Consider the following 72,089-nt stretch of genomic DNA (forward strand, 5'->3'; position numbering starts at 1 on the left):
TGTAGAAATGAAAAATCATCTATTACCTACAGAAATGATTTCAAATGTTCATCATCTTCGAATATTTGCCAATGTTTCAGATTATCTGGGATAGATGGCCTATATCTGACTTGTATCTGATAGAGTACATCAGTATGATCAGAAATTTTAAAAGAGCTAGCAGAGACAGCTATGGCATCTGCATGAATATTCTAATCTTTGGGAATATGAGTCAAATTAAAAGCATCAAAGAAGTTTCCAACTGAATCCCATACTTCATTTCGGTAGGACCTAAGTTTAGGGTGCTTGCTTTGGCAAGCATTTCTTGCTTAACAATAAGTTCTGAATCAGTAAAAACACTTAAGTTTTGAACTTTTAAGCTTTTGGCTAATTGCAATCCTAAAAGGAAAGCTTCATATTCAGCAACATTATTGGTAACTTCAAAATCTAATTTACATGATTAGGTTATATTTTCTTTTTCAGGTGAAATTAAAACTACTCCGGCTCTTGCCCCATATTTAGTGCAATAGCCATCAAAGAACAGTTTCCAAATATCAGTTTGGTTTGGTTCAGGACTTTCAACTACCTCTTCAATTTTGACTTGAGTTTTATGTTGGTTTGAAGTGAGTTGAAAACAACCAAAGTCTTGATCTATCACATAAATTGGATGGTTCCTTGGTTGGTTAGTCTTACAAACAGTATGTATAAATCTTACCTCTTTACATAATCTTAATTTCTCTCCTCCATAAATAGGAATAGTAGCATATGACATATCCATCTGTATAGTTCCCCCTAATTTGGCACAGCAAGATCTAGAAAGGAGAATTCCAAACTTGGGAGGGATATCTATGACAACAATATCAAGTACTACACTTTTCACTAGAATTTGGGCAAGAGTAACCACTAGATCCTTGATCAATCCCAAACAGGGCACCTTTTTAGAATCAAAGGTGTACAGGTCATGGTAGGATCTAGTTATGTCGAGTTTCAAATGGTCCATGATAGATTTTGGCATAAGGTTGTGTGATGCTCCTGAATCAAGCATACAATTATACAACATGGAGTCATTTGTTTTAAGAGTTACATAGAAAGGAGGCACTATCTCATCTATCATGTCTGAACTAGGGCCAAAAACTACTACTGGTTTTTCATCTTGCAAACTTATGACATCACCTTCAGCATCAACCGAGGTATTTTGTATCCATTTTGTGACTTGGCTTCTGTAACCAGCGTTTTTAGAAAGTTATGACAGTGGAATTGTGATCTTAACCCTCTCTAATTCTTTTTCAACATTAAATGGAGTCAAAATGTTTTTACCAGTTTGGGTAGTATCAATTGACTGATCGAAGGGTTGAATAAGAGTTGTTTAAGCTTCAGTAGTTTTTGTACGTGGTTCAATTATTGGGGTTTCCTTAGGAGGTCTCCCAGGACCAAGCCTAGGCCTAAGATCATACTTCTTGTTTAATTCTGCAATTAAAATTCCAGAGAAAGCATGATATTTAGAGACTTTTGAAGCTTCCTGATCTTCTTGAACCTGATTCTGTTGTGAGAGAGGAATGATGGCTATTTGATTGGAAGAAGAATCCATGCTATTAATATCTTCAGTAATTGTCATAGTATTATCATCAGGTTGTTGGTCATCTATCAGTAGAGGAGTAGGAACCTGTTGATCATTGCTAGGTCTCTCAAGAATTTGTAGTGGTGGATTTCTTTTATACTGGCCTTGATTTTGGTTTTGGGGTCTAGTAACTGTTTGTTGTATTGTCCTAGGTTGGGTCTCAATCTTTGAAATCCTATTTGATAGGTTTCTAAGAAGAGATGTTATTTCATCTATTTTTGAGTCTTCTGATTTAGTCATAGAGGAACTAGAGGCTTCTTGAACAGACTTGAGTTTTCTTTGGGCCTTTTCTTCCTTAAGTTTTAAAGAAGTTGAGGCTGCCCTATTTGCTTCTACTTCTATAGTGTTTATTTGCATATCTTCAAGAGTTCTTCAAGTTCTCTCTCGTAGCATAACAGCAAATTCATCATTAAAAGCTTTAGAAAATATAGACTTAGCTGCTGCTACAGGGGGCTTACAATCAGCAGGCATTTTGTGATAGAGTTTATTGAATCTTTTGATAAAATCTGATACTAGTTCACCAAAGTTCCTTTTAAGCTCTTCAAATTATATGAGGAAATAAAGAGGATCCTTTTTCACACCCCATTGATTCTTAAATATGGTTGTAAGCTCTTCCCAATTTCTAATGGAAGCTGCTGGCAACTGCCTAAACCAAATCCTCACATTTCCTTCAAGTGATTGCACAAATAATCTCATATAAACGTTTTTTTGTTCAATATTCATGTTGTCTGCAAAGTCTAGGAAAGCTTGAAGATGGTCCTTAGCTAAGGGACCAGTTTCTCCATTGGGAAGGTATTTTAAGTATCCAGCTGGGAATGCATCAAGGATATTAAGTAAGACTAAGGAAACATATCTAGCTTGTACAATAGGTCGTAAAGTCATGATAGCAGGTGGTGTATGAGGTACTTGAGGTATATGAGGTTGTCCAGATGGAGTATGAGGTGTTTGTGTGGATGTAGAGGATGAAGAAGAAGTAGAGGAAGGAGATGGTGAATTAGGGTTTGATGAACTAGTTGGAGGTAAAGGAGGAGGAGATCTCTTGAAAGACTTCAAAGGAGTCTTAAGAACTAGCTTTGGGACCTGTAAAGGAAAAAATTCTTTTGTTTCAAAGAGAGGACTGGTATATATAGAGAAGCCCTCCTCAGATTGTTTAGAAGAAGAAGCTTCAGGTTGGTCAAAAATGGAAGGAAATGGATAGGTAGTAGGGGATATGTAATCTGTGGGTTTATATTCTAGTAGATTAACACCCAAATCAGATTCAATTTTAGGTGATCCTGGTGGTAGTGTGGGTATTGGATGAGATTCTAATGAATGAATAAGGTAGGCTAACTTAAAATCAACTCCTCTATTTAGAAGTTCAGCAACCCTAGGTGATAAATGGGAATAATCAAGATCAAATGGGATATTACTATAGGGGTCAAATGATTCTAATTCTTCATACTATAAGACTGAAGAAGAAGATGAATATGGTTGGTGTCCCCTTTTAGAACTGGCTTTTCTCAGAAGCCTTTTAGGATCTAACAGAGGACTACCTATGTCAGCGTCTGAACGAGATCTGGTATGTTTAAAAGGTGCCAACTTGGGAGTGTAGAGTCGCCTAGGTGAATGATTTTGACCTTTCTAAACCTTTAATCACCTTTAAAGGAAAAGAATGAATGAATATCATTGTCCCAAGGGAAACTTAAGATAAATTCGAATCCCCGGTAGTGGCGCCAATCTAATGTTGTACCTCTGAGATAGTAGTAGGTCATCTACCAATGCCAGAGCATCTAAAATAATTGTTTTGGGGTTTTTGGTTTTAGTTTTGGAAGACCAATGAATGAAGACATATTTAGAATTGAAGTAATTAATCCTTTGGGTTATATTAATATCTCAGCAAAGGGCTGCTATAAAACTTTACACAGTGATATAGATCAAAATAGTGGTGAGAAGAGGACAAAAAATAATATGATTATCAGAGTTTCCAGACTGTAAAACAGAACAATCATGAGTAGGAAAACCTTCTGAACTACGTTCCAAAGATTCAAGGCAGTATACTTAAGCTTACACAAGATGTTGATGATTTATTGATTAGAGGGGATTAGCTAAACAGACAGTTCATTAATCCATTCTCTTTATAGATGATCACTTCTGGAGCTTATAGGAATAAATTGATACACCATTATTCCTACCTAGACATCTCTATAAGTCATAAGCAGATGAAGAAAAACATAATGATTGATAACTGGAAAAACTTACAAGATAACACAAACTGTGTAAAACCAAATTCAAAATCCTCTGCTTTGTATTAAGGTTCCAGAAAGACTGAGTACATCAAGTTTCTAGAAAAGCTTCCTTCAAAGGTGGCTTCCAGGTTCAAAGTAGAATTAACAGTCAAGACTTAACAAGCAATGAAAAATGAATCTTGAACTTCAAACCCATAACAACTCGAGAAGAGAGTTATTTATACAATAATGAAACTAAAAAATATCCTAAAACTGATTGATATTTATTCTAGGAAAGGAAAGATCTTCATGCAAGAAGATAGGGGCAGCTATTGAACTTCTTCTTCTTGTCCCTTTTATTCAGGTTGTGCTGGCTTTGTTGGTTGATATTTTGCCCTTTACGCTGCTAAATCATTTGTATCCTTCATTCTGGTTGGTTTCCTCATTTGATATTTCATCTGATACTCCTTTACTATGTCTTTTTAACTTTACTGTGCATTTCAGGTTTTTACTTTGTTTTTCAATAGTAAATCCTTTAAATTTTATGTCACATGGTAAATTAATTTGATATGATATTCATATTTATCTTCCAACTATATGCAGGCTTTTTTCTTTGTAAGCCTGGAACAGGAGTCTTTACCTGTAAAACACAAAAACTGTTAAGAAAAACAAGGTGATAGAGAAGGTCGTCAATGGCTTTATTGAGCCCAAAAGGATATTGGAAGGAGTCCAGAGCATATTCGGAAGGTAAAACAATGGCTTTATTGGTCGCAGAGGCTTATGGAGGGTTTACTGTGAAAATAGGCGAAACAAAGGAAAAATAGTGATTTTGTCGTTTAAATGGAAAAACAGCTTCCTTTTTGAAATATGGTGCAAAGTGAACAGTGGCTATTTTGTCGTTATGCGGAAGGCAGTTTTGGTTTTCATCGCACCGCTTATAAGGCATGGGTGGTTTTGGGAGGGGTCACCTGATATGGTTTAAAGCCTGACACGTAGCAAGGGAGGATGGTGGAATACCGCTTTTCGGGTGGGTAATGCCCGTACAGAGAGCCAACCCAAAATCGCTGAGGGTCGTTGGATTTGAATGCATTAGATTGGACGGTGGTGGAGCGAAGGAGCAGTACGGAGGGGCCCAATGATTAAATATGGTGGTATGGGCTTTATTATGGCTTAAAACTGAGATTAGCGGTTAAATGGAGGTTTAGGCAGACTCTTTGTTTAAATCATAAAAAATGATTTAACCAAGAAATCCTTTGCAAAACACGGTATGGCGGAATTGAAAAAATATTAATTCAGGCAGATAATGATATCAGGTTCGGGCTAATCTCATATCGCAACTGCAGTTTAGCAAAGGAAAGGCCCATCCCAAAGGAATGTGATAGGGGCCGGACACGATGTGGAAATAAATCATGTATGATATGTGATCAGGTTCGAGTCCCCATCACATAACAGAGATCACAATGGCAGAGGGTAATGCTTTAGCTGGGACTTGCATAGAGGCAGATGCGATATGTCAATAGATTATGATATATATAGCGTCAGGTTCGGGTCCATCATGTATCGCATATTGCAATCAGAGGAGAGTGCATTCATATGAAAGGCTTGCGATGCGATATTTTATGAAATACATAGTTTTATTATAAAACTTAAGGTTTCGAGTTATTTAATAAGGGGAATTAATAATATATGGGAAAGGACCTTTTAGGGGTTTAATACTATAGTTAGCATTAATATGAAAATATGAGCGGAAAGGGGAAATACAATAAGTATTATGCTTTTCACGGGTTATTCTCTTTTCGCATATATACATCAATACTTAGGCTAAACAACTTTTGTGGGTTTTTTGGGTAAAAGGGGATTTAACATGGGTTTTTCACTTTTCCTAGGCAAAAAGGGTTTTGACCTTAGGAAAAGGGGTTTTTATGGAAAATGAATGAATATGAATGTATGAAGGTAGGAAGGGGAAATTAGTAAATATAGGGATGAATGGGAAGTTAATTAATTGATCTTGTAGACCTTCATTTGCTTTGTGTAATTACATCATGGACATAAAAACATGATAAATGTACATTTTGTCCAATCAATAATCAAACTTCTGCAACCTTTCTTCTACTTACCCTTTGCTTATCCTATCATTTTTTCTTCACTTAATGGGTGCATTTAAGCTAGCAAACCCTTTTCCTTTCTTTTTATTTTACAAAAGCAAACTATCTAATTCTAACCTTATAACATCCAAGGGCTCAGATTAAACTGATGAGCACCTTATTATTCTCTATCTAACTATTGATCTGCCAAGATTAAACAGTTTGGCCAAATCTTTATTCTCTAACTATAACATCAAATTTAAAGCATGAAACAATCAAGATTAAACTATTTGACTGTCATGGGTTATGGCATTTATGACAAGCTGCACACAACCATTATTTTGCATAAACAATAGTAGTGGCATTTAGACTTGCTCGCCTTCAGAGTTTATTTCTTTTCTTTTCTTTCTAACCTAACATTTTCTTTCTGCCTTGATTTTTTAGGGCATCTAACCTAACATTTTCTTTGATATGGACATCATCATCAAGATATTTTCAAGAAAAACATTTTATTCACTATTGTTATGTCCATATCCTAACTTAACATTATTTTTTAAATATTCTATCTTATCAAAACCAAAAAATGCTACAACAAGTCTCAACATCCTTCCCAGAACATTTTTCTAATTGCGTTCCTGCAGTTTCCATTTCCACTTTCAATTTACTGGTTCTGGTTGCCTCTTTTAACCAATGTTTTAGTTGCCTGATTACTTGCTTTTGTTTTCTATACTTTCTGAGCATCTTTCTAAGCCTATCTCTATAGGACTTCTTTACTCTAGGGCCTCCATCTGATAGTGGTTAGCTGCGTTATCCTCTGGTTCCTATACAGGCTATACTATGTCAGCATCACGGATGTTTCCAATTGCATCTGCATCTCCTGGTGGAGTTTCTTCTTCTAGCTCGTCATTATTATGCATTTATTTTTCAGGAGATCCCAATGCAATGGTATCTCCTGAACAATTTTCGTTCTTCGGGTCTTCTCCTAGGTAGGCCTTGTCCTCAACAGACTTCGAAAACGGAGTATCACCTGGTTGATTAGCATCTCCTAGGTTTTCATCTTCAGTGTTTCCTTCTGCTGGGTGGTCCACTGGACCGGTGCCTACTGTCTCAGTTTTTTCTCTGTTAGCTTCTCCCTCATGTACTTTGGCTTCGAGGGATGTTTCAATATAAGGAATTGAATCCCTCTATTCCTCCATGGCATCAGTAAATGGCTGGGTTTGGTCACGACCAGGGCTGTCAGCAGGGACCGACCGGTCAGGGCTACAATTCTATTTTTTAATGTTCCCTGGTTGTTCTCTACCTTCGACAAACATTCCCATGTTTTCTAATACCCTGGCCACTTTGTCCTCATAGTCTTGCAAAGGGGGGTCTTGCGGAATAGGAGGAGGTGTGCAGGATGGTCTAGCTTCCTCTGCTTGGATTGGGATGCGGCGCTAGGCTTTCACTCACACATAGTGCCTACGCTTTTCTAGTTCTAAGGGTGCAGAGGAATTATTTCTCTTTAGTCTTCTTTTAGGGCCTGGGGTTCTTAGCCCTTGCTGCTATGTTTCCGCATTTTCCGGCAGTGGAGCCAAAGTACGATTTATGATATTGTCCCATGTTAATTGCTACTAGGCCAATCTATTTGTGATAATTAATTTAATTAACCCATGATGGCTAACTACACTATGTGGGTCTTTAGCTGTCCTTACCCGTCGGGCAACATCATGTAACAGGGAATTCAAATAAAACAGTAAATTAACTGAAATTCTTTGTTTTAAAATGGCTAGAAGTTTCAGTTGTCGGGGCTTTACCACATCGTGTCGACCGTCGCAGGTAATGTATCTTTGGACGATGACCGCCAGTTCTTGCCATAGTTGTTGTAATGCCAAAGCATGAATTCCTTTCCCTGTTTGTACCAGTCGCTCGCCCAGTTCCTGGAATACTTAAATTGTGTTGTATAAAGGACGTGTTTATCTGTCCATTTCTCCCCCTCTGCCAGAAGTCAAGTGACTGTGGCTATGACTTCTTCAGAAACCATCATGCTTATACCTTTTACCACTGTGCTACCAATCTGCAGATTTTGCATAAATTCCTGTGTTAGCTCCACATGAAATCCCTGCAATATGTTTAAATACTACAGCCAGTCAGCGCATTCGAGGATTTTGTGAGCTTGATCCGATACCATCAACACTGGAGGTTCACTCCGGATAGCTCTTCTACCCATGGCTGCTGCACCTGAGGCTGGTTCACCTATATGCAATTGTGTTTTACCTATGTAATTCAGAACAACAACAATGTATGTTACAGCAATTAACAGGGAAATGACGTTGTTTGGACAATTATTATCATTTTTAGTTAAGTCATTCATCCTATCAGCCATACTTAATGCAGGATCGTAAGTTCGCATGCCTGCCATAATGGTTGTCGTTCTTCGTCCAATCAGAAATTCCTGCTAATTATTACACATTCATACTCATCATGCGGTTCGTACTCTGGAGGTAATCCGAATGATTGTCACACAGTTATCCATAACTGTGACACGTGTCGTGCATACGTAGGCCATCCCCCCTCTGATGAGAAAAGGGCATCCATGTCCTTTCAACACACGAAAAGAAAGAAAAATACATTGATGCAAAATAAATGTCGGCAACCAATCTAAAAAACACAGCACGCAAATCGGTAAAGCAATTAAGCAATATTCGTCGTCGGACGTGAATTGGCCAAATCAAAAATCAACAATTTTTAATTCATTATGTCAAAGATCTTCACTATGAGCGGTATTAATCACATCAGCATAATCGGCGATATGTGTTTAATGACTGTCATTTAATGATTGGACATATGGAATATAATGAATATAGATTAAAGTCACCATGCTATTCGGCTTGTAAAAGTGTTGCTCAAATGGAAATTCTCTTTAGAAACAAATCCATAGGTGATAAGAGCTAAATGACATATGGCAATATAAGGTGATACTCCAATACCACAAGCAGAGCCACTGCTGCCAACAGGCGTTCATAGCCTCGGCAGGGTTGCTTTTTAACCCCCCCAAATGAGCCAGAGTCCTTCTTATAGTTAATTCTTCTTTTCTTTGTCATAAAGAGACCACTATGCTGGCATGGTGACCAGATAACCATAGTGCCACTTACCAGGGTGTAACAAACTGATCAGGTTGGCTCGTGATGAGACCCCCTGTTCTTTTGATATATTTAATTATCAATAAGGTCATTGCCTTGGTTTGGTAGCCAAATTGGAATGTCACCTGTTACATCCTTATGATCATGGTAGGTTGGCTTGTAATGAGACTCCCTATCCTCTTTAGAAAATGTTTTAAGCATTTTCATATTTTATTTTTCTTTTGCAATTCTTATTGTAAAAAAAAGGAGGCTCATTTTCTCCTTAAGAGTCAGGGATGGTGTAAGAAGTAAAAATATGCCAATGAAAGTGTTATACTCTTATCCCCTTATCATTATATCAATGAGCTTTATCCATTTCGGAGTATAAACATAAGCTAGCATGGATTAAGAATAATGGATCATTTCATGTTGTGTCCAAAAGAAAAGATGTTCAAGCAGTCATTCTAAAGATACACCATATTAGCTTATGAATAAAGATAACCATCAAAAGGATTTAGAAGTCATAATGATATTATTATTACCGTTTTTCCTTAGAAGAGGCACAAATCGATTCAAATGGTGCTTATTTGCAATACAAAAGAAGAAGAGAAAATGGCATAATGATCAAAAAAATGAGGAAAATTCACAATTTATCTTCTTAAAAGGGTGTTGTTCAATCGATTGAACGGCAATCATTCAATCATTTGAACGGCGAAATCAAGATAGAAAATTAGAAGTGTTGTTCAATTGATTGAACAACAATCGTTCAATCATTTGCACAGCAAAATCAATCAAAAACAAAAAGTGTTTTTCAATCAATTGAACAACAGCCATTCAATTGTTCAAACAGTGAAATCAAAATAAAAATTAAATGTGTTGTTCAATCAATTGAATGACATTCGTTCAATTGTTTGAACGGTGAAAACAAATTGTGTTGTTCAATCAATTGAACGGCAGTTGTTCAATAGTTTGAACAGCGAAAACAAAATGAAAACAAATTTTGTTGTTCAATCAATTGAATGGCAGACGTTCAATAGTTTGAACAGTGAAAACAAAATGAAAACAAATTGTGTTGTTCAATCAATTGAACAGTAGTCTTTCAATTGTTTGAACAGCGAAAAACAAAAAAAAGGAAGATGTGTTGTTCAATCAATTGAACGGCAGACGTTCAATTGTTTGAAAAACGAAAAACAAAAAAAGGAAAATGTGTTGTTCAATCAATTGAAAGGCAAACGTTCAACTATTTGAACAATGAAAAACAAACAAAAAAAAGGAAAATATGATGTTCAATCAATTGAATGGCAAACGTTCAATTGTTTTAACAGTGAAAACAAAAAGAATAAAATGTGTTGTTCAATCAATTGAATGGCAGACGTTCAATTGTTTGAACAATAAAACACAAAAAGAGGAAAATGTGTTGTTTAATCAATTGAACGGCAGATGTTAAATTGTTTGAACAACAAAAACAAAAATAAAATGTGTTGTTCAATCAATTGAACAACAGACATTCAATTGTTTGAACAACGAAAAAAAAAACAAAAAGAGGAAAATAAACTTCCAAACTTTGTGAAACTTCCTAAAAAAATTCATATTTACATGGTAATGCCTAAAAAGGTATGTACATTATTTACAATTTCTCAAGCAATTTCAATTTTTTGAAGGAAAAGCTGTTGGGTTCTCATTCCCTGCAGCTAGAATTTGCATGGAGGGGTCCTCGCGTACCTACTTGCAGAAAGACTTGTTACACAGTTATTTGTCACTGCCTTCACCCCAGCCCTTCTACTATGTCATGTGTCAAATAAACATGCTCATATTAGACAAATGCTCTCTAATGTTGCCAATTGACCCTCATTTCCTAAGTTTTCTGCCTCATCACGAGAATACGCTTAATACACGTGACAAACCCCTGTCATAAACAGTCTTGTCACTGAAGTACACCTGTTTCCCATGACGGTCAGATTTCAAGCCCTGGCGTGAGGCTATTAACCATCTTTAGCGACGATCGGTCTGCATATGTTTCTTCCTAGCGATGTTGGCACTAAATCTTAGTTAACGACCAGCGACGATCCAGATTGGGCAAATTCGTTCCAACAGTCGGCCTTCTGGATGTCTCTAGACCTGGTTGTTGGGTCAGTTTGGGTCGCCCTTCCCCCTCTGGCATGGTAGTTCCGTCTTTTGTGTTGCTTTCCCTGAGGATAAGCTCCCTCTCCCTCATTTCATGGAGACTCCTTCTCCTATAAAATCACTCACCATTGCTATGATTTGCTAGTTCCCTAGTTACTAGCTCTTTTAGTTGTAGAGTGTTACTGTCGCTTTTGACTTTGGTAGATAGCTTTGGTGTGAGTGTGACAAGTGTGGGATTGCTAAATAGTTTGCAAAAGGTTGTGGAGTGCCCTTAACCTTGTATTAAAGCTTGTGAGTGAGAGAGAGATATTGTTATTTGGGAGACCCATCTTTGAGAGTGAATGCTTGAAGAAACATGCTGGCTGGACCCTCCAAGAAGGCTTGCGACGTCAAGACTTGGTTGTAAGCTTTGCTCTTGATTTATTATTAATACAATCAATGATGATTTCCTATGTCTTGTATGTAGTTTACTTGATATCTCATGACTTCTTGACTTTATGCGTAAATAGATCATTGTTGTTTCTTGGTTACGGTGTCTGTTGTTTCCTTGTGGTGTTTCAGGTTGATTGCTCGTTAAGGAGAAGGAAACAGAAGTTGGGGCAGTGTAACGGAACTTCATCAACCACCGATTTGAGGTAGGCCTCCAACAATGACTATTTAAGAGAATTAATTGTTGTTTTGTCTTTGCTGTGACTAGACCCACTCTAGGGCTAGAGGGGTTGCCTCTGTCCACAGAGGAAACACTTTCCTGCTTCACAAGTTGGCAACCCCGCTGGGGAGTCATTTGCATGTTTCTTCTCTTGTTTGCTATTATTTTGGTTTTGATTTAGTGTCTCTTGAATTTTGGGGTAAACTATCAGTCTTTTGGGTCACCTGGGTCAATTTGGGAAATCCCTTTATTATCTGTGGAATAGGCTGGTCTTTGTTTGGGAGTTTTTGGTTTATCTTTCATTGTTTTTAAGATCGTTGCTGAAAAAAGTTTAACAGTCGTGCCGACGTCACTTTGTCTCTGTTGTAAAGTTCTGTGCATCGTTGAATCCTATCATACAGTCACGACGATTCCTGAAATCGGCCTGTCACAGAAGAGACGTGTACTCTCGCGACGATGTCGCTCTGTTGCTACAGCTAGTGGCTGATCGTCCCTAGTTGCTGGTGTTATGCCCATGACGATTCCTGTAGAGTTGTTTTTTCAATTCTACCTCCTGAATTCACCAGTCTTGTCGATCCCCTGTTATCTTTCTTTTGCCCATTAGCTTGTTTTTTATTCCTTATGGTTAAGGTACTCTCTCTTTGGTTTTATTGAATGGAACTTGTTTTTTGGCTTTGTGACCTAGTTTTTCCGAATTCTTGAATTACTTGACTTGGTTGCTTGTTTGCCCAAGGTTCATTTGCAACCTTCCTGTTGACTTGTTTGAGGCTTCTCCTTTGCTTGTTTCTTTCTGGTTGATTTTTAGTGACAATTATTGAACCAATCTTTGGTATTGATTCGATTTCTTTTCACTACCGAACATAGATCACAATTGTTTGGATCGACCGGTTTTACACTTGCTTGTTTGTTTCTTTTAAATTCAAGACAATTAAAATCAAAATACTGCATTCATTTAGTATACGAAAGTGAAAGTGTATTTGCATTTCGAGTTTGCATATTGGAAAGCAAATAATAAAATCTATCATCAGTAGTATCCATGCACTGTAGGGTTGTTGTGTTTATGCATTGTGTCTCTTAGCTTACCTTGGTTTTTCTTGGTTTGGGAATGATCTCTCTACCCTCATGTAGGTAGGTGTTCATCGAAATGAAAGATGCTTTACTCATCCTAGTTGCATCCTAGGTTTTGATACACAAACGGTAGCGCCTGGAAATTTAAACGTAATTCAAGATCAACTCAAAAATGAACTTAACAAGGCATTGGAACATAATGCACATTATTTAGAGGTCTAGGCTAGGGACGTGCTCTGGCGTCGTTAAACCTAGTCACTATTGCTTTCACTTAACGTTGGGTGATTCCTCCTTCTGCGACTCAATAGCGGTCTAGTATGGATTTGTGCTCCTAGTACTGTCGAGTATATCTTGGGAGACCCCACTAGGTTATCATCCTATATCCTTAGGAAGCTGTGTCTACCGCCTTGCAAACTGTAACGTACCAAACATAGCATTCGAGAAGATTGAATTCTGTACGGAAGGTCCTTGGTTTTTGTATGATCGCCAAGGTGTATATGCAGTTTTATGAGTTTTTTGGTAAACCTTTTGCATAGTTTCTCCAGAGTAGTCACTTTTGTTCCTTTTCGGACTCCTTTAAAGAAAAGGTCCATCTAAGAACTTGTCCTTTCAGGCTCATTAAACCTCGAAAGAGATAGAGTCACCTTTTCATCCTTTTCTCGACTCTTGAAACATGAAAAGGTCAGGTTTTGTTCCTGTGTCATAAAATTTATTGACCACGAAATATTCCTGGTAACAGTTCAAGTTCTTAGTTGTGATAAGAGTGTTTCTCAGGCTTGTTCCCGATGGCAACAGTCCCTGAGTCTACAGGTCAAGGTCTTCCCCCAGATGGAAACCCGGGTCCATTTCCTTCTTTTGGAAATGCCAGTACTCCGTACATGGCAACGCTGCCCTTGCCTAGGTTAATCATTGGTTTGCCCGTTTGGTTTTTTTTCAAACTCGATGGTCCCGAGCGTCATGACTCCTATTCCACCATCTCCTTCGTCTAAATCACGGCACGATGATTCCAAGGTTGAGCCTACACCTTCTTCTCCTGTTCCTTCATCTTCATCTCCTACTTCACCTGGTGAAAGTTCCACATCTAGTAACCCGGAGACTAAGAAGAAGAAGAAGAAGAAGTCTGATAAACATGAGGCCACCTGTTCAGCTATTGCTCCGAGTACATCTCAGGTCGGACCACCTTCTGGTCCTTTGCGGAAGGTTAAGTTTCCTTGTAAATTGTGCAAGGGTGACCATCTTCTTCATGATTGTCCTGGAATTCATAGGATCTTAGAAGTATGGTCTCACAATCCGGCTCGTCCCTCATCATCCTCTGAAGCTCATGTTGATGTTCAATCCTCAACTGGCAGCACTCAGAAGAAAGGGAAGATTCGATTCCCCTGTAGACTGTGTGAAGGCAACCATCCCCTTCACCTTCGTCCGCTCATGGATAAAGCTTCTGCTGTTTTCGAAAGTCTTTCAGCTTCTTCACCCCGACTTCCCGTTGCTTATCAGAGGCTCTCTTCAGACCCTCTCCCCATTGACAAAGAGACTGACTTAGATTCTTCTCTTGTCCATCCTCCTCTTTCTGAGGCTGGTTGTACTAAGCCTGTTCCAGACCAACCATTGGTCGAAGAGAGTGCTAAATTTGGTTCACCACCTGTTGATCACTCTGTTTTGGAAGAGCATCATGCTCATGTTCTTCTCATCTCATCAGATTCTCCTAAGTCCAAAAACAACCCTCCTATCCCCGCTGATTCAGAGGGTCCTTCTTCAGTTCTTATAGAGCATGGGGGCAATCATATGCTACCCCCACCAAGAAGTTCAGTCGTTTCCTTCGACTGGAGTCATTTGACTACATTCCTCCTTCCATCCTATGTACCTTTCCAGATTACAGTACATGCCTATGATAAGGTAGCACTTGGCACTGTCTTGGATGAGGGTGCGTCAGTTAGCCTCATGCCTTTTACTAATTGGAAAGCTTTGGGCTCCCCACAGCTTGTGCTGGTCACGCAGAATCTGTTGGCATTTGACGGAGGAACCAGTTAACCTTTAGGGATCCTCCCAAAGCTTCCTGTTACTTTGAGGGGAAAAACCGTCTATATAGATGTAATGGTTGTTCAAGGTGCTTTAGATTTCAGTATTCTCCTTGGTCGTGATTATATTTATGCCATGGGGGCTCTTGTTTCTTCACTTTTCCATGTGGTTTGTTTTCCGCACAATGGAAGAATGGTGACTATTGATCAATTGTCATTCTTTAGTCACCCGATGCCTTCTGTACCACCATCATCCCCCATTGGTTCTCATCCGCAAGCAGTACCTTCCTTGCCACAGGTCAATTATGTGGCTACCCGTTCCGTCTCTGCCTCTGCTGATGATCATGCAGATGGTCTCGTACATCATGTACTAGGGGCATTGGAACCTGATCTATCATTGGTGTCTAATGACATCTGTTCCTCCCAGCGTGTAGTTCTTTCATCCCGTGAAGATCTCTTGGGAGCCATGTTCTCATATGGCCCATGAACAGGAGTCCGAGGATAGTTTGCTCCTGTGTCAACCTCATTAAAAAATGAAATAAGGATCAACGAGCATAGTTCCTTGTCTTGTGTCAAGCTCGTTAAAAAATGAAACAAGGAGTTCCGAGGATAGTTCTTTTCTTGTGCCAACCTCGTTAAAAAAATGAAACAAGGATCATGGAGCATAGTTCCTTGTCTTGTGTCAAGCTTGTTAAAAAATGAAACAAGGAGTCCTGAGGATAGTTTGTCCCTATGTCAAACTCATTAAAAAATGAAACAAGGGGTGTTGAGGAAAGTTCTTGATCTTGTGTCAACCTCATTAAAAAATGAAACAGGGTTATGAGGATAGTTCTTGTACTATGTCAACCTCATTAAACAATGGAACAACTCCCTTTCCAAATCCAGTCTTTGATTAAGATCTTGTAAAATCCAAGTCGAGACTTTCCAAGATCTCGAAAGAGAACCTTCATTCCATCCACCTCGTTGAATGCAATGAAGCTTGGGGGGCATGTACCTCAATTTACGTCGTTATGCTGGGGGCATGCGAACTCATAACAAGCATAGTTTTTCATTTCAAGCTTGTGTAAACATGAAACCGAATCCAAGCAGAGTTCTCCATGGTTCAAGCTTGTGTAAAAATGAACCCATACCCGATTTACATCTCATGATTGCCGTTTTTATCCACTAAATTCTGCTAGATGAGCCTTGGTTGTTTCATTCCATCGCCACCATCTCTTTGGCCGATCATATGCTTTCACTTGGTTGTTTTTCCTTTCCTGAGGAACCGCAACAATGAGTGATTTTACTAGCCAGCCTCTTGACCATTACATGTTTTGGGCAGTTCCATCGGAACTAGTTGCTACCGTTTATACCACACGTTCCTCCAGGACAAGTCTCCTTTAAGCTCTTTTCTGACTCATAAAAGATGAAAAGATTGATGAGTATTTTTCCCTTTTTGACTCGTTAAAGAGAATAAAAATGGAGGTCTACTTTCAGCTCTTTTCCGATCGTTTAAAGATGAAAAGATTGTTAAGTTTTCCTTTTTGACTCGTTAAACGGAATAAAAAGGCATTCCACTTTCAGCTCTTTTTTGACTGTATAAACATGAAAAGATTGTAGAATTTTTTTCTTTTCAAGTTCGATACTGGTTATGAAATGACATGTCTTCAATCGCCTTTTTAATTTTTTGGATCGAGGCCATTAATTACGAAAAGTACTCCTTGATCGTAATGGTCAAGCAGTTCTCTCAAGTATTATTTTATACTTTTTCGGGCCCGAGGGACACAAATTTACGAAAAAGGACCCCCTGGAGTTTTATTTTCCGTGTCTTTTTCAAACTCTCTAAACATGAAAAAGACTTTGAGTTTTACTTATGTCAAACTCGTTAAACCCTGACGACATTGGACTCATCACCATGACGAGACTCGAGCTTCTCCTCCCTAGGGCTCATTAAACTATCACTAGGTTGGATTCGTCCGTAAGACGAACTTATATTGCAAGCATATGCTATCCCCTTCAAGCTTGTTTTCAAAAATAATTGGGGTACTCTCCAGCAATGGTGGGGGAAAATTTGGAAGTCATCATTGGTTACCTACGGCAGCTAGTCACTCTTGAACATCGACATTATTGCTTCTTATTGGGTTGGGATATCCATGCATCGTCATTTGGCCTTCCAGGGTTTTGGGTTGTCATTTCGCCTCATTCCATCTGATCCATGTTGTCTCCATTGAGCCTCTAATCCCTTGGAACCTGAATGCTGCCACCTTCCGAAGTCGTGTCGCCAATATGTTCAAGAGTATAATCCTTCTGTAGTTCACACCCTTACCTCCTCCTCTAATACTATTCTTCACCATCTACCGCTTGTTCCTTATCTCGTGTCGTTGATGGGGGAAACATTATGGCCCTCCTGCGACGGATCATCTCCTGTCGATGCCAGCTCATTTTCTAGGAGATTGATCTAGAGATCCCTTTTGGTACCTTGGAGCTTGCATGCCTCAATGGCAAGTTCTTCGCGCCCGATGATAGACTTTCATCATTGGTCGTCGATTGGGTGATTCCATGAGTGTTCAATTTCAGCTCATTTTTCACACTTAGTGGATTGTACTGGACAGTACCTTGAGAGCCATTAGCACTATTAGTGGTTTCTCTCGCGCTTGTTAACGGTTTTCATCATTGACCGATAATCAAGTGACTTTCTATCATGCTCAACTTTAGCACATTTGTTCGCATGCTAGAATTTGTACTATGATCGGTCGGGTTTCAAGACCCCAAACTAAGATTACATATGTTCAAGTTGCATGGATTGGTTCGTGATTACATACGTGACTCTTTGATGGATGGCTGTGACCATACCTGAGTCTTCATGGATGGTTGCAACCATACCTTTATCATTATCATGGTCTTATTAGCTGGGTGGTTTCATCCATACCACAGACCAAGTTCGTATGTCTTTTGGATGGTTGCGCCCATGCCTAGACTACATGTATTTCACTATCAGAGATATCAGTTGTACTTGCACCTGCAGGTTCTTCCAAGAGGTGTTCCAGTTCAGATAGTTTTGTAAAGTATTTCACCCCTCACACTCTCTCGGGCTTCCTGCTTTAGGGGGCATCTGTTACACAATAATTTTTCACTGCCTTCGCCCCAGTCCTTCTACTGTGTCATGTGTCAAATAAACATGCTCATATTAGACAAATGCTCACTAATGTTGCCAATTGACCCTCATTTCCTAAGTTTTCTGCCTCGTCGCGAGAATACACGTAATACACACGACGGACCCCTATCATAAATAGCCCTATCACGACCCCATCATGGGAGTACACCTGTTTCCTGCAACGATCGGATTTCAAGCCCCGGTGCGAGGCTATTAACCATCTTTAGCAACGGTCGGTCTACATATGTTGCTTCCTAGCGATGTCAGCACTAAAGCTTAGTTAATGACCAACGACGATCTAGATTGGGCGAATTCGTTCCAACAGTCGGCCTTCTGGGTGTCTCTAGACCTGGTTATTGGGTTAGTTTGGGTCGCCCTTCCCCCTCTAGCATGGCAGTTCCGTCTTTTGTGCCACTTACCCTAAGGATAAGCTCCCTCTCCCTCATTTCATGGAGACTCCTTCTCCTATAAAATCACTCACCGTTGCTATGATCTGCTAGTTCCTTAGTTACTAGTTCTTTTGGTTGTATAATGTTGTTGTCACTTTTGAGTTTGGTAGATAGCTTTGGTGTGAGTGTGACAAGTGTGGGATTGCTAAATAGTTTGCAAAAGGTTGTGGAGTGCCCTTAACCTTGTATTAAAGCTTGCGAGTGAGAGAGAGATATTGTTATTTGGGAGACCCATCTTTGAGAGTGAATGCTTGAAGAAACATGCTGGTTGGACCCTCCGAGAAGGCTTGCGACGTCAAGACTTGGTTGTAAGCTTTGCTCTTGATTTATTGTTAATACAATCAATGATGATTTCCTATGTCTTGTATGTAATTTACTTGATAGCTCATGACTTCTTGACTTTATGAGTAAATACATAATTGTTGTTTCTCGGTTATGTGCTCTATTGTTTCCTTATGGTGTTTCAGGTTGATTGCTCATTAAGGAGAAGGAAATGGAAGCTGGGGAAGTGCAACAGAACTTCATCAACCACCGATTTGAGGTAGGCATCCAACGATGACTATTTAAGGGAATTAATTTTTGTTTTGTCTTTGCTATGACTAGACCCACTCTAGGGCTAGAGGGGTTTCATCTGTCCACAGTGTCCTGGAATTTGGCATCGTACAGAAGTTCTTAATCCCCTCTTTGAAACGTTTTCTTTTTGATAAGGCTGTCATGCCATTTTTCCCTTTGCTACTAAATTATTCCAGTTCATTGCAAAGCAAGTAGTCGAGCCTCATCTAGTTCATTGATCTGCTAAAGATGCTTGGTTTGGGCTTCTGTTAAATCCAGCCCCACTTCCTAGGCCATTCTTAGAGTCTTTATTTCAAATTCGATTGGAAAAATTGGTTCCTTACCGAACACAAGCTGGTATGGAGAGTATCGAGTAGTATTCCTCCAAGTCGTACGATAGGCCCACAAGGCCTCTGGCAGTCTAGCAGCCCAATCTCATCGGTGTGTTGAGACTGTCTTGGTCAAAATCGCTTCTATAACCTTATTGGTGCTTTCGACTTGCCCGTTCACCTACGGGTGATACGAAGAAGTGATCCTGTGCGTAATATGATGGTTTTTGAGAGTGGAAGTAATCTTATGCCCTGTGAATTGCTTTCCCCCATCTGTGATCACTTCTCGCGGTAATCCATACCACACAAATAGATGAAAAAGGAAGTTAATCACTACTTCCTCTGTGGCTCTTGGTAAATCTATTGTTTCCACCCATTTTGTCACATAATCCGTGGCTACTAGTATGTAGGCCTTCTGATTGGATGGCAGATGGAATGGACCCACGAAGTCCAATGCCCAACGCTCGAAGGGCTCTATGACTAATTGAGGTTACAGAGGCATTTCATCAGATTGGCCAGGTCGACCCATCCTTTGGAAACTATCGTAGGCCTGGGCATATTTTTAGCATCCTTAAAAATAGTGGGCCAATAATAACCCATCTGTAATACCTTATGTCTTGTCCTTCGATTTTCGAAATGTCCCCTACAAGGTTCGTCATGGCAAGCCTTCAGAATGTCATGGATCTCATCCTCACAGATACATCTGCGTATACACATGTCGGTCCTTGTATGAAAAAGACATATGCCTGTCCAAGAGAACCGAGCACTGCGCTGAACGATCAATTTTCTTTCTCTTGACGTCAAATGTTAAGGTAGCTTCCCTACTGCCAGATAATTTGCCACATCTACATACCATGGCATCTTGATTGTCACGGCAAACAAGTGTTCATCTGGAAATTGGTCATCTACCGCCAGTGGATCATTCACCTTCGGGTTTCAAGATAGAAAATTGGCAACTGGGTTTTCCTTCCTTGGATGATCTTTAATGGTAATGTAGAACTCCTGCAAAAGCAATAGCCATCGTGTTACTCGACCATTTGTGATTGGTTTATTAGATAAATACCGAATGGCAGAGTGATCAGTGTACAAAAAGACTTGGTAGTCGATTATATAGTGTCTAAATTTGTTTATTGCATAAATAACAGCTAAGAATTCTTTTTTTGTCACTGTATAATTAAGTTCTGCAGAAGTGAGATTTTTGCTAATATAATATATAGCATAAGGTTTCTTGTCCTCCTCCTGGCCAAGGATAGCGCCTATAGCTACATCTGATGCGTCTGTGGAGATGTGGAAAGGCAGCTCCCAATTTGGTCCACATAATATCGGTGTTGTTGAGACTAGTTTCTTTAAACCTACAAAAGTTGTGTCACACTTGTCAGACCAACTGAAATCAACATTTCCAGTTAGAGCATATAAGGGTGTAGCAATCTGTGAAATTTTTTTAATAAACCTACGATAATAACCTGCATATCCCAGGAATCTATGTACCTCTGTTTGAGTGCAAGGGGTAGGTAGTAAAAGAATTACCTATATTTTTGCTGGATCTACCTGTATTCCTGCTGCGGAGATATAATGTCCCAGGATCATGCCCTCAATCATCATCATGTGACACTTGACATTGCTTAAACATAACCTGGTAGCAATGCATCGTTCTAAGACATTTTCTAGCGTTTGCAATGCTTGATCAAAGTCATCCCCATATGGAGTAAAGTCATCCATATATACCTCAAGTCCTTCATTTATTAGGTCAACAAATATGTTGAGTATAGCTCTCTGGAACGTGGCTAGGGAATTACACAAGACAAATGGCAATACCCTGTATGCGAATGTGCCCTAGCGACAGGTGAAGGTTGTTTTATCCTGGTCTTCAGGGGCAATCTAAATTTGATTGTAGCTGCTGAAACCGTCTAAAAAGGAGAAGAACTGCTTCCTTGCCAATGTATCGAGGACCTGATCAATGAATGGGAGGGGGAAGTGATCTTTCTGTGTTGCCTTGTTCAACTCCCGATAGTCTACACAAATACACCACTTCCCATTTTTCTTAGGGACGACCACCAATGGAGAGACCCATTTACTGTCCGAGATAGGATAAATAAAATTTACATCCAGTAGCTTCTACAATTCCTCTTTCATGATATCCTTGAGGTGTGGGTTCAACCTTCGTTGAGGTTGCCAGATGGGTCGAGCATCCTTCTTTGTATAGATGTGGTGTGTACATAGTTGTGGGTCTATCCCTTTCATATCAGGATAATCCCAGGAAAAATCCCCTTTATTTTTCTGTAAGACCTGGATAAGCTTCTGTTGTTGTTCGCTATCTAGATTGTCATTGATATTTAGAACTTTTCCTGGCTCGATCTCAACGGGTTTGCTGTTATGAAAAGCAGTCATCTGAATATGCTGGTCATCTGTATCCTTCAAGGGATCTTCCATGGCTTCGTTATCAAGGATTGCTTTCAACATTTGACACTGTACATTACTCACATTAGTTGGCTAATTTATAAAATTATTGATAACGTCATCTTCAGTCTGATCTTTAAATTCCAGTGCCTCCGCTACTATGAGTGGTGAACAGATGCTCTCTTCCAGGTACGCTGGTGGCTGCTTACATATTTTTACAATGGGAAAACTTGGCCTAGCAGGAGGATATAACACCATATTTTTTACAGCATCCCCCTTTGTAATAGTCATGCTGCCTTCTCGGCAGCCAATATATGCATCAGCTATTGCCAGCCAAGGTTGGACCAAAATCAGAGGATGCCCATCCAACCTACTCCTTGGGTTTATAACCAGGAAATCTACTAGATATTCCCATGAGTCAACAGAAATTGTGATATCTTGTAAAGTCCCTTCTGGTCTTACCACCGATCGGTCAGCAAGTTCTAATAAAGTGGTGGTTGGTTCCAGGGCTGTAATACCAAGTGCTTGACAAGTTTCTGTTGTTAATATGTTAATGGTAGCTCCTAGATCAACTAGTGTATTTGGAAAAGAGCGGCCATATATCTGAACTGTTACTATGGGGTTTCCAGGATCTTTGTACTTTATTGGAGTTTCCTCTCCCAAGAGTAAATCGGATAAGGTTCCTACAACATGGATAGTGGGTGAGGTTTTTACCTTCCTCACAGGCTTCCTTACACACAATTCTTTGATTGTTTTGGCATAGATGGGAATGTCTTGAATGGCCTGGAGGAGAGGGATCTTAATACACAAATTTTTTAGTTCCCCTACAAGATTGAAATCAGGGTAGGCGATCAGTTTAGGTATCGTTAGTCTTTCGGGGAACGAAGGAGAAGTGACTATAAGTTTTTCAGGGTCATCATGTTGATCTGTTCCTTCCCCTTGCCTTGGTTCAGTATTATTTACAGGTGGTGGAATATGTACAGGTGGAGTTACATTTTCAATTGAAGGTTGGTCCCTATTTTCCTCAGGGGTGATGACACGTCCTGACCTCAATCTGAGCTCATTACATTCTTTCTGCTCAATCTCATACTCTGGGTTTTCAATAATCTGTACCAAATGGACTAGTATGTTATTAGGATTCGGGGTCAACTGAGCTGGTAACTGCGGCCACAGAAGAGGTTGAGAATTCTGTTGTAATGTATACAGAGTTGACAGTGCGGGTTGAGGCTAAGGGTCCGTCTCCATAGGTACATTAGATATCCCCAGAGGTCGCTGCCAATTTGTAGACCAATTCGGATTTTGAGAGGTGGAGGAAAGCCATTGGGATTGATAGGGATTTCCTTGCCAAACAGGAGTAAAAGGAGAATTCGGCCAGCCATTTCCTAGAAAAGATTGTGTTGGCCAGGATGTCATAGGGAATGGTGGGCTTTGCCAATTTGGGTAGGGAGATTGGCCTTGCCAGGCTGCCCCAAGGTTCTGTTGTTGATTAAACTACGAGGCAGGAAAGAATATGGGTGTGTCTTGTGACATACCTGTAGGTTTAGCTTTCCATTGTCGACATTGGTTCATCAGATATACCGATTCTGTTTCTTCCTCTGCTTCTTTGAATACTGCTTTCAACACAGGTAATGATGGACATTGTTCAGTGTTGTGATCTTTAGTATAGATGGCGCACGTCTGAACCATGTCTAATGGGCATTCTCATTGGTTGTGCTTCTTTCGACAATGTGGGCAAAAGATGGCCAATTTTTCTTCCGTTAAAGCCTGTTTTTGTTTAGCCTGTAGGACGTCCAGCTATGTTATAAGAGTGCCCAGGATGTCTGTCTTAAAATCTTCCAGGAGGTTACCAATCTCCATCCATGTTACACCTCCACTATGTGGTTTGCTTCCTCTGCTCATGGGATCTTGGCTTCCTACTCCTATGTGTGTGCTTCCCTGTGACCTCTTGATACACAAATGAATAATTTCATCGTAATCTTCCTGAGAAATATCTCCTTTTCCCATCAATTTTAGAGTTTCTACCAATTCCTCTTTCATTCCTTTAATTAAGATAGCTCTTAGGACTTCTTTTGGTAGGGCAGTGTGTGGAGACCTCTGCAAATTATAATTAAATCATTCTACATATTCTTCTAGTGTTTCATTATCTTTTGTAGTCATCTTAAAAATCTCATCTTTCAGTTCCCTAGTTTTACAAAAGTCCTGGTATCTTTTAAGGAAGGAGGTTTTCATTTCATCCCAAGAATTGATAGTTCACCCACCTAGACCCATAAACCATCTTAGAGTTTCCCCTTTCAGAGTGGAAGGGAATAGTTTTAGCTTTTGGGGGTCGGTGGTATAGTCATACCCTCTACAGAGGACATCAAACTCAAACAGGAAAGCATCAGGATCCTCTGTGATCATTCCATGGAAAGTTGGGATGCTCTGCAGAGGAATAGCCTTCATAGGAGCATTGGCCACCTAGTCAACTATGGGGTACTCTAATGTCGAGGTTTGACCTTGGGGTGGCTGATCTACCATTTGATCAAAGATGTGCCAATAATCTTCGGGGACTTCAAGGGGTACTTCTAGAGTAAACAGAGAGTTAGCAACCCGAGCTAGCTTTGCAGCACTACCTAGGTCTGGGATCTCAAGAGATCTTTGTTTAGACAGTTGTGGTTCTGCTTTAGCAGCCCCACTAGTTTCTCCTTTTCCTTCTCTTAAGTTACAAGATTTTCCCTCTTGTAGAGGATCAGAGTGTAAACTTATTGTAGCTTGAAGACTCTGTTCCGATCCTCCTACTTGGCTTTGAATCTCAGCGTAAGCTGCAGATGGTGAGCCTGCTGCTTGAGGGATAATAGTAGAACTTTTTCCAGGTATAGCCTAGAATCCTACTAATGCTTGAGACTCTGCTCTTCTTACTATTTTGTCTGTAAAGGTCGTTCTCCCAAGGTTCACCGATCCTTTGGGTCTTATGGGTTTTGGTGGAGGCTTCTGCACTTTTTATATTTTTCTATTTCTAGACATTCATAAAAAAAAATTCCTATTTAACCTCTAAGGTTTTACTATAAAGCGGGCAGGTAAGCAAGCACTTTACTTGCTAGGTATGCAGGTTCTTACCTTTCATTTTTAAAACCCAATTCTTTCACAGCAAAAATAAAAACAATCACTTGAAACACTCTCCCCGGCAACGACACCAAAATGTTGGCTCACTAAGATGTCTTTTTATAGGCAATCTCAATCCCTACATTAGTTGTCAACTCGAGGTAAGTATTTTTATCTCAAGAGTGTTAGCACAGTATATGCAGTGAATCTAAAGGTTATCTAATGATAAATCGTCACAATCACTAATCACTAATTCTTCAATTCAATTCACACAATTCTAGAAAGAACTATCTATGGAAGAAATACTCTTAACACACTCTGCAATTCTATGCAACTTGTTCCGAAATCAATTGAAACTGAATGCAAATAAGAATCACACTTAGAATTGTTCAAATAGATTTAAGGCTAACTTACTCAATCAATGAAATAAAATATAATTATTGAACAACACTGTTAATATATAGCAACCCAAGTTAACTCGCAATTCTCAATTGAACAGCAACATTAATTGAACAGCAATTGGTAATTGAATAGCAATCAGCAATTGAACGACAATCGATAATTGAACAACAAACAACAATTGAATGGAAAATAGCGATAAAGGATTTCTAAATAGAAAACGATCTATATTGCAATCTGTAGAAGTTAATCAGTATTATCTCCAAGATCTATGATAACATCAATTCAAGATGAACAACAACCTGCTAGTAACACTAATTCACTCATTCCAATCAAAGCGCTACTTAAGTATGTCACATGGCTTCACTCTAAATCTAATTGAACAACAGCATGAATCAATATCACAAACCTTTACAATAAATTATGTAACCAATGACTGAACATTAAATCAATAGCAAAAATATAAAAAAATATAACACAAGGGAGCAGTAGAACTTCTCGTGACTGGGCCTAGAGTCGCTAGAAGCCTCCGCTTAATAAGAACTCAAAATATGAAGATGTATCAAACGCAACCTTCTTTCATTAATGCAAGTAACAGCTTACAAAGTCACTGAGATAACAACATATATGTTTTCAAAAAGAATAATTACAGATTATCAAAGTCTGAACTGTCTCCAATTTTCTTTCAGCCCTATATATAACATAAAAGAGTAACTAGATAAAAGTGAATCCTCAGGATCAGGGGATCCTGAGGATTTCACAATACATAATCTGATCATGTGATAAAATAGCATTGTTCGAGCTGATCTCCTGCTTCCTTGTCTACCCAAGACATTGTAGCTTTTCCCTTTTATGGCCTCATGTTGTTCTGTCAACTGAACGGCTTTTGCCCAGTTTGCATCTTTGCACACAAAGATAGAAAAAAATAAGTTTCTTGTACTAGATTTGCCTATTTTATCACCAAATGCTTTCATCCAACTTTGGCTAATATTTTCCTCATTTTAATCTATAAATAGAGATAATTGTATAAGGATGAATGGTAAATGAAGCATTTTACGAAGAGAAATCATACCTTTTTCCAGTCCCAACACCCAAAAGAACAACAAAAAAATAATTAAATATAAAATATACAACAATTAAATTTAAAATATAAACAATTATAGTTAAATAGTTAAAAAAATAGTTAAATATAAAATATAAAATAGTTTAATAGTTAAAAGTAGTTAAATATATTTATAGTCAACTATAAAATAGTTAAATTGTTAAAAAAAAATATTTAAATAGTTAAAAAAAGACATTTTAAAAATGACAAACTACCGGTCAAAAATATAAAATATATAGTTAAATATAAAATAGTTAAAAAGTTAAATACAGTTAAACACAAAATAGTTAAATAATTAAAAACAGTTAAGTATAAAATAGTTAAATAGTTAAAAAAAATATTCCAAAAAAAACAAATTAACGGATTTTGGGCAAAAAAAATATATTATGGGTGAAATTGTGGCCTCAATAGAAAATGTCATTAAGAAACACCAAAAAAATAGTTAATATAAAATATATATAGACAAATATATATATATATATATATATATATATATATATATATATATATATATATATATATATAGAATAAAAATGCAATATATTGAGGGATTTCGATAAAAGTAAAAAATTAGAAATAATATATTAAAACATTTTATTAAATCTCGTGCTAATAAATAGTGTGGAACATAGATAAAAGTAAAGTAATATTAAAAAATTGTCTACATGGCATTTTTTTATTAATTTCTTGATTTTTCCTTAGGAGGTCACTTTTAGGCTAAAATTTCCTTTAATGATGCAACAAATTTCTACCAATCTTCCCAAAGGTGCACTAGAGCAAGTAAACACATGCAAAGGGCGTACATTGGGAAAATACACCAAAGCTTCCTTTCATGAAAAAGATAGTTGAGCACAGGCGATCCTCGATCGAGTTCACTCAGATGTGTGTGGACAATTCTCGACAGCATCCACGGCCAAGCACAAGTATTATGTTATATTTGTTGATGATTTTTCTCATAAGTGTCGGATCTTCTTCATGCAGAAGAAAGATTAGAATTTTGTAAAGTTTTGTGAATTTAAAGCACTAGTTGAGAAAGATACTCGCAGTAAAGTTAAAGCTCTCATGAATGATAACGAAGGAGAGTATGAGTCGAACGAGTTCAAAAACTTATGTGCATCATAAGGCATTCATCGAGAGTTGATAGCACCTCATAACCCACAGCAAAATGGGGTGGCTAAAAGAAATAACATAAGCATTGTAGGAGCGGCACGAGCAATGTTGCATGATTAAGGCCTACCACTACTTTTGTGGGTTGAAGCATGCAACACAACTGTTTATTTGCAAAACATAAACCCTCATTGAATTCTTGGGATGAGTACACCGGATGTAGAAATTTTGAATAATTTAACACATATTCACAGATATTATCCTGATCATACAATTATAAGTGGAACATGTATAATACATAATCTCCTCTACGTTGATCATCAATTTACAGAAGCAGAAGCATTCACAGGCACACATAGAAGCATCAATCAAACTCATTAACACAGTATGTATCCCGGGGAAAGCATCTCGCTAAAAAACCCCAACTATCTGTATATTATATTGATTGAATCATGTAACATTACAAAGTACAATGCTTATCACAAGCAATCCAGTACCAGCTCCACCTGTTACACACAACACAGCTCAGATCTGATCTCCAAATCTATTCCACTGCTTGCCTGCCTCCACTTCTCAATACCTGCTCAAGAACTGATGAGAATGACTTCCCAAACTCATATTTCACCTCAAAATAATCACTCGCACTTTGTTGGACATGAGCAAAGGCTACAATACTGGGAAAATACGTGAGCAAACTCATTGGCATACTCAATCCCTTGATTGTGCAAGATCTGGTGCACAACTATAGTCACAACTGATAGCAATTTGATTCTCTACCACCTGTCCCTGCTGAACTGAACATGCACTAACATGCAACTGGGTTAACTGATGTATTCTATAGTTGTATTATGAGTTAATAACTTGTGAATTAATTAATAACTAATTCACCCAACTCATCTCTAGTCTATTGATCAGTTATACTAAATACAACCAGTTTAACAAAGCTAAACTGAACACAACTCCATCAACTGCACCTCCAGTCCACTAAACTCAACTCACTTGAGCTCTAACTGAAGTCCTGCATGCAAATATTAGTCATCCCATAGGTAACCACGTATTTCCCTCTGGGATATGCATGTACCACATCCGTAGCTCATCATGAAGTGCTCCAAGAGAATAAGATCAAGTTTATAGTCCAAATATTATTATGAGACAATAATATTTGACTTTTCTATTTTTGACAGCCAATCTAAAAATAGACTTTGATCACTCACACTGTGATCACTCACACTTTCATCAAAAATAGAAGTCCATCTATTTTTCCCAACTTGACCAATCATCCATAAACAGCAACCTGCAATCCATAGACATGATCCATATGTCTAAAAATAGACATAGTCTATAAATAGACTTGCACCAAAAATAGCCTGCGGGCCCACTTAGTGAAGGCGACTCTTTTCACTAAGCTCCATCATCTTGTTGCACTCTCAACAAGCATTTCTTGTTGCACACTTTTCAACACTCCCTCTCAACAAGAAAGGCTTCCTCTCAAACCCGATCCTGTAACTCTGGAATGTTCTCCATGCAACACATCTGGCCGGTCCACTTGCTCTGTCATCAAAGTCTCTGACTGCTATTGCCTCTGTCGACTGAAACTCTGCATCTCTGTACTCTTCAGTATCTAACTGCTCTAGCCTCTGTCACTTTGATCTCTGACTGCATCCGTGCTGCTGTTGGTTCTATCTCCCAGCATTGCATCCGCACTGCACCTCCCAACTGACCTCCCTGTTGGGATAGAAACATCCTTTAATGCTGAAGCTCTACTTGCTGCTGACAAGTGCTCCCTCTCTAACATCTGCGCTACTGCAACATCTCCGTGCATCTCGCACCATTGCACACCTCTCTGTGCCACCTAGCACTATGCAAAACACTTGTGCCTCTTGCATTGCTACAGCCTGCTAGCTATGCGCTGTCCTGGGATTCCCTACACTTTCGCTCTCTCTGCCGCTCCATCCGCATCTGTCTCTACCCAATCAGTCAGTTCCTGCTACTACACATCGGGGCTCCCGTAGCAAGGTCTCATCCAAGAGGTTGGGTACCTCAAGGATCCTGCCCCTCCTCCTTGGGATGATCAATCCACATCACCACACCTCCTACCTGGAGGCATGGCTGCATGTGATCCCTCAGCCCATCTGGCTCGAAGTTTCCCCCTACTGGATGTCTCTGGATGAGTAGATGTCTCTACTCTATCTCCTCTCAGCTTCCCCTGTTGTGGCTCCTCCACAACCTCCTGAAGTTGCTGCACCAATCATGGCTCCTCCACAATCGTCTGAGACTTCTTCTGGCTCTGCATGTTGAGAGGTAATATACGCTCCCTCTCAACCACCAAGTCTCCATCAGTTGCCTCGCTACTCAAGGCTTTGCATGCATCTTGAACCTCAAGAGCATATAGGTTCTTGACCCGTGAACCAATTTGCTTCATCTGTCTAGTGATGATGTGTCTAAGGAAAACCTTTCCCTTACTAAAGACCACATCATAGCCTCTGTCTTCCAACATCGCGATCGACACCAAGTTTCTCTTCAGTCCTGGTACATACTTGACATCGGTCAAGGTAAGGCGAGCTCCATGCTCCCTCTAAAAAATAACCGTGCCTACACCTGAGACACTATACTTCTCATCATTACCCATCCCTATGAGTATCTGGAGATCTTTCTCCTCCAAAGTACTAAACAAACTTTTGTCACCGGTCATGTGGAAAGAAGCTCCACTGTCAAGAAACCAACCACTTCCCACCATGGATGAAACCATGCATGCGAAGAGTGTGAAGTCCAACTCAAACTGTGAAGCAAGTGAGGCTGCCTCACCTTCAGATCCTTCCCCGGATCCCTTCTTGGACTTCTTCTTTGGGTAATTAGTAGCATAATGACCCAACTCATGAAAACGAAAGCATCTCACCTTCGCCTTGTCAACCTTCTTCCCATCATTGGAAGAACTGGATTCGGAAAGAGAAACCTTCCCCTTCCCCTTCTTCGCCTTACTCGCTAAGGCACAGTTCTCCTCATCTTGCATGGATGAAGAACCGTCTCTGGTGCTCCGTCTAATCTCCTCCTACATCAAATTTGACCATAGTCGTTCCCAATTTTGCAGTTTCTCCCTTCCATTCACCGAGTCCTGGTAGCTATGCCAACTCTTAGGAAGGTCAAGGAGTGCTAGACTCACCATCCTCATCCGACAGTCACCCCCACACTTCCCAGCTCATCCTAGCATTGGGTGAACTTCGTGAGATACTGGGGCATACTGTCTCCATTCTCATACTGAATGTTTCTGAGTTTCGCTCTTGCTTTGGAATTAAATTCGAATTCCACCAGCTCAAAACTCAACCGCTTCCGATCTAAAATTCGTGAGAACAAAGTATTTCTTGTACAAAGATCGACTGTATGGGCATTCACCAGATATCTCACCTTCCAAAGGAAGGATGAATCCAGAGGCTACCTGGCCCAATTACAGACTCTTCCTGAAGAAATAGAATGTAAACACTTCCTGAATAGTAGATCTGATGATCAACAACTTCGATACCATGTAGAAACTTTTTCTACAAATCATCTAGCTCTGATACCATGTAGAAATTTTTCTACAAATTATCTAGCTCTGATACCATGTAGAAATTTTGAATAATTTAACACATATTCACAGAGATTATCCTGATCGTACAATTATAAGTGGAACATGTATAATACATAATCTCCTCTACGTTGATCATCAATTTACAGAAGCAGAAACATTCACAGGCACACATAGAAGCATCAATCAAACTCATTAACATAGTATGTATCCCGGGGAAAGCATCTCGCTAAAAAACCCCAACTATCTGTATATTATATTGATTGAATCATGTAACATTACAAAGTACAATGCTTATCACAAGCAATCCAGTACCAGCTCCACCTGTTACACACAACACAGCTCAGATCTGATCTCCAAATCTATTCCACTGCTTGCCTGCCTCCACTGCTCAATACCTGCTCAAGAACTTATGAGAATGACTTCCAAAACTCGTATTTCACCTCAAAATAATCACTCACACTTTGTTGGACGTGAGCAAAGGCTACAATACTGGGAAAATACGTGAGCAAACTCATTGGCATACTCAATCCCTTGATTGTGCAAGATCTGGTGCACAACTATAGTCACAACTGATAGAAATCTGATTCTCTACCACCTGTCCCTGCTGGACTGAACATGCACTGACATGAAACTGAGTTAACTGATGTATTCTATAGTTGTATTATGAGTTAATAACTTTTGAATTAATTAATAACTAATTCATCCAACTCATCTCTAATCTATTGATCAGTTAGACTAAATACAACCAGTTTAACAAAGCTAAACTGAACACAACTCCATCAACTGCACCTCCAGTCCACTAAACTCAACTCACTTGAGTTCTAACTGAAGTCCTCCATGCAAATATTAGTCATCCCATAGGTAACCACATATTTCCCTCTCGGATCTGCATGTACCACATCCGTAGCTCATCTTGAAGTGCTCCAAGAGAATAAGATCAAGTTTATAGTCCAAATATTATTATGAGACAATAATATTTGACTTTTCTATTTTTGACAGCCAGTCTAAAAATAGACTTTGATCACTCACACTTTCATCAAAAATAGAAGTCCATCTATTTTTCCCAACTTGACCAATCATCCATAAACAACAACCTGCAATCCATAGACATGATCCATATGTCTAAAAATAGACATAGTCTAAAAATAGACTTGCGCCAAAAATAGCCTGCGGGCCCACTTAGTGAAGGCGACTCTTTTCACTAATCTCCATCATCTTGTTGCACTCTCAACAAGCATTTCTTGTTGCACACTTTTCAACACCGGAAGAGGCTTTTTCAGGGAAGAAACCAGATGTGGGATATTTCAGGATTTTTGGTTCATTAGTCTATTGCCATGTAACCAAAGATGCATGGAAAAATATTGAGACAACAGTTGATTTGGGGATATTTGTGGGGTACATTGATAAACCTCACAACTATCAGATGTACCTTCCAACCAACAGGATGACAGTGGTTCACAGAGATGTAAAATTCGATGAAGAGAAGGCCATGAGATGTTCCCTTGACAGGGAGCTTCAACTACATGCGGTTGAGAAGATTCTAGCACCTAAGGAGGAACCTCAGGATGATGAGGAGCAGCCACATGCAAAGGATAAGGAAGTGGAGACACCTACTCTTGCAGATTCTTCCAAAGATGGGAGAAAGCACACCACAGAGGATGACAGGTTATTGCATGATGCTAGAGATAATGTGGGAGCACCAATATCATAGCGTAGGAAAAGGAGGTCACCACAGAGGTACACTAGCTACATGGCCTTGATGAGTGGATGTGTAGAGTCTAAGCCATCCTCTTTTGAGGAAGTAGTGCAACAACCAGTTTGGGTTGATGCCATGGTTGAGGAGTATGACTCCATTGTCAGGAACATTGTTTGGGATGTGGTCCCAAGACTGGCAGACAAGTCAGTGGTGAGTTCTAGATGGCTTTACAAGGTAAAGAAAGCAGTGGATGGTAGTGTGGAGAAACACAAAGCCAAGTTTGTGGCCAGAGGTTTTTCTCAGGTGGAGGGGATTGATTACAATGAGACTTTTTCTCTTGTTGCAAGGTACTCATCAATCAGATCCATTCTAACACTATCAGCGTAGATGGGATGGAAGATACATCAAATGGATGTAAAGGCAACATTCCTTAATGGCATAATTGAGGAAGAGGTGTATATCGAGAAGCCTAAAGGATTTGAGACCTTCAACAAAGAGTCGCATGTGTGCTGACTCAAGTGATCATTGTATGGAATGAAACAAGCACCCTGTGCTTTGTACACCAAGACCGATACCTATTTCACCATGTTGGGCTTCACCAAAAGTGAATCAGATGCAAACCTTTACCATATTGTGGTTGAAGGTAAATTGTTGATTATTGTTTTATATGTCGACAATTTGATTATGACATGTGATGATAAGTTGATCAAGTCTTGCAAAGAGGATAATGTAAGAGAGATCGAAATGAAGGACTTGGGGCTCATGCACTACTTTTTGGGTATGGAAGTATGGCAAGGTGATGAGGAACTTCTTGTCTCTCAGGGAAAGTATGCCAACGAGATACTCAAAATATTCCACGTGGAGAGCAGTAAATCCATGGAGACTCCTCTAGCAAGTAATTAGAGGAAGGATGATGTTACTTCCGATGAAGTAGCAGAGGCTACTATTTACAGGTAGCTTGTGGGTTCACTCATGTATTTGGTGAACACACAACCGTACATGTGTTATGCAGTTAGCCAACTTAGTCAAACGATGGTTAAGCCAACCAAGTTGTATTGGAAGGCAGCCAAACATGTGTTGAGATACCTCAGAGGCACTACTCAATATGGTTTATGGTACAGACAAACAAAGGGAGTGAAGCTTGAAGCCTTCACCGATACATATTGGGCACGGAGTCCATCTAACAAGAAAATCACATCAGGTGGGATCTTCAGCATTGGGTCAGCAATTTTTTCTTGGTACAACATGAAATAGAGATCGATTGTACTCAGTTCAGCTGAAGCAGAGTACATGGTTGTTAGTCAAGCAGCTTGTGAGGCTATCTAGATGAGGAAGATTCTGGTTGATTTGTTTGGTCAGCAAATGGATCCAACTGTGATTTACTGTGACAATCAGAGTTGTATCAAACTCTCTGAGAATCTAGTTTTCCATGATCGATCCAAGAATATTGATATCTAGTGTCATCATCTTCAATATTGTGTGCAGAGGAGAATATTGTTGTTGGAGTACATTCCCACAAAGGAGCAGGATGCAAATATTTTGACAAGGCCTTGTCAATATGCAAATTTGAGTTTCACAGAGGCAGGATTGGGGTAGCATATAATCCCTTTATTTTTGAGAGGGAGTGTTAAAAGTAGCAACAAAAAATTCCAGTTTAATTTGTCCTTGAATTAAATCGAAATTCTATTATGATAGCAACTTTTAATAGTTAACTAAGTTAAATTGACTTAGTTGTCTTAGCAAATTCGAGTTGGAAGTCTATCTAGAGTCATGTAGAGTGATCCCTAAAATTTAGGGGCCCAAGTTGAGGTTTTTTATTTGTCATTAATTAACTCAGTCTAATTGAGTTATAGTCAGTTAAACTAGTTCTAACTGTTGGAGGAACTAGTACGAGGTCTTGTGTTGGGGACGGGCACCAGTGCATCCTTAGTGCCACACCAGTTAACTAAAGATTCACTCATAAATAACTCATGCATGTCAGTTTAGAGGAAGACCCAGTTGAGATTAGATTTCATGGACAGTGTGCTATCAGTTGTATAATTTTCCGGGTTGTACATATGGTGCATGCAATCAATTGAGGGCCAATGGATGGATTGTGAAGTAATGGGTGGAGAATTTCCCAATTAAATATGGGCTAATTCTCTCAAGAATTGCGCAAGGAAGTAGGGGATTGGTAGGCAGTAGATTTGACTAAGTGTTAGCTTGAGCTGGCTTGTGAGGCAGAGAGTTAGATTGTACTAGTGCAGGAATTGTTTGGGTTGAACAAGCATTATATTTTCTTCTCAGATCTTTTGGTTAATGCAATATAGATAGTTGAGGTTTTTAGCAGTTTCTTTCCCCAAAGAAATATTGTGTTATGTGTGATATATATTCTTCCTTACTGCTTATTGTTTTCATCGATCAATTTTGGTTTCCGCTGAAGAGTAGAGTAGATTCTCATCTTGTGTTTTAGCATATCACATAGGTTGTTGAATCTACAAGTAAAAATCTACAGTGTTGACGTTAGTGTTGATGCTAGTGTCGATTGTTGAATTTTTGTCTGAAGTGATGAAGGTCTTGAGATAGAACTTGCCTTTGTTGAGGGTTCTTGTGATATTGGCTCAAATCCCCATATGATAGCCCATTCATACAGGTCCACCAGAGTCCTCCACTCTCTACCGTATGGAATATCACATGACCGGGATTCCATGATAACTCCTTCCAAAATGGTAATGTATTCATAGTCAATTATACCTTTCCCTTTGAAAATATTCTTGAGAAAGAACATAACTTCATAATGATAATTTTATAATTTTATAATCTCCTTCTCGTGGAGAGTGTGATATCTCTCTGAAACCCTTGTGGTATTATTTAATTGCAACCAGTATTTTCATGAAGGACTATTTGGGGAGCAAGCTCCCATCACTATCAAAGAAGGTTGGAAATTAATTTGGTAAATCATCTCACATTTTCTTTTAAAACCTTTTATTTCTTTTGTTAGTGCTTTCACCTCTTCTCTAGCCATAATTACCAATTGATTTTTTGTTATTATTTGGTTGGATCTCGTCGCCCATTAAGACCTATTAATATTGACCTTTCCCATTTATTCCTTAGGCACCTAGCTAAGGAAGTCGACAATTACTTCAGGCTTGGAGGAGGAATCTCCAAAAGTGCTCTCCTCATGGTCTCAGACATTTCTTGAATAAATTCCAAATGATCCTAGTGTTTGTCCATTTTGTTTATTATTCTCCCCCATACTATCTTCTTGAGTACCTTGAGAGAAGTTTAGTTAGAGTTCTATTTTCTTAGAAATTCCATCTTAGTTTCCATTCTCCTAATGTGTTCCCATGCCCAAAATATTTCTCTCTTGGTGATTTCTAACTCCCGTCTTTGATTTCGAAGTGAAAATTAGGACTCTTCGATGATCTCTGATGTTGTTAAGGATTCCACTTGCTCACCTAAAACACTAACGAAATTTCTCAGGTTGAATGTCACCATGAGCAAATCCCAAGCGTTGATATCAACATCATAATTACAAGACTTGGACTCAAACTTTACTGGATTTGGAAAATTATTGCTATAGTTACACAGAGGTCAAGAAGGATAGTAACAGTAGAAAATGAAAAAAATTGGCCATGTTCTCCTTTTAAACTAGTTAGGCGTGACAAGTGTACGGACCAGATTTGGCGAGAAAGTTTGTATGACGTCATGCTAACTGGGTCGGCCACATGGAGAGCTCACTAGGTATGTATTGCACTAGAATGAAACATGACCCCCTCTACACCGCTGTGTTGCATTAACAACAGCTCTGAGGCATGTACGAAGGGTTTTATAGGTAGATCTCCACTGTGCGTCTAGATTATATTAGATCCTTAATCAAATACATGACACACATCTCAAATCTCAAAACATCATGTGTTGAAATGGATGGATCATCGAATTTTGTCCTTCAATGGAATAGGTTGCAATTTTATTCTCCTGAAGCACAAGTAGGCTCACAACAATGATGGTGGCGTTCTTTTCAAATGAAGAACAGACCATGATTGGAAAAGGTCAAAGAATACCAGGATGACATAGGCACCAGGAGGATGTGGCAGTCGATGCAATAGACAATTTGGCCCAAACCGTTTAATTTTAATGAAAAAATAAACGCAAAATCAACATTTTAATTAGTCGATATAATGATCTTATCCTTGTTGTAACATTTTCTCGTTAAAAAAATTTCCAAAAAAATATTGTGAATATTTTATTTTTTCACTTTGAAAAGATTAATGTGTAGCTTTATATTAATAAAATGTTATGTATTAATCTGAAATTCTAATTATTGTAAATTAAATAAGTGCTTGTTTGTAAAGCGCACGCTAGAAGAAATATGTAATCATGAACAACAAATCAAAATGGGATTTAGAAGAAATAGGTATTCTTGATATAACTTATGCCATCATGGAAATTGTTGTAACATTTTCTTGTCACAATTTTCTAAAAATATTCCAAATAAATTTTATTTTTCTTCACACTTTCTATAAATAATGTACAACTTATATTTTATAAAGAGTTATATATTAAATCAAAACTTAGATAAATGTTTTTCCAAAAAAAAATTTGATAGCTTTGTAAATAAATTGCGACGTAATACATGTGTTTCTTTGCACGGTGTAGATATGCATGCATAGATCAACAAATGGTGACCAAAAGAGGACCACCCCGCATGTCTGATGTTTATCGTGTGGGGGTGTCTACTATTAGTTGTATTCAAAAAACAAATTTGTTTTATGGGGTGGATTCTTATCAAAAGCATACCTCCCCTCATAAAAACTACTTACCGCACTACACCCCCTCGACATTACCACCACGGTTAGGGGTCGTGTCAAAGGATTTTCTTGCCAGATGTTTTAGTACAAAATTTTCAAAGAAAAGGGCAGCATTCAGTGATACAAAAGTTTTGTTTCCTTTGATCATTGGGTCATTTCTTATGTCAAGAGAAACAAACCACAGTAATGAAGTCACAAAAATCAAAGCACAGATTCAACAACTTGCCAATCACCGGGTAATTTTACTAATCACTCTCTTATTATTATTCATATCTACTGCAACTATGAGTACAGGTCAGACGGGTAAAACCCAATCCAAAGCCCCACCTATCTATGCTTCAGTAAAAATTGATGAGATGCCTTTAATCGACCAAGATGCTAATATTGTGGAAACACAATGTGAATTTTACCTTTATGAATTGAAAATTTTGGCATTCCAAAGGTTTCAAGACCATAGTGACGACTTTTCCCTTTGGGAATCCTTCCTTCCCCAATTTGTGTTTCCACAAAGCCATCACTTTCCTGAATTTGTCGTGTGGTGTTCAGACAAATATTTACCTAGTAAGAGAGCCATTGTTGCCAAAAATGAAAATCCTTTGTTTTATATCACTTTTGAGTCAATTTTACAAGCCTTGTAGGTTGTTGTTCTTGATTCACTTCATCTATTTTATAGTGAAATTTTGTTGGAAACTTATCAAAAATTAACCCCTTCACAAAGCCTACTCTCATCTTTAACCATCAATCAATTTTGGTGTATTTGTTCCTATTCCATCAGTCAAGTAAATTCTCTCAATTACAAATTCAAAAGCAAGATATACAGGGGAAATTATGGTCAGTCTTCCACTGGAAATATTTGGTTAGGAAACATTCTAAGAAGTTTTATTTTTCAAACTTTGTGGATCAATTTATATCAGTATGTTATGGTCTCTTGAACAATAGTGAAGTTTGGAGGATTTTACCTAAGTTCAAGCACACTTTACATCTTAGTGAACAGACAAAATTAGGAGATTGGTATTTGTATAAAATATTTACTAAGATAAGGATTTATGGATGTGAACTTCCTCCATATCATTTACCAGTCTTTCTCCCAATCATATTTTTTTCACTTGAATTCATTAGACAAAGTTTGAACATAGATCAAATGCACTTTCTGCCAAGAAATAAAGTGGCTCTTTTCAATCTCAAGACAGAGTTATGACCTTTTGTGTTGAACATCAAGGTTGTTGATAAAGAAGTTGAATTATTGTTGCAAAAAATGAAGTTTACAAAGGGACAGAGTTGGCCTTATGATCCAATTGCTAAGATTTCATCTATTAGAGTTCAATAGGGTTCTACCCCATATATTCATTCACCAAGACCAGACATTGAAAGATATGCAAATAGAGAAATATGGGAAGAGGGTACCCTAGAAGAATTACCATGACAGAAAGAAATAGAGTAGCCTCTAAAACTTAATGTTTTATTTACTCCTCAGTAGAAAGAAAAATAACTCAAGAGGTTTATTGAAGATGTTCCACATTTCACTTCAAATTCAGAAGGAACATCATTAAGAGTATGAAAAGGGAAAAAGTAAGGAACACAGAAGAAGCAATGTCAGAAACTATGCCACCTGATGTATCTTCACCTTCTACAATTGTTTTATCAAGCGAGCATGTATACAATATACAACAAGTGGAAACAACATCATGACAATCTTCTTCAACTTCTTTTTCCAATCAAAGTAATATTTTTTCTTAATTTATGGAAATTAAAAAGAAGAATGAAACTTTGAAATCAATCACCTACAATCAATTTTGAAAACAATTTTTTTCTACAAAAAATAGATTACTCTCATCCTTGAATTCCTTAGTTGTAAAACTTCAAAAGAATTAGAGGTTCAGAAAGAGCTACAATTGAATTTGGGTCAAGCTAACAATGTTCAATGCTTAATTCAAGCTAAAGAAAGAATATGGGTGGAGATCATGTCTTCAATGTCTAATGTTTGGAAATCGATAGGAATTATGGTTGAATAAGAGGAATTGTTAGAACAAGCAGAAAGGGAAATAAATGAAATCAAGAATGAGCTTAGAAACAAACCCAATTAGGCTAGTAAGATTGTAAGGTTTTTGAATTCAAAAACAAAAGAGGAGTTATAAGAAGTTGATATTGTTGATATGACTCATTCAATCATACAAACCAAAAAGGCTTTTGACTAAGAAGAACCTGATGGTGAAAATGAAATAAAAATGTGAATACGTGCAAATTCAGGTTAACAGGTTTAACAAGAAGTTCTCTGCTCTATAGCAAAGAGGTTTACCTTACTTCAAAAATTCACAGGGAAAAATGATGTCTATGGAAGAATATTGAAGATTACTTGACAGGGCTACACAAGGTAAGTCAAAGTTTGCTGGAATTAAAGTGGCTTTAAGTGGTCAAATTCTTCTTGAGAAATTATATGATGATTTATTTATACGTTATGAAATCAAATATTTGTTCACAGTTAAACCAACCTTTCAGAAATACACAAAAGTGGATGAAACCTATAGAAAGATGGTTACTTTAGCTTATCCAAAGGGAGAAGAATGGGAACACCTCGTTGATCTTATATCCTAAATTCAACAGTAGTATCTCGAAGGTAGGTTATGTTTCAAGGAATGATCATGGAAGATGCAGGTTTAAAGGAGCAGATTCAGATAGCGTGGAACATAATCCAAAAATCAAGGGTGGTTACAGATAATCAGGCTGAAGATTTTATGTATTGGTAAAAAAAAATTCTAAGAGCATCCAACTTGTTATTTTGGATAGAAATTATTTTCCTTCTAATCTGCAAAACTAATATTTTGTACAAACTCTATATATATATTGTATATTTTATTTGGAAAATGGTTGATTCTTAGACCAAAAATTTGGATATTTCTGTAATACCTAAATATTTCAAAGTCAATGAAGGAGTTATGCTTTCATCTTATAGCAACATTGTTTAACATGTGAATGATTTTAGTGTTTCATTATTTTTTTCTTTAATACATTTAAGATTATATAGATAATTGGGAAAGGCTTGGCTGAGGATTTTCATCCCCGACATCACCTGGAAAAGTTATGTTCAATACTGGTTAATTAAACAAGCAATTTGTTTAGTTTAGTTACTCTGCAATTTTTAGATCGTTGTCTTCTGTATGATTCCTATATGTGTTAATGTTTAGTTATAAAAGATCCTTCTACGTGCTTTCTAATATTAAGTATTCTGATTGGATATATAAATCAAACTAATCAATGCTTATAATAGCAGGTGGAAGCTTTTCATCAACTTCCCAACATGAAATCCAATGCAATCACACTTTTATGTATACTACATGTAGACGTGGTCAACTTGGGTATTTATAGGGTGAAAAACAGTTTTTGCCTACCCACCATTACGTCATCTTCCCCCAATGGGAAACCATTTTTTCTCATTAGGTTCACCAAACCTCATGATGGGGAGTGTTAGAAAGATTCGCTTGCAATATTTGTTTTTGATTTAATCACAACATTTGAAAACAAGAAGTGCAAATCAAGAAAGAATAGAGGGAGGGTTCTTATGAACATTGAGGCAGTATTTACTGCTAGTGCTAGTGTGTCCCCTATGTAAATTGTAGGAGAAGCAACAAAGCAGGTGAGCTACTTCAGTAAAGCCAATTCATTGTTCAATCAACAAGATCATTATCAGACAATCCTTGGACTTCACTAAAGCCAATTCAATCAACAAGATCAATCAACAGAAGACCCTTCAAATTCAGTAAATCTGGTTCAGCATGGAATGACACAGAGTCATCCAATATTAGCATGCCTCTTTCGCAAGGATGACACACACAAATCAAGAAATGGTTCGAAATTTTACTAAAATTTCAAAAAAAAAAAACAACGCAAGTGGTGGGAAAATTAACAAGATTACAATCCTTCGACATATTTATTATAACTAAAGACAGGAGATTCACAATACCGCAGCCGCATTGTAGGAGCTTAAATGCAACTGCATCGTTAGTCATAGGACTATAAATATAGTTGCAAATGGGTATGAGAAAGTATGAAATGTCCCTTAAAAATTGAAACGTCAAATCGATAGGTTCGAGATTTTAATATTCGTCATTTATGACACGTAATTTTTCATTATACAGATCAAATATGAGCAATCATAGTATAATAATTCAATAGATGATGAGTTTATATCAACTCCACATAAATAATTTTCAACAAGTGTAATATGCAGCATTGTTGCTTAGTACCTGCCTCTTATGTGAAAAGTAATTGATAGCTAGATTTTAGTGTAAACAATAAAGAACTAAAATTGCATATAGAAATTCAAAATATAAATATAAATATTAAAAATGGAGTCACTTTATTTACATATTTATTTGTTGTGTGAATCGATAACCATTTTAATTTATTATTAATATTTTTTTACTAATTAAGTAAAATCATATAATTAAGTCTGCACATATACATTTTTACTATACTTATTAAAGTGTTGAAGAAAACATAAATAATGGTGGTCAGTAACAACTCCTGCTAAGTGTAATTAGTTAAATTTCATGTTATTTGTATATAAATGTAATTGAATTTATTTTTTATTTTTATATAATTATTGAAACAATATATAGGATATTCATTTATATTATTAGATTTATATATCAAAATAATATATTATAATTATTTTCGATGTGTATCAAAATATGGTTTCTATATAGTTGATGAAGTCTATATAATTTGTGGTTATAAATTTATTTTTAAATAATAATAATAAAAGGTCAAAATTCAATGACATAAAAGTACTCAAATAAACTTTAATAGACTGCAATAATGATTGTTGTTGCAATCTTTGCACAATAGAATGCCATATGGGACTGCAATAATGATTGTTGTTGCAATCTTTGCACAATAGAATGCCATATGGATAGCTGTCACCATAATTTAAGACTACAATAACAAATATTATTATGATACTTGAGGAATAAAAACTTTTTTTAGATATTTTGTTTTTTAATATAATTTTTATACCTCATAATTCAATTTAAAACCACATCAAAATAGCCATCAACTAATTAAAAAAAAAAAAAAACAATTTATATTTTTTTTAAATAAAAAATTATTTTTTAAATTTCAAAATATATAGTTTAATATTTATTTATTTTTAAAAATTTAATGAACTTAATAGAATATGTTTGAAAATTTCAAACGTAATTGAAGGTCAAAGTTTTTTTATGAAAATAAAAAACAATATGAACTGACTCTGACATATATAATAATATGAGGGGGCACCAAACATTCTTACCACAAAATCTTATGGATATCATTTTGAATTAATGAAATTATAAATATCAAATATTAACATTCATTGTACAAATTCCAGAGTAATAGTGATTGCAATATAGTATTTGATAGTGTTGAATCCATTTTTTATATTAAAAATAATAATTTCAACAATCCAGAATTGCAATTTTAACAAGAATTACTTTACCCAATTTTAATAATAACAAATGTAAAATATTTAATCTTCTTTCAAATTATGAATTAGATATATTTTCACATGAAAAATATTTTTTATAAATTCAATAAATTTATATATGAAAAATAACAATTACAATAATTTTGAGAAAAAAATATTTAACTATGTAAAAAAACGATAAAATGCATAATCATGCTTCATTTATACAATAATTTGATTTAATTTCTTTTGAGTCAACCACAAAACATTATTTTTTAATAATTCCATTATCATCACACGTGTCATTTTCCAATTTGATATGATTATTTAAAAAAGAGATGAGTGATGATGTTAACAGATATTTGAAATTGAATTTATTACCATTATACGGTGATAAATTTGACAAACCATTAGTACATAGAGAATCAAATTTTCATAGATATTGAGATTTGCCATATGCAATATTAATTAATTGTTATGACACTTGGTGACATGGAGATTTTTTTTTTTTAATTTTTAAATAAATTTGTTTTCTAACAATTCAATTTTAAACTACATAAAATTAGTCATTTCGTGCAAATGAACCAATTAAAAAATAGAAATTCAAATTCAAAAAATTTCAAAATTATTTTCATTTTTAAATTATTCAATTTAATATTTATTTTATTTCAAAACTTTAATAAAATTGATAGGATTTGTTTCAAATTTTCAAAAGTAATTGAAAGTCAATTTTTTTTTTAGCAAAAGCAAAACACTATAACATGCCCACTTAAATCATTCATATTAATTATAGTTATTAAATGGTTTTAAAAATTATCTACTTTAAAATCACAACATACCTTCAAATATATTAAAAGTTTATTTATCATTTTATTTTTGCAAAATTTCATATGTATTTTTCTTAGAGTTATATTATTGTTAGAGTAAATTTGGATATCTAATGAATCTTATATAAAAAATATGAACTATTAGTTGAAATTTCAGATGTAATAGAATTTTAAAATACTAAATTAATTATAATGTTAATTTGGAAATATATAAATAAAAGATTATCGTGTGTACATATTCTTATTTTACAATAACAAATTACATATAAATCTTGCTTTGAACAACATTTTGGTAAAGATCATCTAATAAATATTTTTTAAAGGCGTAGTCTAACTTATAGATGAAATAACCTTTTTCACCAGAATTCACCAAAATTGGCAATACAATTTCAAGATTTTGCGTTGTCTAAAATACAATTTGAATGCATAAATGTATTCAGCACCTTGAAAAACCCCTGGGGCACTCGAATTATGAAGATTAAACAATTTAAACTCAAGTTTTTAAAAATCTCCATCGTATTTTGATTAAAATTAACCAGAAAAATGGTTGTGAAAAAGTTCATTTCATCTATAAGTTAGATTACACCTTTTTTAAATACTAAATATAAAGTAATTTTGAAAATAAATGCCAAATTAATTCAGGTCATAAAGATATTACAAACATTTCACATTATTAATTAACAAAATTAATAAATTACAATTAATGATACAACATATTCCTCTTAAAAGGTCACATTTTCAAATCAATAGGGGGTACAGTATGTACACGTATGTAGAATTTAGAGTCAAATTCCTACTCATAATGGGTCCCTTGTCCCACAAACAAAGAAGTCTCATACACAAATTTGGTGTTTGCTTGGTTGAGGCCTTGAATGAAGTACCACTAAACACATTGTAGCCATCAAAAACTAAGGGTATGTGAAATCCAACAACAAGATACTTATCTTATATGAACTCCAAAAAATCAACATAGATTGAATACAGTTGATGGCTCCAATATAATGTTCAAAAAAGTGGACACGTTTGTACTTTCATAATTGAACCAATGTCATATTATTCAGGTTTGAGTTTAGGTTCGATGACCATTATTGTTGAAGATACCTAGAAAGGATACCATTTTAGATGTGGAGGAAATGGAAACTCATGAGACTATTATTGCAGAGGATAACTCGGAAGGATAATAGATCTATCGTGTATGTGGAGGAAATGCTCATAAAATTATGGAAGATATATTAGGGCCCTAGGTAATAAAAGGAATAAACAATAAACCCTATAATATTGGCTATCTCCTACTAAATACGCTCTTGAATACTTTCTAATGTATATGATTACTTTGAATGCCCTTGAATTTTGAGAGTCTTGGGTAAAGTGCTTTGGGCCTATTCATATAGGGTGGACCCTAAGTCATTTCTTAGAAAAGTAACATACTCTAAATAAGCACCAGAATTAATAAATTATGCTTGTTGACATGAGCACAAGCACAATCTAGAGTATGGCATGCTTCTGAGTAAGATGTGAAATATTTTTCTTATTGATATATGTCACTAGTGAGAAGTAACAAAGGACTAGTACTAGTAAAATATGTATGAAATCATTGAAGTCACTATCCTACTTCTCAATAATGTGTATGAGTATGTTTTAAATCAGAACATATATTTAAACTATTCATATGACAAAGTCATACCAACCCAGAAGTCAGATATAGCTTACCAACCTAGAAGTCAAATATAGCTTTGGGACATAAGTTGGTAAGATTCATGTGTTTGCATCCTCTCTCTCTCTTTGTGATGCATTTTAATTTTATGATTAGTTATCTTGTGGTGGTGGTTGTGTGTGCGAGTTACAATTCCCATCCTAGTATGTTCTACTATGGAATGTTAGGATATATGCAACCACCTTAAAATTATTCAACTATGACTCCATTCTATATGTAGTGCTATTTTTTCATTTATTTTGGATTGGTGAGCATGGTATATTTGAAATCAATGATATTGATGTGTTTATTATCACTGAGGGCTTCCCTTAATCTTTCATATCAACATATGTATAAGATCCCTAAGAAGCCTACATCTTTTTTAGAGCTATCTAGCCATTATTTGATTTCTTTATTGTTGAAGTGGCCTCATATAGTCATTGTGGTTGTGTATGCCCTTCCTATGCTCACAGTTGTAATAGACAAAGACACTGGAATACTAAATAGTGTCCTCAGTGATTTAGTGAATGATTATATGGCCTTGTCAAATCGAAATTTAAAACTTTCCCTCGGGGCCCAATTCCTTGTGAAGGATGAATGGGTTTTACCATTTAATGTAAACCCTATAATTAACACTTCATAGAGTCGAGGACAATTCATCTAAATTGGTGTGTGTTGATTTGAAGATCAAGAGACCAAATGACAAATACAAACTTGCAAAGAAAAAGATATTAATTTAACCTATATATTTCATAGATAAAACAATGATAATGGGGGACTTCAAGGGCACACAATTTCAAGAAGCAAGACCAATAATCAGGTAAAATATTTTAGAGACAAGGGAGAAAGTCATGTATAGGGAGCTTGCGAAAAAGGTAATATTTAAGTCAGGTGATGAATGCATTGTGGCCCATATGGACCAATGGCACATAACTTATGGTGAACCTAAGTGGAACAAAAAGGCAGCAAATTTTTTGACCTAGATGGAGTTGTATTTTATGAGGCTAGGCATGGATTTGAGCATACGTTAAGTTGGCTTAATCGGTGATAATGTTCTATATAATTTGGCCTTGGAACAAGAATTCAGTGAGATGGACAATTTCTCATTGAGTAATTATCAAATTCCACAATAGATATGCCTATTACACAACTTCCGCGTTTTAAAAATGGGGACATTATTGTAGGAATGTTGCTCTAATCAAGCCATAGTAAATGACAGCTTGGGTTTGGGATTTTACATTCCTTGAGGGACCCACAATACGAAATTCCCTCATATCTCTTGAAACACAAGAAGAAAGAGTTTGAATACTGGTATCCTTTTAATTTGTGAGTATCTAGCAAGGATTTAATTTAGAACCATCTGATATTTTGTATTTACAATCACACTGCCATATTCCCTAAGGATAAATAGCCTAGTTCATTTAGATGCAATGGTCACTTTATGCCGAATTTGGAAAAAAATGTCAAAGTCTATAGGAAATTTCAAAACATCACATGAGGCAATAGAAGACTTCTCTTCAGATGCGACTCAATTTTCTTTGGTTGATGCAGGAGATCGCATGGATGATGCCAATTTTGTTTATGATACTGTCAATATCATGATTCTCTATTTGAAAAAACAAATTGCATGGATGCATGATATTTTGGTTGCAAACTCATCCTTAAGGCAAGGCCCTCCTTCAACTTTTGCAGATCAAGTATTTTATGATGAAATAAACATTGTATCGAGTCTTACTAACCGCAACTACAATTCCATGATGTTCAGGGAGGCCTCGAAGATAGGATTTTATGATCTCTAGGAAGCTCGGGATGAGTATAGATTTCCTTGTGCTTTATAGGGAATAAATATAGACTTACTATGGAGATTCAGGGATGTCCAAATAAGTTTAATCACTTCCATATGCCCTGTTTATGCAAAACATGTTTGGAAAGAGGTTTTGAAGAAGGATGGATTTGTATTCAAATCAGGGTGGCCAACTGCAGATCTCCTTGATCTTACCCTTCAGTGAGCCAATAAATATCTATAAGATACAATTTTTTCCATGTGGAAGCTTATTTATAAGCATACATTTTCTCCAAGTAAGTCCAAGAAAGGTCGAACAAATAGTGAAACAATAGTTGAAGAGAAAAATCTGACTATAGGATAACTAGACTATGTTGCAGAAAAGTATGAACTTTGGAAAGAAGAGTGCATGAACATTCTCTAAGTAAAGTATGATAAGGATTGTTGTTCTGACCAAGGCATGTCAACTACTTTGAAGGACAATACTATTGGACAACTTGTTGATTGCCAAATAATTCTTATACAATGCATACCATTTTTTAGGTTCAAAAGGATGAAACACTTGTTGTTGGGCCTAAAGGCCTAGATGTAAACCTACCTTTTGATGAGATGCAAGTGTTGGAAGAAAATTTTGACTTAATCAAAAGGAAAATAGGACTTAAAAAGTTGGAGATAATCGAAGAACAAAATAAATAATAAAATAAATTAAGAAACATTTTTATGACTAAATAATAATTAAAAATACTAAAGTACATGAGTACCTGAATGAGATCCTATTTGTCTTGAGAATAATTTCTTAGAGTAGTCTAATCTTGGAGAAAACATTCCTTAATCCGACAAAGCGACAACAAAATCAACATTGACTTTGGTTTTGCTCTATTGGATCGAGGGAGGTTTGTTCCAAGATTATCTAAATGTTGATTTATTCTCTACTAAATAGGGCCATCCATGCCAAGGTGGAAGCTTTTATGGGGTTGGGGGTGGGGGTAATTTAGGCAAGAAAGTTATTTCTAGTTACTAAAAATGTATTTTGAATCCATAACTGGATTCAAGAACCTAGAAAACCTTGGGGAATTTAGAATTAATAGGTTATACAACTCAAACTTATGATTCTAAAAGATTGTAAAAGACAAAAACATATATTAGTTATACTACATTATTATAGAATAGTTATTATATATCAATTTTGTGAAGGTGGAAGCTCTTAATGGGGCATGGCGGGGTGGATTTTGGGTCACTTTTGGGCAAGAATGTGATTTCTTATTACTAAAAATGTGTTTTTAATGTATAACTGGATTCAACAACCTATAAAACCTTGGGGCATTCAAATTTAGTAGGTTATACAACTAAAACTTACGATTCTAAAAGATCTTTACCAAATTTTGGGCAAAATTTACCGTAAAAGAGAAAAAACATCTATTAGTTAGACTACATTATTATAGAATTAGTTATTATTATATATCAATTTTTTTATATAATTAATCATATAAAATATTTGTGACTCCATTAGGTTATATCCATATAATAATAATAATAATAATAATATTTTTAAGGTCTCGGCCAAACAAACACCAAATTAGTGTATGAGACTCCTTTGTTATGGGACAAGGGACCCACTCTGAGTAGGAATTTGACCGTGAATTCTACATGCGTGTACATACTCTACCCCCTGTGGATTTAAACAAGTGACATTTTACGAGGATATATATATATATATATATATATATTGATATATATATATATATATATATGACCTGAATTAATTTGACATTTATTTTCAAAAGTACTCTATATTTAGTATTTAAAAAATATTTATCAAATGATCTTTACCAAAATCTTGTTCAAAGCAATATTTATATGTAATTTGTTATTGTAAAATAATAATATGTATACATGATAATCTTTTATTTATACATTTCCAAATTAACATTATAATTAATTTAGTATTTTAAAATTCTATTAGTTCTGAAATTCCAACTAATAGATCATATTTTTTATATAAGATTCATTAGATATCCAAATTTACTCTAACAATAATGTAACTCTAAGAAAAATACATATGAAATTTTGCAAAAATAAAATGATAAATAAACTTTTAATATATTTTAAGTTATTTTGTGTTTTTAAAGTAGATAATTTTTGTAACCATTTATTAACTATAATTAATATGAATGATTTATTTTTAAAAATTAGTTATGTGGTATTATTCAAACATACAAAAAACTTATATTTGACTCTCATAATATGGAGTTGATATGAACTCATCATCTATTGAATTATTATAGTATGATTGCCCATATTTGACCTATATAATTAAAAATTATATGACGAGTATTAAAATCTCCAACCTGTCGATTTCTACGGCGTTGTCTACCGAGGCTACAATTTTTCCCGGAGGTGAAATTTTCGCTGGAATCCACTGATAAATTTTCAAAAAAATCAATTATGGTAGTGTTTCAATCACAATTTTTATAGTGGAAATGGAATCAACACTATTAATAACCCCTAGGACACCCAAAATCCTGAAGCTTGATAGTTTTAACCAGGATTTCCACAAATTCCTACCAGATTTCTTCAAAATTTTGCTAGAGTTTCCATTATTTCCGAGGAAAAATTGTTGCCTCACTAGACTACGAATTTCAATAGTATTAAAATCTCCAACTTTTTGATTTCACATTTTAGTTTTGAAGGGGTATTTCAGAATCGTTGATACCCATTTAGCAGTTGCATTTATGCTCCTAAGATGTGACTTCGATATTGTGAATCTCATGTAATCTTTAGTTATCTGAGTTATTTAATTACAATAAATATGTCGAAGGCTCGAAGCTCGAAATCTTGTTCATGTTCCCATCACCCACGTTGTTTTTTGATTGAACCAACTTCACTAAAGTGGAAATCTTGTCTGGTTAATGATCTTGTTGATTAACGCAGCTTCACTAAAGTGCAAATCTCGTCTGCTGAATGATCTTGTTGATTGAACTGGCTTTAGAGAATTTGAAGGCTTGTTTGATAACGATAGTGTTGATTAAACGGTGAACCAAATTTTCTGAAGTGGAAGGATCGTGTAATTTGTTTCCTCTCCTGCAACTTGAAGAGTGGATGCACTAACACTAACAATAAGTACAGATCAAGGTTCACAAAATCCTTGCCTCCATATTTTCTTGATCTGCATTTTTTGTTTGAAAATGTTGCAATTAAATAAAAAATGATATTACTAGCCAATATTTCCAATACTCCTTCCCATCATGAGGTTTGGGGAACCTAGTGAGAAAAAATGGTTTCCCATCACGGGGAAGATGGTGCAATAGTGGGCAGGAAAAAATTGTCTTTCACCCTGCAACTACCCAAGTTGATTATGTCTACATGTACTATTTATAAATTGAAGTGAAATTACAATGGATATCATGTTGGGAATTGTCATCTATCAGAGGTTATGAAGTCGTGGATTGGGAAGAGAACTCACAGAAAAGAAAATAACTACCATGGATAAGAAGACACAAAAAAAGGGAAGACAAAACCTAGAGAGCATGAAACAGAGAATAGGAGAGGTTAGATCCAGGGTGATAAAAAGAGAATAGGGAGAACAACCGTGGATGAGAATGCACAAAGGAGTTCACTATGGAGAAGCACGCACAGGGACGCACTTTTGGTTGTTCTAGGGCACCCAAGGGAGTTGTCTTACTTTATGGTTGAGCAATAGGGGATGGGAGGAGCTTCTGTAGGTGAGGGTAAACCTTGGGACACCTAGTGGACTTGAGGGTGGAGATGGGTTCTCTCTGGGATTCCTTAACAGCCTAGGTGGAGGTTTAGCTCTTGGATTCCTAACAGGAAGTTCTGGGGTCTCCTTTGCTTGTTGACTGGTTGAAAGTGGGTTTTGGATTCCCTTAGTGGGCGGAACCACTGTGTTTCAGGGTGGAGGTGAAGCCTCAGGATTCCCAAGAGGGTGGAGGTGAAGCCTCAAGGTTCCCTAGAGTTTGCTAGTTGTTGAATAACTGAAGGGTGGAGGTAGTATACCTATAGATTCCCTTTGAAATTGTAGACTAATATGTGGTTGGTGGGTGGAGGCGAGAGAGTCTTTGGACTCCTAGTTCCAACCAGCAGTTGGTACACAATCCCTTGAGAAAGCCATCTTAGTCTCTGGAATCTGGCTCAGGGGTGATAGCTGCAAGTGAGGACTGGTTGCAACTATCTACGGTTGGGTGGAGAGTCATAGTCCCTGACTCAATTTCCTGAAAGCTCACAAGATAAGTACTCTTATGTATCCTTTACATGATAATGATTGTATGTTGCATTTTTGGTTGAAATGGTATTGTTATGCACAAGGAAAATACATGATTATATGTTTCATTTCTGGTTTAAATGGTATTTCTATGCACAAGGAAAATACATGGCTGTAATTTTACTATTACACAATAACTAATGGAAAATGAAAAATATAAAGGCATTGGAATGACCCATAAGAGGCTTGATTTGATTACATAAATATTTAGAAGAGGACTTCTTCTTGTTACAATATGATGTTACCTTGATGGTAGTTTGCATTGGCATGGTTAATGTTACAAAGTGATAATGCTAAGGATTTCCACCTTCCTTATTCATATTAACCTGTGATTTACATGAGGAGCATCTATAGCCTACTGTAATGTGTGCCCTAATGATGGGCATACACATTCATCAGAACCAGGACTTGGTTCATGGATCTATGAGCTCTCGTGAGTAGGGCACGACCTTATAGGATGAGTTGACCTGATTTTTCCATCCTTCCATTCTCAATAGAATGCATCCTCGTTCTATTTGCTTTAATGTTGAATATCCTCATGTTGGACACCATAGTCTGTGGCATATCTCGGTGATGAGATAGTGTGGAAACTTCTTACTTGAGTGGCTGGTGAGAGCCATGGTGTTCCAGGGAATGTTACTTCATGTGGAGGAATAAACCTCTGGTCCCTACTAATATCCAAATGGCATAGATATTCTTGACAAGCACCGCAACATTATTGGCTAGGTCGCTGCAAGCCCTAGGGTGCACCTTGGTGTGCTTATATTTGAGGAGAATTGATCTCCTAGTAGCCTTGTTGGTAACTTATGAAACCCATGGATCCCAAAAGAAGAAACCTATGGTAAGCTTAGGAGGGATAGCACCGGTGGGTGCCTTAGCAAGCTCTAATGGCCATAGTAGGACATTGGCAAAATTCCAGACGTTGTTAGAACCCTTGCGTCCAAGCCAAGATGGGACTCCTTGGTGAATGGCACAGTGCTGGAAGGGAGGAAACCCTTATGCAAAACAACCAGATTCAATGTTGAGCATGTTTCTCAAGCTCTGGAAAAATCCTCCCTAGTTTGGCCCATTAAAACGTTATGTTGTGAGTAGCATGGTTGTGACCTTAGGCTTAGACTTATCCTTATAGAGACGGTCACAGACTTATTGCACGGAAAACCGATACTAGACACTTTAACATTTTTGAGGGAATGATAAGGAATACCAAAGCTAAAGCTGAATATGTCGTGGGACGGCTATGCAACACAAGAAGGGTGTTGTCTACCAAGGTGGAAAATTTTCACCGACAGCAAAAAATCACCAGAAACCGATCATTTCTTTTCTCAGAAAATCTGACAGTAGGAGTGCTTTCTGGGAAATTTGAAGCCTCGTTAGAATACGTGCACCAGAGGTGGGTACGACCCATAGCTGCACCACTTTTCAAGAAATTGGTTAGTTGAAATAAGCATTAATAGGAAGGGGTGTTATCCCTTATGTATATATATAAAGTATGATGTAAATAAATAAGGGTTAAATAGATAGTAGTAATAGTTGGGTAGTTGATTGGAGTTGTTAAGAAGAAAAGGCACAAATCAGTTTAGTGTGCTGGTAGAAAAGAGGTTGAGGTAGAGGAAGATCAGCATAGGACTATTATAACAGATGAACATCATGGATGTGTTGGGGGAAAACCCGCCAAAACATTATTCTATGGGAAAATTTGAAAAGGGCTACGGTAATTATATCCTTGGGATTCGAATACACCAAACAAGGTAGAATCTATCATGTGAAGGTTCAGGAATTTCGAGTGGAGCCAGAATCACATCATGAGTACCATCCATAAAATACCATCCCCGGTATGGTAGTGCCAGTTGAAATGAAAGAAAGTGGTTGAACAATTTATCGAATTTAAATTCAGCTACATGAGGGACCACACGAGTTGTCACATTTTTCATGGATTATCATGAAAAAGAGTTAAACCTAGTTAATACTGAGGTAAAAGGAATAAAGCAAGCTAGAACTAATTTGGATGAAAGGAAGACATGAGAGAACCATCTTATCAAATTGATTCGAAGGAAGATGGTTATCAAAATTGTCTAGAAATGTAGGGACCCGGATCGAAAAATCATGATGTGCGAATTAATTTCATGTTCGGCTACGAGAAGGAATGGGGAAGCATGGAATCCTATAAAATACTACCCAAGGGACTTATGGAGAATAGATAAATACTTGAGAGGAAGTCTGAGGATAGAATAAGAATAGAGGGAATAAGAATTGTTCAAGAGTGAAGAAGGAAGTATTGCACAAGAGTGGTGCTAAACTAAAGAAGTATAAGGGAGCGCACAGAAGGAGTTGAATGGAGAATGAGAAGGATTAGGGAAATGGTGAGAGGAATCACCCCTAGTATTGTGTTGTAGTGGCTACAACCACCCTCCAAAATTTTTCCTTAGCTTCGTTTTGGAGCCTCCCTATCAACCATCCTCAACAGCATGTCTTGCATTGTCAAGTACACAAGCTTCAATGGTTTTCTAGTACATTTCCAGCCTGTGCATGATAGCTTGTTGCTTTTCCCTCACAGGTTGTTTCTTCGGACTTGGTCTAGCTGCAGGCTGAGCAACTCCCTCAAGAAATTACACAATTCTGGAGGGGAACTAGCCTTCCCTCCAAAAATTGTGCAATCCTGTCTGACAGCCTGTTGGGCTCTAGAATTGCGTAATTATGTCTGTCAACCTTCACTGGAAAAACTGCGCAATCTATCCTAGCAGGACTTCTCAGCCCAAAAATTGCGCAATTTTGGGTAGCATTTAGCTGCTCAACCCACAAATTGTGCAATCCTTCTAGGCACCAGCCTAGCTCCCTCCCAAAAACACGCAAATTTTCCCCTTAGTCAAGCAGGCTGTTGCATGTGCCATTGGGTTGACGGTTCCACCCGAGACCGAGAAAACTTGACTAACATGCGTGGGTTTTTCCCTAAATAGCAAAAAGCAACATGCAAAAATCATCCCTAGATTTTAGGGAGCTATTTTAGCAGCTGGAGGTTACATGCAAAGATCATTTTAGAATCTTTCCTCCAAGTGTCGCTTTTTCCTAGATTTATGGCATGCGCGTCATGAGCCTCAAACTTATTTATTCGACGCTTCATAGCTCACTTATTCACATCGATCTTGGAGCTTTGACATCCCACAACACATCTAGGAGTTTTTGACACATCTAGCTCAACTATTTACGGGTAAGTCCTCTTAACTTTTCGTTTGCAGCATTTATGTCGCTTTTTGTGTTTTCACTTCTATGAGTGTTGTTTGCTTCATTTTTATGAACACTTGTTGTCGTTTGCATGCATATTAGCCTGTACTAGCACCGTTTCAGTTTCCGCTAGCATCTCACTGTTGTCGCATGCATGACACTGTTTTGCATGAACGGTCGTTGATTTGGTGACTCGCTTCTCATACATGCATGTTGTTTTTTTTTTTGAATCTTTCATTCACTATTTGCATGCACAATCATTCACTCCTGCTTACACTCAATATCACCATGCTTTCACATTCACATTTTCTTTCAATTTCCCGATGGCGAATCTGGGCAACCTTGGCCCGGACTCTGCCTCATTAAGACATCATTGCGTAATCCTGAGAGGGAAGGCTCTCCCTTCCTCTCAGAAAATGTGCATTTCTACCTAATGACTGTCCTCCAATCTTGTATTGCGCAATTATAAGAGGCAATGACTACTGGCCCAAAAAATTGCACAATGCAGTCACTGGGCCTGCAACCATTGCCAGTAGAAAGTGTGCATTATGCAATTCCAGCAGTCAGTAGGCCATACTGGATTGCGCATTGCACAATTCTAGTAGCCAGCCAGCCTCCCAGTAGCTCAGACATCCTTTTGCGCAGTTCCGGTAGCCAATCTCCCGGCCTCCCAAGAAAAATTGTGCAATCCTCGCTAGTCAATCCCCAGGTATGTTGCATGTCGTTCCTCGAGTTTGCTTTAATTTTAGCTTACATATTACTTTCCATGCATGTCACAATGTCTCCAGATCTAGCAGGTGTTCTTCCGCCTCTAAGAAGTTCAAGATCAATGGCCTCCAAGAGAGCAGGATCAAAAGACATTGATGGAAGTGCAACTGGAGCGATAGTTGAGCGAGTGTCTACAAGTCTGCTGATCTATGAAGACACCAAGTTGATTGTAGACAAGAACATCAACTTGAAATGGCAAGAGGTCAATGATGCATTTGCAGGAAAATTTTGGGAAGATCTTGAAGACCGTCGGGTCTATGTGAACATCCACAAGTCTGGCTTGTACCGAATTACATGCAGGTATCACGTGCTCCCATGCGCGGACATGATACATTGGATCATCTCGCACACTGACCCTCAGACAGTGACATTGAGCAGTGTCATAGGGATGGAGATTGAGACCTTCAGGGCACGGGATTATGAACATATGTATCATATGTCGAAGCCAGTGATCACCATGGAGACACCCTTCATCATACCTAGCGCAATGCCAACTCCAGAGATATCTTGAAGAACTGGGTGAAGGAGCTGGCCAAATTCAGGATGACACCCAACCAGGTCTACAAGATGAAGATACTACAGAAGGCGTATCAATACTTGGTCATCTTTGTATGTCAATTATATGGCCAAGAGAGCACGGAAACCTTCCAACAAAGTTAGGTGATCGCGTTGGACCAACTGGCTAGCGAAGGCAAAGCATGCAACCAGTCCAACATGTTGACTCACCAGCTGAAGGAATAGGTAACAAGAACTCGACAGCTACCCAAAGGTCAGCAAGCAGAAATCTACATGTCTGCTTACATCTTGGATGCAATTTGTGCCCGTCAGGAGTTCCCGGGCTTGAAGTGGGCATGGACATCGGTGGAGACCTCTATGAACACTTATTGTAAGATGTTGTCCGAATGCAGCTTCAGAGGAGTTATCACACAATTGTCTGATCATTTTGTCACCCCGGTGTACAAGATGATATTTGAACAGGATCCACCCTGCATGTTGAAGGCAGCAATGGAGGCACTGATTGATATAGTAGATTGGTATGCCTCACCATCTGGCACCTTCATACGGATGTACAACATGGAGAAGCCTCCACATGTTATGTCGAAGTTTTCCTTGGACAAACTCTTCATGCAGGAAGTATCATATCACATCTTGGAAGGATTGTCATCTAGGTTGCAGCGGAAGAAGAAGGCACCTTGGCCCGCTCTTCCGTTGTGGATCGTGTAAGTGTCAGTATTTGCATCCTGCTATCAGTGATCAAAATTCCTCTTTTCATATCATTTTAAGGGTCCGATTCAGCGATTTTTTATCATTCCACTAGGTCATGCAAAACAATTAGTCACTGATGATAGTCCTAGTCCAAAAACATCACTCTTCCCTAAATGTGATTACTTGCTGGCATAGTTTCATATCTTGTTGACTGTACATCATCCATAAAGTTATTTTTATCATGACATTTGTATTATTCATTAGGTCATTATGTCATCTTGAAATTCAGTCCTTCAAGGTCTCATTAGGTCTTTAGGGTTTTTCAAGGTTTCATTAGGTCATTAGGGTTGCCAAGGTTCCATTCCATTGCATAAGACCAGCAAGTACAGGGTGATCAAATAACATCCCTTCACCATGTGAAGATGATTTGTAAAGAGAAATGCTTATTTCATTATGTAATTTTATGTCTTTCAAATGTAATAATTTCACCATCCCAAGCTATTAACTCAGTGTTCCAAAGATGCCAGACCATCAAAACATCAATTTTTCAAAGGAAATAGTCAAGTGAAAGGGTAAAGTTTCAAAGGGTTAAGTGCATGCCAAAGGCAATTGTTTTTTCCCAAGGGTGTCTGAATCATCATTTTCCACAAGCACTAAACCCTAATTTCCTCACCCATTGAGCTAGGGTTGGCTATGGAATCAGAGACATCTGAGTATATGAGGCATAAGGGAGGTCATAAACATCATGTCTCCATCATTTTTCAATAAGCCATTCCAAGGGACAAATCATTTGCCACACATAGGGCCGGTTTTTCTTCAAACTATGTTTTAGACCAAACAGGGAAGAATTTAGAAAAAGTGAGAGAGTTTTTTTTCCAAAATAGGCCAAGGAAGAAAAACCTCCACTTTTTACACAGGTGTCATGGTTTTAGATAAATGTCAAAAATACAGTTGCTACAAGAGAGTTGTTGCACTTCTGGAGTGACCTTGGGAAAATCAAGCTTTATCCTAGCTGGAGTGACCAAATGACTTGCCTGATAAGTCAAATGATAACTAGACACCGCGAGATTTCCAATGAGCTATCATGAGCTCAATTTGAAGTTGAGTAAGACCTCCAAACGTTGACTGCAACAACACTCTAAATTTTAGCTGCCTCATTCTACACATTTTGACCAGTCTTTGGAGATTGAGTTTTTGAAAAGTAAATTAAGCTCCAAATTGAAAAATTCAAGATTTTCTAGAAACTAGACTTGAAAATCTTTCCAACGAGCTATCCCTTGCCTAAATTGGACATCGGGAAGTCAGTCAAAAGTTGTTTGAAAGTGGAGTTGCGCTTCTGGAAGGTAGCACTGCGCTTTTGGAGGGTGGCGCTGCACTTTTGGAAAGAGAGCTTAAAAACCATCAAACTCTCAAGGAAACTCTAAATTTCTCTCTCCTTCAATCATTACAAGTAAGTGGACATCTATCACTTTATTTTTGGTTTGCAAATCCAATGTTAAAGCATCATTTTCCATGTTTAATATGAAACCCTAAAATCTCCCTAATGATGCCTAAAACCCTAAATCCTCATGCTTCATCCTATCACCTATCCCTACAGCTATAAATTCACCTATCCCTATTCCCCTATCACCTTTTCCTTTTTTCCCTTTACCCCTATTTCATATCATTCCCATTCCCTTTGTCCCTCTTCCCAAGAGAAAATTCTCAAGCAAACAAGTCGACCCTCTCATTTCCTACTCCTCCATTCATTTCCTAGTCACAAGCTCATCTCCCATCCCCTCATTCCAAAAAACATTTTCACTTATTCCCTTCATACACCTCAGCCTTGCAAACATGGACCAAGAAGACCGAGACTATGAGGAGGAGGAAAACACAAGCAGTGACACCTCACCAGATAGAGCTAGGATACAGAGAAAACCACACACGGGAGGAGGATAGAAATAGTATGTTGGCTGAAGCTTCCTTGGCTCATTAGAGCACATGATGATGGTGCTTCTCACCAATTTTGGGAAATTTTTGAGCAAATTTTGTCATTTGCAAATTTTGGATTTCAATACACAGGAAAATTTCCTATAAGCGCACTTTTCCTAGGGGAACCCATTGAAGAAATGGGTTGCATTTTTTGATTCAAAGTGATGAGGACATGCACCCTAGCAAGTTTCAAATTTTTTGAGGCAGAACTGGTCCACCAAAAGGTCAAAAAACACCCTAAACATGACCTTTTTGCCACTTTTTGGACACACAAAAGCAGTCTTGGGAGAATCACGTTTTGAGGGGCCAAATGAGCTTCAAATTCAGACATTCAAGGTGTTTTGGAAAGTAGACTTGAAGACATTTCCAATGAGCTATATTGGGCTCAATTTGGATGTCGAGAAGGCCTCCAAAAGGGACCTGAAAGGGGCGTTGCACTTTTGGCAGTTTTGCTCAGGGTTGCTATTTTTCCAGTTTTTTACTGTAGTCATGGATTCTCTCTCATGGTGGATGATTTACCATTGTAAATGATGACTTGGTATGTAATTGTGGTAGACAAATAGTGAAAGAGGGTAGATTCATTGCTTTAGGAATTAGTTTGAGCTCAAATGAATCAGTTTTTCACTTTTAGAGGCAAGTTGCTAATGATGCCTATATTCCTGTTTCTTGTTCAGTATCAGTTAGATTAGATCCTCATCTTAGGGATTCGAACTCTGAGGATGGGAGGAGGTTGAATACTTGTCTATATCTTCTTCTTATTTCTCTTTGTAGATGGTTGGACTCAGTTGGATGCTCAGAGCTTAATTGTACACCCTTGTAAGCAGTTTGGTAGGAGATTAATAAGAATTGTAGCTATCTTTATGGGATCCCTGTGGTATGGAGTTTTAGTACATTTTCTTCTTTTGTTATTATATGTTTATATGTTTTAGGTATGCCATCAATCATTTCATTGCTTCTAGTTGAATGTTTTCAAGTTTGATAGGCAGAATTCATTGCATCAGTTCTCCGCGTTGGGAAACCATTCACCATTTCATGTTTTCTGCAGTCCTAGAAGGATCCATGATTGTCGCATGCCCTTCTTAGCTTCTCACTAGTCTAAAACATATCACCCCATCAAGCCCTAGAGTTCTAAAGAATATGCCTACCTTTCCCCATAGAACAACTTGCATTTCTGACCTAGTTTCCTAGACCCAAACTGCCCAGCACCTTCTGATCCGGCAAAACCCTTCCAAAATCAAATCAAAACTTTCGAGCTACTATACCTAGCCTAAAATCCTCTACCTGATCCATTCATCTTGACCAAGATCCTTATGGAGAGAGCCCTCTCCCGGCCTAGTAGGGCTAGCTACTTGGCTAAGCGTGGTTTGTGGTTACCCTAGCATTGCCTTCCTTCAACCTGAGCTTCAATCCAGGTGATAACATAGTGGCGACCATACTGGGGACGTAGTTTTATGTTCCTCAGAAAAATGTATCAAGTTTAGATCTGATTTTTGATGGTGGACAATGATCAGACACCGAAATGCTGAAATCATTCACCTGGCGACTCTAAATCAGTTTCGAGATCAAATCCAAGGACTCCATTGGAGGATGAACCTGACCAAAAAAAACATGAAAGGAAAATATGGAAAGATCAGGCATTCAAGTTGGAATTTCATCCAAGACATTATGTTCTTTGTTATAAATTATTTCTTCTCTTTTCCCGAGAATGTGAAGAAGGCTTTACAAAGTATATTGTATTTGAGAAAAGATCCTAGACCTGCATTTGATTCTTTCCCTTTAAATATTGTGAATACAAAATATTTGCATGCCTTTGATCTTGATCAAGACCCTTCTTCTGAATCTTATGATGACTGTCTTCAAACTGATGAGCTTCAAGAGATCAAGTATAATTCTACACCTTTTGTACATATTCCTATACCTTGTAAAATTCTAGATAGATACAAGCCTCTGATTTTACCTCCTATATCTCATGCTTTCCCTAAAAATCATTTCCTATATCTACCAAGATTTGATGGTGAATGTGACAACATCACTGCTGAGAGACATGTACTAAATTTTGAGTCTTTTCTTGACCTTTTTGAAGTTGACGAAGAGGATGTCAGTATTAGGCTTTTTGCTCTTTCTTTGCAAGGCAAAGTCAAGAGTTGGTTCAAAACCCTGCTTGATGCGAGCATCTCATATTTCCAGCAGTTCATCAAAGTTTTCCTCGACAAGTGGGTGGTCAGACAGAACCCTTTCTTAATTCTAGAAGAGTATAACCAGCTGAAAAGATAGCCAGGGGAGACAGTACAACAACTTTCTGCCAGATTTAACCAAGTTTATTGTTCAATGCCTATTAATATAAGACCTCCAGATTCAGCTCTCTTACACTACCTAGAAGCCTTTGATCTGGAAATGGAGTTTCAGCTGAGGGAAAGGAACCTTGCAACACTTGAAGAGATGCAAAATGGTGCAGTAGATGTAGAGGCTAATCTGTTGATCGGAATGGCAAAGTTGAAGGAAGAAAAGATGAAGAACATAGAACCAGAGGAATCAACATCTTTCGAGGTAAAGCTCGACATTTTGGTAAGTGTAGTGGAAGAGATGATGCAAAATATCACCACAAAGAATGAGTATGATGTTCAAGATCATGGCTCGTTGATTGAAGAAGAACAAGTGGCTGATCCAAAAGATTTTCTTTCTTATCCCAATTGTCATAGATCTGATAATGATTGTTTTATAGATCATCTTGGAGAAGAGAGATCTGTTGATCTGAATTGTATGCTTGATGATGTGTTTTATACTGATGATTTCCCTAAATTTGATTATTATGATGATGATTATGTTCTACAAACAGAAGCTAGTCTTGCAGACAAATCAGCAGCTGGTTTGTGGAAGGAGGAAGTTCACTTTCAGCAGCTGGTTTGTGGAAGGAGGAAGTTCACTTTCAGCAGCTCGGCGATCACTCGTTGCATATCAGCTATGAAAGTGAGGAGGAAAGTGCAGAAAATTTTGAAGTAAGTGAAGGATCTTTGCCTCTTTGTTTTACTTCATTTCAGTTCATTAGACACAACTTTCGTGCAATTAGAAATCAACCATCGATAAGTTTCGATCTATACCATCTAAAGGGCAATGAAATCCTTGTTCAAGACTTCTCATATCTAGATTTGCAACCCCCAAATGCCATTGAATGTCAGGTTGCATATGGAGACTTGGAAGCTGGAACATATGATCAAATGATGCGAGATGATTCCATACCATTATGTTTTGAATCATTTCAGTTTTTGAAGGGAAATTTGCATAGTATATCTTCAAATGAGCAGCCTGTAGAAAATCATGCAATCTCATTGGAACCAATAGAAAATGGGTTGCAACAGTATTTTCAAGTTTTTCACGATCCAATAGCTGATGTGTTGGATGATGTCTGCAGTCAAAGTCCTTCTCCATTAGCTAACTTTGAGCTTGAAAAAAGTATTGATACAGACTTGATCTGGCAGCAGGTTTCTTTGTTATTTTCAGCAGGAGTCTCATCACAAATCTCAGATGAAAGTTTGCATTCATGGTATGAGGAGAAGCAAAATACTCCATTGGATGAGCTAAGTCCTAGTGCACATGAATTTCAAGATCCTCATGCATTATTTTTGGAGTTAGATAGAGAATCCATATTATTCAATCTAGGAAAATTTGGATATGTTTACAAGTTTTCATGGGAGTTGCATTTCAGGAGTTCTCTCTTCTTTCTCATAAACAAGCACATGCAAAGAATTCAAACAGCAGCCAGAATGCTTACTTGGTTGCATTGGTTGTTTCATTTCACTTGATCAAGTGATGAATGGAACAGTTAGAGTAGGTTTTATTGAATAAGTTCCATTTTGAGCATTTTTTTCCAGTTTGTCAATTGTGTTTTAGTATTGAGTTAGTTTATAGTTGAGTAAAAGTCAGTTTGTGTCATCAAGTCGTCAATTTTTAGTCATGCATTTCAATTTAAGTTTTTGACCGTATTGGCCCACATGGTTAGGCACTTGGTCTATGGTGTTCTTGACACCTCCAAGGAGCTGCCATCCCCAATAAGGCCGATGTTAGTGTCAGTATTTGCATCTTGCCATCAGTGATCAAAAATCCTCTTTTCATATCATTTTAAGGGTCCGATCCAGCGATTATTTATCATTCCACTAGTTCATGCAGAACAATTAGTCACTAATGGTAGTCCTAGTCCAAAAACATCACTCTTCCCTAAATGTGATTACTTGCTGGCATAGTTTCATATCTTGTTGACTGTACATCATCCATAAAGTTATTTTTATCATGCCATTTGTATCAGTCATGAGGTCATTATGTCATCTTGAAATTCAGTCCTTCAAGGTCTCATTAGGTCTTTAGGGTTTTTCAAGGTTTCATTAGGTCATCAGGGTTACCAAGGTTCCATTCCATTGCATAAGACCAGCAAGTAAAGGGTGATCAAATAACATCCCTTCACCATGTGAAGATGATTTGTAAAGAGAAATGCTTATTTCAGTATGTAATTTTATGCCTTTCAAATGTAATAATTTCACCATCCCAAGCTATTAACTTAGTGTTCCAAAGATGCCAGACCATCAAAACATCAATTTTTCAAAGGAAATAGTCAAGTGAAAGGGTAAAGATTCAAAGGGTTAAGTGCATGCCAAAGGGAGTTGTTTTTTCCCAAGGGTGTCCAAATCATCATTTTCCACATGCATTAAACCCTAATTTCCTCACCCATTGAGCTAGGGTTGGCTATGGAATCAAAGACATCTGAGTATATGAGGAATAAGGGAGGTCATTTCAGTGAGTATCAGTCCATTCCAACTCATACACATCATGTCTTCATCATTTTTCAATAAGTCATTCCAAGGGACAAATCATTTGCCACACATAGGGTCGGTTTTTCATCAAATTATGTTTTAGACCAAACAGCGAAGAATTTGGAAAATGTGAAAGAGGTTTTTGTCCATAATAGGCCAAGGAAGAAAACCCTCCTCCTCATTTTACACAGGTGTCAAGGTTTTAGATAAATGTCAAAAATACAGTTGCTACAAGAGAGTTCCTGCACTTCTGGAGTGACCTTGGAAAAATCAAGCTTTCTCCTAACTGGAGTGACCAAATGACTTTCTTGATGAGTCAAATGATAACTCGACACATCGAGATTTCCAATGAGCTATCATGAGCTCAATTTGGAGTTGAGGAAGACCTCCAAAAGTTGACTGCAACAGCACTCTACATTTTGGCAGCCTCATTCTGCACATTTTCACTAGGCTTGGGAGATTGAGCTTTTGACAAGGCAAATGAGCTCCAAATTGAAAAATTCAAGATTTTCTGGAAATTATACTCAACAAGCTTTTTGACGAGCTATCCCATGCCTAATTTGGACACTGGGAAGACAATCAAAAGTTGTCTGAAAGTGGCGTTGCGCTTCTGGAAGGTGGCGTTGCGATTTTGGCAGTGGTGCTGTGCTTTTGGCATGAGAGCTTAAAAACACTCAAACTCTCAAGGAAACTCTAAATTTCTTTCTCCTTCCATCATTACAAGTAAGTAGACATCCATCACTTTAGTTATGGTTTGCAAATCCAATGTTTAAGCATCATTTTCCATGTTTGATATGAAACCCTAAAATCTCCCTAATGATGCCCAAAACCCTAAATCCTCATGCTTCATCCTATCACCTATACCTATAGCTCTAAATTCACCTATCCTTATTCCCCTATCACATTGTCCTTTTTTCCCTCTACCCCTATTTTATATCATTCCCATTCCCTTTGTCCCTCTTCCCAAGAGCAAATTCTCAAGCAGACAAGCCAACCCTCTCATGTCCTACTCATCCATTCATTTCCTAGTCACAAGCTCATCTCCCATCCCCTCATTCCTAAAAAAAAAAATCACTTATTCCCTTCATACACCTCAGCCTTGCAAACATGGACCAAGAAGACCAAGACTATGAGGAGGAGGAAAACACAAGCAGTGACACCTCAGCAAATAGAGCTAGGCAACAGAGAAAACCACACACAGGAGGAGGATAGACTTAGGATGCTAGCTGAAGCTTCCTTGGCTCATCAGAGCACATGATGATGGTGCCATTTTTGGGCAATTCTTGAGCAAATTTTGTCATTTTCAAATTTTGGATTTCAATACACAGGAAAATTGCCTATAAGCATAGCGCCATCGGCACTGCGCTTTTCCTAGGGGCATCCATTCAAGAAATGGCTTGCATTTTTGGATTCAGAGCGATGAGGACATGCACCCTAGCAAGTTTCAAATTTTTTGAGATAGAACTGGTCCACTAAAAGGTCAAAAAACACCCTCAAAATGACCTTTCTGCCACTTTTTAGACCCACAAAAGCAGTCTTGGGAGAATCACGTTTTGAGGGGTCACATGAGCTTCAAATTCAGAAATTCTAGGTGGTTTGGAAGGTAGACTTGAAGACATTTCCAATGAGCTATATTGGGCTCAATTCGTATGTCAGGAAGGCCTCCAAAAGGGACCTGAAAGTGGCGCTACGCTTTTTCCCAGTGGCGTTGCGCTTTTGGCAGTTTTGCTCAGGGTTGCTATTTTTCCAGTTTTTAACTATAGTCATGGATTCTCTCTCATGGTGGATGATTTACCATTGTAAATTATGACTTGGCATGTAATTATTCTATACAAATAGTGATAGAGGGTATATTCATTGCTTTAGGAGATAGTTTGAGCTCAAATGAATCAGTTTTTCACTTTTTGAGGCAATTTGTTAATGATGCCTATATTCCTGTTTCTTGTTCAGTATCAGTTAGATTAGCTCCTCATCTTAGGGATTCGACCCCTAAGGATGGGAGGAGCTTGAATACTTGTCTATATATTCTTCTTCTTTCTCTTTGTAAAGGGTTGGACTCAGTTGGATGCTCAGAGCTTGATTGTACACCTTTGTAAGCAGTTTGGCAGGAGATTAATAAGAATTGCAGCTATTTTTATGTGATCCCTGTGGTATGGAGTTTTAGTATAGTTTCTTCTTCTGTGATTATATGTTTATATTTTTTATGTATGCCATCAATCATTTCATTGCTTCTAGTTGAATGTTTTCAAGTTTGATAGGCATAATTCATTGCATCAGTGCTCTGCCTTGGGAAACCATTCACCATTTCATGTTTTCTGCAGTCCTAGATGGATCCATGATTGTCACATGCCCTTCTTGGCTTCTCACCAGTATAAAACATCTCAACCCATCAAGCCCTAGAGTGCTAAAGCCTATGCCTACCTTGCCCCATAGAACACCCTGCATTTCTGACCTAGTTTCCTAGACCCAAACTGCCCAGCTCCCACTAATTCGGCAAAACCCTTCCAAAATCAAATCAAAACTTTCAAGCTACTATACCTAGCCTAAAATCCTCTACCTGATACAGTCATTTTGACCGAGATCCTTATGGAGAGAGCCCTCTCCCGGCCTAGTAAGGCTAGCTACTTGGCTAGGCGTGGTTTGTGGTTACCCTAGCATTGCTTTCCTTCAGCCTGAGGTTCAATCCAGGTGATAACATAGTGGCGACCATACTGGGGATGTAGTTTTATGTTCCTCAAAAAAATGTATCAAGTTTAGATCTGATTGTTGATGGTGGACAACGATCAGACACCGGAAGGTTGAAATCATTCACATGGCGACTCTAAATCAGTTTCGAGATCAGATCCAAGGACTCCACTGGAGGATGAACCTGACCAGCAAAAACATGAAAGGAAAATATGGAACGATTAGGTATTCAAGTTGGAATTTCATCCAAGACATTATGTTCTTTGTTATAAATTATTTCTTCTCTTTTCCCGAGAATGTGAAGAAGGCTTTACAAAGTATATTGTATTTGAGAAAATATCCTAGACCTGCAGTTGATTCTTTTCCTTTGAATATTGTGAATACAAAATATTTGCATGCCTTTGATCTTGATCAAGGCCCTTCTTCTGAGTCTTATGATGACCGTCATCAAACTGATGAGCTTCAAGAGATCAAGTATAATTCTACACCTTCTGTACATATTCCTATACCTTGTAAAATTCCAGATAGATACAAGCCTCTGATTTTACCTCCTATATCTCATGCTTTCCCTAAAAATCATTTCCTATATCTACCAAGATTTGATGGTGATTGTGACAACATCACTGCTGAGAGACATGTACTTAATTTTGAGTCTTTTCTTGACCTTTTTGAAGTTGATGAAGAGGATGTCAGTATTAGGCTTTTTGCTCTTTCTTTGCAAGGCAAAGTCAAGAGTTGGTTCAAAACCTTGCCTGATGCGAGCATCTCAGATTTCCAGCAGTTCATCAAAGTTTTCCTCAATAAGTGGGTGGTCAAACAGAACCCTTTCTTGATTCTAGAAGAGTATAACCAGCTGAAAAGTCAACCAAGGGAGACAGTACAACAATTTTCTGCTAGATTTAACCAAGTTTATTGTTTGACACCTATTAATATAAGACCTCCTCCTAATTCAGCTCTCTTACACTACCCGGAAGCCTTTGATCCGGAAATGGAGTTTCAACTGAGGGAAAGGAACCTTGCAACACTTGAAGAGATGCAAAACTGTGCAGTAGATGTAGAGGATAATTTGTTGATCAAAAGGGCAAAGTTGAAGGAAGAAAAGATGAAGAACACAGAACCAGAGGAATCGACATCTTTAGAGGTAAAGCTCTACATTTTGTAAAGTGCAGTAGAAGAGATGATGCAAAATATCACCACAAGGAATGAGTATGATGTTCAAGATCATGGCTCGCTGATTGAAGAAGAACAAGTGGCTGATCCAAAACATTTTCTTTCTTATCCCAGTTGTCATAGATCTGATAATGATCATTTTATAGATTATCTTGGAGAAGAGAGATCTGTTGATCTGACATGTATGCTTCATGATGTGTTTTAGACTGATGATTTCCCTAAATTTGATCATTATGATGATGATTATGTTCTACAAACAGAAGCTAGTCTTGCAAACAAATCAACAGCTAGTTTGTGGAAGGAGGAAGTTCACTTTCAACAGCTCGGTGATCAGTCATTGCATATCAGCTATGAAAGTGAGGAGGAAAGTGCAGAAAATTTTGAAGTAAGTGAAGGATCTTTGCCTCTTTGTTTTACTTCATTTTAGTTCATCAGAGACAACTTTCGTGCAATCAGAAATCAACCATTGATAATTTTTGATCTGGACCATCTAAAGGGAAATGAAATCCTTGTTCAAGACTTCTCATATCTAGATTTGCAGCCCCCGAATGCCATTGAATGTCAGGTTGCAGATGAAGACTTGGAAGCTGGAACATATGATCAAATGATGCAAGATGATTCTGTACCATTATGTTTTGAATCATTTCAATTTTTGAAGGGAATTTTGCATAGTATATCTTCAAATGAGCAGCCTGTAGAAAATCATGCAATCTCATTGGAACCAATAGAAAATGGGTTGCAACAGTCTTTTCAAGTTTTTCACGATCCAATAGCTGATGTGTTGGATGATGTCTGCAGTCAAAGTCCTTCTCCATTAGCTAACTTTGAGCTTGAAAAAAGTATTGATACAAACTTGATCTGGCAGCCGGTTTCTTTGTCATTTTCAGCAGGAGTCTCGTCACAAAGCTTAGATGAAAGTTTGCATTCATGGTATGAGGAGAAGCAAAATAATCCATTGGATGAGCTAAGTCCCAGTGCACATGAATTTCAAGATCCTCATGCAGTATTTTAGGAGTCAGATAGAGAATTCATATTATTCAATCTAGGAAAATTTGGATATGTTTACAAGTTTTCATGGGAGTTGCATTTCAGTAGTTCTCTCCTCTTTCTCATAAACAAGCACTTGCGGAGAATTCAAACAGCAGCCCGAATGCTTACTTGGTTGCATTGGTTGTTTCACTTCACTTGATCAGGTGATGAATGGAACAGTTAGAGTAGGATTTATTGAATAAGCTCCATTTTGAGCATTTTTTTCCAGTTTGTCATTTGTGTTTTAGTATTGAGTTAGTTTATAGTTGAGTAAAAGTCGGTTTGGTCATCAAGTCGTCAATTTTCAGTCATGAATTTCAATTTAAGTTTTTGACCGTATTCGCCCACATGGTTAGGCACCTGGTCTATGGTGTTCTTGACACCTCCAAGGAGCTGCCATCCCCAATAAGGCCGATGTTAGTGTCAGTATTTGCATCTTGCCATCAGTGGTCAAAAATCCTCTTTTCATATCATTTTAAGGGTCCGATTCAGCGATTATTTATCATTCCACTAGGTCATGTAAAAAATTAGTCACTGATGGTAGTCCTAGTCCAAAAACATCACTCTTCCCTAAATGTGATTACTTGCTGGCATAGTTTCATATCTTGTTGATTGTACATCATCCATAAAGTTATTTTTATCATGCCATTTGTATCAGTCATGAGGTAATTATGTCATCTTGAAATTCAGTCCTTCAAGGTCTCATTAGGTACTTAGGTTTTTTCAAGGTTTCATTAAGTCATTAGGGTTGCCAAGGTTCCATTCCATTACATAAGACCAGCAAGTAAAGGGTGATCAAATAACATCCCTTCGCCATGTGAAGATGATTTATAAAGAGAAATGCTTATTTCATTATGTAATTTTATGTCTTTCAAATGTAACAATTTCACCATCCCAAGCTGTTAACTCAGTGTTCCAAAGATGCCAGACCATCAAAACATCAATTTTTCAAAGGAAATAGTCAAGTGAAAGGGTAAAGTTTCAAAGGGTTAAGTGCATGCCAAAGGGAGTTGTTTTTTCCCAAGGGTGTCCAAATCATCATTTTCCACATGCATTAAACCCTGATTTCCTCACCCATTGAGCTAGGGTTGGCTATGGAATCAGAGACATCTGAGTATGTGAGGCATAAGGGAGGTCATTTCAGTGAGTATCAGGCCATTCGAACTCATACACATCATGTCTACATCATTTTTCAATAAGTCATTCCAAGGGACAAATCATTTTCCACACATAGGGCCGGTTTTTCTTCAAACTATGTTTTAGACCAAACAGCGAAGAATTTGGAAAAAGTGAAAGAGGTTTTTGTCCATAATAGGCCAAAGAATAAAAACATCCTTCTCTTTTTACATAGGTGTCATGGTTTTACATAAATATCAAAAATACAGTTGCTACAAGAGAGTTCCTACACTTCTAGAGTGACCTTGGGAAAATCAAGTTTTCTCCTAACTAGAGTGACCAAATGACTTTCTTGATGAGTCAAATGATAACTCGACACATCGAGATTTCCAATGAGGTAGCTCAATTTGGAGTTGAGGAAGACCTCAAAAAGTTGACTGCAACAACACTGTGCATTTTGGCAGCCTCATTCTGCACATTTTCACTAGTCTTGGGAGATTGAGATTTTGATAGGAGAATGAGCTCCAAATTTAAAAATTCAAGATTTTCTAGAAATTATACTCAACAAGCTTTCTGACGAGCTATCCCACGCTTAATTTGGACACCGGGAAGATAGTCAAAAGTTGTCTGAAAGTGGCGCTGCAATTCTAGAAGGTGGCGTTGCACTTCTGGAGGGTGGCGTTGCGCTTTTGGCAGTGGTGCTGCGCTTTTGGCAGGAGAGCTTAAAAACACTCAAACTCTCAAGGAAACTCTAAATTTATTTCTCCTTCCATCATTACAAGTAAGTGGACATCCATCACTTTAGTTTTGGTTTGCAAATCCAATGTGTAAGCATCATTTTCTGTGTTTGATATGAAACCCTAAAATCTCCCTAATGATGCCTAAAACCCTAAATCCTCACGCTTCATCCTATCACCTATCCCTACAGCTCTAAATTAACCTATCGCTATTCCCCTATCACATTGTCCTTTTTTCCCTTTACCCCTATTTCATATCATTCCCATTCCCTTTGTCCCTCTTCCCAAGAGCAAATTCTCAAGCAAACAAGCCGACCCTCTCATTTCCTACTCCTCCGTTCATTTCCTAGTCACAAGCTCATCTCCCATCCCCTCATTCCTAAAAAAAAATTCACTTATTCCTTTCATACACCTCAACCTTGCAAACATGGACCAAGAAGACCAAGACTATGAGGAGGAGGAAAACACAAGCAGTGACATCTCAGCAAATAGAGCTAGGCAATAGAGAAAACCACACACAGGAGGAGGATAGACTTAGGATGCTGCCTGAAGCTTCCTTGGCTCATCAGAGCACATGATGATGGTGCTTCTCACCAATTTTGGGCAATTTTTGAGCAAATTTTGTCATCTTCAAATTTTGGATTTCAATACACAGGAAAATTGCTTATAAGCACAGCACCACCGTCACTGCGCTTTTCCTAGGGGCATCAATTCAAGAAATGGATTGCATTCCTGGATTCAAAGCGATGAGGACATGCACCCTAGAAAGTTTCAAAGTTTTTGAGATAGAAATGGTCCACTAAAAGGTTAAGAAACACCCTAAAAATGACCTTTCTGCCACTTTTTTGACCACATAAGCAGTCTTGGGAGAATCACGTTTTGAGGGGTCAAATGATCTTCAAATTCAGAAATTCTAGGTGTTTTGGAAGTAGACTTGAAGAAATTTCCAATGAGCTATTTGGGGCTCAATTTGGATGTCAGGAAGGCCTCCAAAAGGGACCTGAAAGTGGCGCTGCGCTTTTGCCCAGTGGCGTTGTGCTTTTGGCAGTTTTGCTCAGGGTTGCTATTTTTCCAGTTTTTTACTGTAGTCATGGATTCTCTCACATGGTGGATGATTTACCATCGTAAATTATGACTTGGCATGTAATTATGGTAGAAAAATAGTGATAGAGGGTATATTCATTGCTTTAGGAGTTAGTTTCAACTCAAATGAATCAGTTTTTCACTTTTAGAGGCAAGTTGTTAATGATGCCTATATTCCTGTTTCTTGTTCAATATCAGTTAGATTAGCTCCTCATCTTAGGGATTCGACCCCTAAGGATGGGAGGAGCTTGAATACTTGTCTATATCTTCTTCTTCTTTCTCTTTGTAGAGGGTTGCACTCAATTGGATGCTCATAGCTTGATTGTACACCTTTGTAAGCAGTTTGGCAGGAGATTAATAAGAATTGCAACTATTTTTATGAGATCCCTGTGGTATGGAGTTTTAGTATAGTTTCTTCTTCTGTGATTATATGTTTATATGTTTTATGTATTCCATCAATCATTTCATTTCTTCTAGTTGAATGTTTTCAAGTTTGATAGGCAGAATTCATTGCATCAGTGCTCTGCCTTGGGAAACCATTCACCATTTCATGTTTTCTGCAGTCCTGGAAGGATCCATGATTGTCACATGCCCTTCTTAGCTTCTCACCATTATAAAACAGCTCACCCCATCAAGCCCTAGAGTGCTAAAGCCTATGCCTACGTTGCCCTATAGAACACCCTGCATTTCTGACCTAGTTTCCTAGACCCAAACTGCCCAGCTCCTTCTGATCCGGCAAAACCCTTCCAAAATCAAATCAAAACTTTCGAGCTACTATACCTAGCCTAAAATCCTCTACTTGATTCAGTCATTTTGATCGAGATCCTTATGGAGAGAGTCCT

General features: G+C 37.5%; 1 pseudogene; it reads left to right on the forward strand.

Annotated features, from left to right (window-relative positions):
• Positions 1–21,859: 21,859 nt before the first annotated feature.
• Positions 21,860–47,878, forward strand: LOC149254280 (leucine--tRNA ligase, cytoplasmic pseudogene; annotated as a pseudogene).
• Positions 47,879–72,089: the final 24,211 nt, after the last annotated feature.

Source organism: Pinus tabuliformis, chromosome 7 (assembly GCF_031772625.1).
Source record: "Pinus tabuliformis cultivar Carrire ecotype Pingquan chromosome 7, CPIR1, whole genome shotgun sequence".
In the NCBI taxonomy this organism is placed as follows: domain Eukaryota; kingdom Viridiplantae; phylum Streptophyta; class Pinopsida; order Pinales; family Pinaceae; genus Pinus; species Pinus tabuliformis.